The sequence below is a fragment of the Aquarana catesbeiana genome, linkage group LG05 (genome assembly GCF_042186555.1).
Source record: "Aquarana catesbeiana isolate 2022-GZ linkage group LG05, ASM4218655v1, whole genome shotgun sequence".
NCBI lineage: Eukaryota > Metazoa > Chordata > Amphibia > Anura > Ranidae > Aquarana > Aquarana catesbeiana.
In genome coordinates, this window is record NC_133328.1 from 643387601 (window position 1) to 643459055 (window position 71455).

The 71455-nt window shown below is 45.7% G+C and overlaps 4 protein-coding genes across 5 annotated transcripts in view; all 4 read left to right on the plus strand.

The window, feature by feature from the left end:
• The first annotated feature begins 238 nt into the window (after positions 1-238).
• Positions 239-11723, plus strand: LOC141145621 (cathelicidin-1-like). The gene is made up of 4 exons (XM_073632450.1): positions 239-470; positions 2106-2219; positions 9608-9679; positions 11534-11723. Exons 1-4 carry the CDS (start codon positions 297-299, stop codon positions 11609-11611), a joined length of 438 nt encoding a protein of 145 aa, XP_073488551.1. The 5' UTR covers positions 239-296; the 3' UTR covers positions 11612-11723.
• A 9305-nt stretch (positions 11724-21028) lies between these two features.
• LOC141145622 (cathelicidin-6-like) lies at positions 21029-34342 on the plus strand. Its single transcript, XM_073632451.1, has 4 exons — positions 21029-21253; positions 21575-21676; positions 32793-32864; positions 34161-34342. The coding sequence occupies exons 1-4, from the start codon at positions 21080-21082 to the stop codon at positions 34293-34295; spliced, it is 483 nt and encodes a 160-aa protein (XP_073488552.1). The 5' UTR covers positions 21029-21079; the 3' UTR covers positions 34296-34342.
• Positions 34343-48139: 13797 nt separating this feature from the next.
• LOC141145623 (cathelicidin-6-like) lies at positions 48140-56987 on the plus strand. Of its 2 annotated transcripts, none has more exons than XM_073632452.1 (4): positions 48140-48394; positions 48742-48855; positions 55594-55665; positions 56810-56987. In XM_073632452.1, the coding sequence occupies exons 1-4, from the start codon at positions 48155-48157 to the stop codon at positions 56912-56914; spliced, it is 531 nt and encodes a 176-aa protein (XP_073488553.1). In that variant the 5' UTR covers positions 48140-48154; the 3' UTR covers positions 56915-56987. The 2 variants fall into 2 exon arrangements, with proteins under 2 accessions (XP_073488553.1, XP_073488554.1); XM_073632453.1 differs by having other exon boundaries at positions 48754-48855.
• Positions 56988-65644: 8657 nt separating this feature from the next.
• LOC141145625 (uncharacterized) overlaps positions 65645-71455 on the plus strand; it is a 19233-nt gene continuing 13422 nt past the window's right edge. Inside the window, exons 1-2 of the mRNA XM_073632454.1 lie at positions 65645-65899; positions 67602-67703. Coding sequence (XP_073488555.1) covers positions 65660-65899; positions 67602-67703 — 342 coding nt within the window. The 5' untranslated portion in view covers positions 65645-65659. The remainder of the gene's footprint in view (positions 65900-67601; positions 67704-71455) is intronic.

The window sequence follows — 71455 nt, forward strand, 5'->3', positions numbered from 1 at the left end:
AGGTAGTTGTCCCTGAAGTGTGATAATCACTTAACCACCATGATAAGGACCATTGCTAGTAGGGTTTCATTTTTGTAGCCTGGCTGGAGTGCTACTTTAAATGTATAGCAGTGTGTACTTTTTTTTTTTTTTTTTTTGGAACAACGTGTTGGGAAAGATGTTTGCTATGTTATTAATGGAGCAATAAAACAGATAAACAGATTCTGCAAGACTTTTAAAAAAAGAGGAAGATGGAAGTGCGGACCATAAATAGAGGGGGAATCAGACACATAAATCATCATTACGGAGGACACAAGATGAAGATCTGGCAGTGTGTGGTATGGCTCTCTGCGGTCACATTGGAGGTGTCTCACTCTCAGTCTCCAGACCAGGAAGGACGGATCAGAGAGGCCCTGGATCTCTACAACCAGAGAGAGGATGTCCTCTATTTCTATAAACCCCTGGAGGACCTTCCAGCCATACCTATACAGGTGCAGTACAGGGCAATACATGGGGGGAGGGATGGGGGCTTCAAAGACAATAGATTAGGGTTTAGACGGCTTCAAGGGCAATAAATGAGGGGGATGGAGGCTTCAAGGGCATTTGTATTTTTTCAAGGATTTTCCAATATTCCTAAAAATGTAACAAGATGTTAATTCCTTAAAAAAGTTCAGAAAATATAGAGCCATTTATCCAACTGTCATTCCAGAGCCTCTGGTTTATAGAACAGATACATACTAAATACAGAGCCATGTATCCAACTAGGGCGCCCGGACACTGGTGTTCCTACTCTCTTCTCTCTGCAGCAAGCAACTAAGTCTCAGAATCAGCATGGAAAGCCGCCACTCCATTCGCACATAGTGTCAGAGGCGCAGCAGCAGCGGAGGTCTGTGTCTGTGTTCCGACTCCCAAATGAATGAAAGCAAGCAAACATTCATTTATGGGCACTGGTAGGCTGCAATGATGGGCACTGGTGAGGCTGCATTGATGGGTGCTGGTGAGGCTGCATTTTATGGGTGCTGGTGGGCTGCATTGATGGGCGCTGGTGAGGCTGCATTGATTGGCGCTGGTGAGGCTGCATTGATTGGCGCTGGTGAGGCTGTATTTGATTGGCGCTAGTGAGGCTGCATTTATGGGCGCTGGTGAGGCTGCATTGATGGGCGCTGGTGAGGCTGCATTGATGGGTGCTGGTGAGGCTGCATTTGATGGGCGCTCGTGGGCTGCATTGATGGGCGCTGGTAAGGCTGCATTTGATGGGCGCTGGGGAGGCTGCATTTGATGGGCGCTGGTGGGCTGCATTGATGGGCGCTGGTGAGGCTGCATTGATTGGTGCTGGTGAGGCTGCATTGATGGGTGCTGGTGAGGCTGCATTGATGGGTGCTGGTGAGGCTGCATTTGATGGGCGCTGGTGGGCTGCATTGATGGGCGCTGGTGAGGCTGGTTTGATGGACGCTGGTGAGGCTGCATTTGATGGGCGCTGGTGAGGCTGCATTGATTGGCGCTGGTGAGGCTGCATTTGATGGGCGCTGGTGGGCTGCATTGATGGGCGCTGGTGAGGCTGCATTGATTGGTGCTGGTGAGGCTGCATTTGATTGGCGCTAGTGAGGCTGCATTTATGGGCGCTGGTGAGGCTGCATTTGATGGGAGCTTCAATAAAAAGGTGGGGTATACATGGGCAGGGCAAAGGGGGTGGAGTCAGGGGTGGAGCCAGGGGGGTGGCAAAATAAGGTTTCGCCTAGGGTGTCAAAAATCCTTGCACCAGCCCTATATCCAACTGTCCATCCAGAGCCTCTGGTTTATAGACCAGATACATCCTAAATATAGAAACACTTATCCAACTGTCCATCGTGTGATCAAGACTGTCCGGGCTGGAGGACGTTTATTAATAATAATACATTATAATATGATTTGGTAATGGGGGAGATGTGATGATTGATTGATGACAGGTCCCCCGTGAAATCAGGAATAGTTTCATTTACATTACAAGTCACATCTAAGGACTTATTTTTCTTTTTTATTGATAAAAATTGAAAAAGAAAATTGCCAATTTTATTCTAATCAATATTCCCGGATCACTTAGAGGTAACAACGTCTGAAAAGTCTGTTTGCACTCGTCCCCATTCTAGATCTTCTTCCAGGAGGAAACAAAGGATGAAATCCTGAGATTTGGAATAATGGAGACGAGGTGTCTGAAGTCGGAGGGAGGTGACGCAGCGCGGTGTGAATTTAAACCGGATGGGGTGAGTTTTATCTGAGAGGATTTCATGTGAAATGTGAAGTCTTTGTTTATGACGGAGAGCCACATGCAGATGACAGGTCACTCCTCTGATGATGAATGATACAGAATAATACAATGTAACAATATTATTACTTTATATCTCTGAATTAGATGGTCTGTGACAGCTCAATCGCTGTGCAGCATGTAGGCATCATAGGCGTGCGCAGGGGGTGTGCCGGGGGTGACCGGGCACACCCTAATCACCCCATGTGTAGTGGCATATAAACCAGTGTGCAGAAGTGTGCGGGGCATACTGTGCCCTGTTACATTCTACACACCCCGAGTAATCTATCCATGTTCACAGACTGGGCTCCCCTAGGCTCAAGCAGCCAGAATCTAGAGCTGCTGTGCGCTCTATAAATACAGTGCCTTGAAAAAGTATTCATACCCCTTAAAATTTTCCACATTTTGTCATATTAGAACCAAAAACGTAAATTTATTTTATTGGGATTTGATGTGATGGACCAACACAACACAAAGTGGTACATAATTGTGAAGTGGAAGGAAAATGATATATGATACAAATAAATATGTGAAAAGTGTGTGGGGGGGGACATTTGTATCCAGACCCCCTTTACTCTGATACCCCTAACTAAAATCTAGTGGAACCAATTGCTTTCAGAAGTCACCTAATTATTAAATAGAGTCCACCTGTGTGTGATTTAATCTCAGTATAAATACAGCTGTTCTGTAAAGCCCTCAGAGGTTTGTTAGAGAACCTTAGTGAACAAACAAGAAAAATGGGAGAATAGAGTTGGGACTTTACATGAGGCAGGTTGATGTGTATGGTGACGATGCATGAAATAATTATAAATGTAAATAAATTGGATGTCACAATCCCCCAGGGGCAGTTCATGATAGTAACGATGGTAAGCATGATTTACCAATAAGATAAAACATTTATGGTATCAAATATAATCATAAAAAATCAATATATTTCATAAAGTAATAATATATTTAATAATAAATAATTCATTACTAGACACGATTTGTGACAAGACAATGAGAATCATAAAAAGTCAAGTACATAAAAGCAATGGATACATAATTCATATAATATATACAGACGATAAACATGATGATTTGTGGCAGTTATTGGAGCAAGCTTGACTTGGCATCCTTGGATGAACACTCAACGCGTTTCATGGCCTGTTGCCAATCGTCAGGAGTTGGATGCATGAATTAAACTGAAAAATAATTGAATAATTAATAAAAGTAGTGATTAAAAAAAACTATCTATAAAAGTGCACTTTTACCTAAAGGGTAAAGGAAAAGGCAAATTCCTATACTACTTACAAAGCAGCCTATAAGTTATAACCAGCTCCAGAAATGGGATTGAACGGGGGTTGAGGCGGGGGACCATGGGCACCATGGGGGGGAAGCAGCCACGGAGCAGGCCTGACGGCCCCTGCACAAAGGCATGATGTAAAAGGAAAATTGATATATACAGATATATATATATATATACCAATAGATGTTTCCTCTCTCCTCTAGAGTGTTGCAATGTTGATACCATTCGCTCCACTAGGGGTCGGTGCTGGATTGTTTTCCTCTATCCAGCATGTTGGATTCAGTTTGGCTGTGATCACACGGCATAGATCTTTTTTGTTCCCAGGTGGCGTTTCATGCCTCCTTAATTATTGTTCCCGTCCTCTTAATACTTCCAATTTTTATGTTTATTCTTATTTATATTACTATTCCCATGGTTATATTCTATTTAAAATTTTTAGTAGCATTAAAAATCTTATATCTTTTATTCATTGAATCAGGCAATTCGGTTCTGGCGCTCATGATTCACAACGAGGCTTGGTTGCCTGTCATGTATTTAGAGCGATGAGTCAGCGCGTCGCCCGTTCCCCATGACTAAGTCAATCTCTGACGAAACGTACCTCGGGAGGCGGACGTGCTGACGTCATCGCGGTGTATAGTGGGTGTGTGGACGGGTGTCTGTGAGCTGGCCGGCACTCCCTTATGAGCTTTTTTGATCTTCAGCTTTGTTGTAAGTGGAATACCTTTATTTATAATAAAATCGTTTTTTATGGATTCACACTATGGAGGGTTTCTCTTTATATTCCTGTAATCCGGATCGCTGGTCCATCCACTGAGCTATAATCTTCTGGTATCTCCACCATTATCAAGTGTTTTACTGCTGGTGCTGATCTGATGTCCGGATATCGATCTCAGTTTACAGGCTCGCTATCGCTTGCCCTCTGGTAAGCGTGCATTTTGTACGGTGGAGGTTCACTATCACTGGTGTTTTTCATTTTTACACAGAAGGATTATTTCATTAGTATTCACTTCACTGGGCGATATTTTTTCACAGGACTGTGTTTGTTGCTATCCCCTTGTCATTTGGGGAGTTGCCACTTTATTTCATATCTGGCAAGACCGTTATAATATGCCTATTTAGGTATACATATCAATCTTATAGCGCAGCCTCCTATTTTTTTCAACAAAATTCGTTGTCGTAAATATCCGATTGTGTTTACACAATTCCGACGCACAAACTGCCACGCATGCTCGGAATCAAGCAGAAGAACCGCACTAAGAGCCATTTCACACTGGGGCGGTTTGCAGGCGCTATTGCGCTAATAATAGCGCCTGCAAACCGACCCGAAAGTGCCGATGCTTGTATTCCAGTGTGAAAGCCCCGAGGGCTTTCACACTGGAGCGATGCGCTGGCAGGACGGTAAAAAAAGTCCTGCCAGCAGCATCTTCGGAGCGGTGAAGGAGCGGTGTGTATACCGCTCCTTTACCGCTCCTGCCCATTGAAATCAATGGCACGGTGCGGCTATACCGCCGGCAAAGCGCCTCTGCAGAGGCGCTTTGCGGTGGTATTTAACCCTTTCTCGGCCGCTAGCGGGGGGTAAAACCGCCCCGATAGCGGCCGCATACCGACGGTAAAACGCCGCTAATAATAGCGGCGTTTTACCGCCGACGCCGCCCCCCGCCCCAGTGTGAAAGGGCTCTAACTGTTGAACTTCATTTTTCTCGGCTCGTCGTAACGTGTTGTACGTCACCGCATTCTTGACGTTCGGAATTTCCGACAAGATTTGTGAGACCGTGTGTATGCAAGACAAGTTTGAGCCAACATCCATCGGAAAAAAAAAACATGGGATTTTGTTGTCGTAATGTCCGATCGTGTGTACGCGGAATAAGTGTGTGAAGGTGTATGTGTGTATGTGTGTGTGTGGTAAGTAAAAGAAAAGATACCCAATTACCTGAACTCCAGAGAAGTTAGACACAAAAAGGTCTGTTCCTCGTAGTGAAAAATTGCAAAGTGAGACGCCGGCCCACCCCAGGCTGAAGAACCCCCGGTCCTAGGCGGGTCCCCGCCAACGTCATGTATACCACGTGATGGTAATAGAGTCAACCTGTGTGTAATTTAATCTCAGTATAAATATAGCTGTTCTGGGAAGCCCTCACAGGTTTGTTAGAGAACCTTAGTGAACAAATAGCATGAAGGCCAAGGAACACACCAGACAGGTCAGGGATAAAGTTGTGGAGAAGTATAAAGCAGGATTAGGTTATAAAAAAATCTCCCAAGCTTTGAACATCTCACGGAGCTCTGTTCAATCCATCATCTGAAAATAGAAAGAGTATGGCACAACTGCAAACCTACCAAGACATGGAGAGCATGTTGAAGACATGTTGAAGGCATGTGACCTGGTATGGTTCGTCCCGTCCCCCTTTCCTGGCGTGCCAGGCTGCTTGCTCAGATAGGAGTCTGGTATGGATTTTGGGGGGGACCCCACGCCAAATTTGTTTTTATTTTGGCATGGAGTTCCCCTTAAAATCTTTGCCAGACCCAAAGGGCCCGAATGGATTTTGGGGGGAACCCTTTTTTTTTCTTTGTTACATTTTGTCGTGTAGTTCCCTTTAAAATCTTTACCAGACCCAAAGGGCCTGGTATGGATTTTGGGGGGGGGGACCCATGCTGTTTTTATTTATTTTTATTTTGGCGTGGAGTTCCCCTTAAAATCTTTACCGGACCCAAAGGGCCTGGTATGGATTGGGGGGAGGGGGGTCCCCACGCTGTTTTTTTTATTTTGGTGTGGAGTTCCCCTTAAAATCTTTAACCAGACCCAAAGGGCCTAGTATGAATTTTGGGGAGGACCCAATGCTGTTTTTTTTTTTACATTTTGGCATGAAGTTCCCCTTAAAATCTATACCAGACCCAAAGGGCCTGGTGTGGATTTTGGGGGGGACCCTACGCTGTTTTAAATTAGTTTTATTTTGGCGTGGAGTTCCCCTTAAAATCTTTACCAGACCCAAAGGGCCTGGTATGGATTTTGGGTGAGACCCCATGCCGTTTTTTTCTTAATTCTGTCATAGGGTTCCCCTTAACCACTTCAATGCACTGTATTATATACTGTACACTAGAGCTTCACAATTAAGCGTTAAAAAATCGTGATCTCGATCCACCCCCCCTCACAATCTCTATTGCAGAGTTTCCCGATTCTTTCATGTAACAAGTTTAGAGACTTCTCTGCTCATTCAGCTGTCAAAAGAAAAAAAACGGGCAGCCAGCCAAGTTTTTAACAACATTGTTTGTGCTGATAGAGAACTAGAAACATGGTAACTCTTCCTTCTTAGATCAAAGGGATAAACTTCTGTGTGTAAATAAGGGAAGTTTAACCACTTAAAGTCTAAAGCTTTTTCTGACATTTGTTTCTTACAAAGTTAAAATCAGTATTTTTTGCTAGAAAATTACTTGGAGCTCCTACACATTATATATATATATATTTTAGCAGAGACCCTAGGGAATAAAATGGTGATTGTTGCAATATTTAATGTCACACTGTATTTGCCCAGCGGTCTTTCAAATGCAATTTTTGGGGGGAAAATACACTTCAATTAATTAAAAAAAAAAACAGTAAAGTTAGCCCAATTTTTTTTGTTAAATGTGAAAGATAATGTTACGCCACGTGAATCATGAGAGAATCGTGATCTATCTTCTAAGCGAAAAAATTGTGATTCTCATTTTAGCCAGAATCGCGTGCAGCTTTACTGTACACTGACTGCACTGTATATATATATATATATATATACGCACATACACTAGACTGTATGCACTGTATATATAGTCTACACCGAATGCACCGTAGATAGATAGATAGATAGATAGATAGATAGATAGATAGATAGATAGATAGATAGATAGATAGATAGATAGATAGATAGATAGATAGATAGATAGATAGATGTAGAGTTTTAAGAGTTTGACTTAAATTGTTTTATTTCGGATCGTTAATTGATTTTTAGGTCGTATAAATTTATATATTAGTTTTTTATATGGATTTTTTGTATATATTTTTTATATGAATTTTTTATATATTAATTTTTATATGTGAATTCTTGCATCTGACCATAGAAATACATTTTTTTTGTGTGGTTCTATAAAAGTGTTTTAGAAAACTTTTAGAATTTTAAATATTGATATGTATTGTAAAGTGGAGGTTGCCGGTTGGTTGCTCTGACGTATTTTTGTTTTGTAGTTTTAATGTGTTTTATTGTTTAAATATTGTGCAAATGGTGTTTTATATTATTCGTAGCAATTTGAGCACTATTGATAGATACTTTCGATCATAATTGTGCTGTTACGATTTCTCCCCTTTCATGTGAGTTTGCCAGGGACAGAGCTTGCTCGGCTGGCGAGTTAGTTTTTGCCCTGTATGTCCATTTTTTCAAAGGGCTCTGACATGCTTGCTGTACTGAGCTCAGTCTCTATGTCCGTACGGCGATCAACACCGTTAGGATCACTACTGCGCATGTCTGGCAATCAGGTGGCTGATAATAGGGCCGTTGTACGGGTCTCCGAACACCGCTAATGAAGTCCCGTCCACTGGGACGATACGCGTGCGGGAGGACCCCGAACACGTCAGCAGCAGCCACCCTCCCACTCAGTCTCTGTGAGACATGCTTGCAGCTTGCAGCGAACGTATTTATTCTCAGCTGGGATCACAGGGCTTTACTTGTGAGTAGTTTACTTTTGGATTTAAATAAAATGTGTTAAGTATATACAGAGAGAACTATGGGTGTCTTATTTTGATCTTACATGGTACAACGAGGTTTGTCTGTAACAACATTGATTGGGAGATCTGATGAGCGATTTGGAGCAGTAAAGCAGTGGATGTGTAATAGGAGCCGGATCTCTGGATCTCTGGATCTCCGGATCTCCAGATCTTCGGATCTCTGGATCTATTGATCTCTGGATCTCTGGATCTGCGGATCTCTAGATCTCTGGATCTCCGGATCTCTGGATCTGCGCTAGATCTCTGGATCTCTGGATCTATTGATCTCTGGATCTCTGGATCTGCAGATCTCTGGATCTCTGGATCTGCGGGTCTCTGGATCTCTGGATCTGCGGGTCTCTGGATCTCTGGATCTATTGATCTCTGGATCTCTGGATCTGCGGATCTCTAGATCTCTGGATCTGCGCTAGATCTCTGGATCTCTGGATCTGCAGATCTCTGGATCTGCGGGTCTCTGGATCTCTGGATCTGCGGATCTCTGGATCTGCGGATCTCTGGATCTCTAGATCTCCGGATCTCCAGATCTCTGGATCTCTGGATCTGCGGATCTCTGGGTCTCTAGATCTCTGGATCTCTGGATCTGCGGATCTCTGGGTCTCTAGATCTCTGGATCTCTGGATCTGCGGATCTCTGGGTCTCTAGATCTCCGGATCTCCAGATCTCTGGATCTCTGGATCTGCGGATCTCTGGGTCTCTAGATCTCTGGATCTGCGGATCTCTGGATCTGCGGATCTCTGGATCTGCGGATCTCTGGATCTCTGGATCTCAGGATCTCAGGATCTCTGGATCTGCGGATCTCTGGAAAACATCTTTACCTCTTTAACCCCTTGTAAAGGGGAAGTCTTTTGTAGACCTATCTGTTAGTTCAGTAGGTCCACTGTGCAAGGTGAGCGGCCTGTATTTCTGTCAGTGGTGGTATTTTCACGAATCTGCACCAGATTGAAAAGCATCTTTACCAGCACAAGTGTTCACAGCTGAGGTCTCTCTCTGCCTTACTCCCTGTTTATTTCTTTACATGCATGGACTTTCTCTCTGAAGTTTTAAAGTTATACAAATATTAATCCTTATTGATTCAGTTTCTTTTTAAATTAGCGCTTCACTATTTATGATTTAAAAAAATTCTGAGCATGAGGGTTGGCCTGCTTTGATCACATGATCCCAATGTAACACAATTCTACCCTCCCCCCCACTGACTTCCAATGATCTGGGAGAGGGGCGGGCACAGACAGCAGATTATTTGGAGTGTCGGTCTTAGAAGATCAGTGCTATGGTATAGGTGAGAGACATTCAGCTGTTATTTTATCTGAATACGCAGGAAGTTAAAATCTGTGATCTGAACCTGACTGCACCCGGCAAAGAGAACATGCAGTGTGACATCATAACCAAGGTAAGTGACCGACACAAAATCCATCCTCACCCCCTGCTGGAGGACTCGGCTCCTTCCTCTATAACTCTCCTCTCCTGATATACTCTGCACTGCTGAATGACTCTGCTCCTCTCCTCTATAACTCTCCTCTCCTGAAATACTCTGCTCTGCTGGTGGACTCTGCTCCATCCTCTATAACTCTCCTCTCCTGAAATACTCTGCTCTGCTGAAGGACTCTGCTCCTTCCTCTATAACTCTCCTCTCCTGAAATACTCTGCACTGCTGGAGGACTCTGCTCCTTCCTCTATAACTCTCCTCTCCTGAAATACTCTGCTCTGCTGGAGGACTCTGCTCCTTCCTCTATAACTCTCCTCTCCTGAAATACTCTGCACTGCTGGAGGACTCTGCCCCTTCTTCTATAACTCTCCTCTCCTTAAATACTCTGCACTGCTGAATGACTCTGCTCCTTCCTCTATAACTCCCCTCTCCTGAAATACTCTGCACTTCTGGAGGACTCTGCTCCTTCCTCTATAACTCTCCTCTCCTGAAATACTCTGCTCTGCCGGAGGACTCTGCTCCTTCCTCTATAACTCTCCTCTCCTGAAATACTCTGCTCTGCTGGAGGACTCTGCTCCTTCCTCTACCCAACTCTCCTCTCCTGAAATACTCTGCTGGAGGACTCTGCTCCTTCTTCTATAACTCCCCTCTCCTGAAATACTCTGCACTACCGGAGGACTCAGCTCCTTTTTCTATAACTCTCCTCTCCTGAAATACTCTGCTCTGCCGGAGGACTCTGCTCCTTCCTCTATAACTCTCCTCTCCGGATATACTCTGCTGGAGGACTCTGCTCCTTCTTCTATAACTCTCCTCTCCTGAAATACTCTGCTCTGCTGGAGGACTCTGCTCCTTCCTCTATAACTCTCCTCTCCTGATATACTCTGCTGGAGGACTCTGCTCCTTCTTCTATAACTCTCCTCTCCTGAAATACTCTGCACTGCTGGAGGACTCTGCTCCTTCCTCTATAACTCTCCTCTCCTGAAATACTCTGCTCTGCTGGAGGACTCTGCTCCTTCCTCTATAACTCTCCTCTCCTGAAATACTCTGCTCTGCTGGAGGACTCTGCTCCTTCCTCTACCCAACTCTCCTCTCCTGAAATACTCTGCTGGAGGACTCTGCTCCTTCTTCTATAACTCTCCTCTCCTGAAATACTCTGCTCTGCTGGAGGACTCTGCTCCTTCTTCTATAACTCTCCTCTCCTGAAATACTCTGCTCTGCTGGAGGACTCTGCTCCTTCCTCTACCCAACTCTCCTCTCCTGAAATACTCTGCTGGAGGACTCTGCTCCTTCTTCTATAACTCTCCTCTCCTGAAATACTCTGCTCTGCTGGAGGACTCTGCTCCTTCTTCTATAACTCTCCTCTCCTGAAATACTCTGCTCTGCTGGAGGACTCTGCTCCTTCTTCTATAACTCTCCTCTCCTGAAATACTCTGCTGGAGGACTCTGCTCCTTCCTCTATAACTCTCCTCTCCTGAAATACTCTTCTCCTTCCTCTATGTATGGGTAGTAATGAATGGTGTACATGGGAGGAGCCATATAGGACAATTACATATGCGGCTTCTGCTTCCTGCTTTGTAGTGCTGCACAGTGATTGCACTTTACTGTTCCTCCGCAGTACAAATCATTACATACACAGGTTGGTCTTTCCTGCATTGAACGTCTGTACAGTAAATGCACGATTGTTTACCTGTCTCCGCAGTGTAATTGGTTTTATCTCAGCAGTCCTTCTTCAGGGTGGTGACATTCCCGGGCCCCTCCCCCCTGAATGTAAATCCGACTTCTAATGTAATTATTGGGAAATCTCACTTCCTCCTTCAGGTTTCAAGGAGGAGACGTCCCGGCAGACCAAACCGTCCAAACCGTCCAGGCTCTAACAGCGGTATTGGTTACGCATGAAGCACAAAAGAGCGGGCGTTCCTTCAATGAAGAGAAGAGAAGTGGATTCCATGGAACGTTCTCTATGAAATGTCACATAAAGGAGTAAAATAAAGAATGAAAATGATGTGAGTCTCGGAATTGTCATTGATGCACCAGATCCGGGTTATAATGTATGGCGGGGGGATGGGTACATTTTGGCTCTCATTGCCGGACCAATACACACCATTGTCTTCAACCATGAAAAGACGATCGTCTCATTTCTTCATGTCACTCATTATCCACCAATGTATGAAATCTGATTTGTGGGTAAAAAAACATTGTGTGACGACCATCCTTCCAATAATATTATATATGCCTACCTAACCTATATCCTATCCTTCCTATACTATTCTATATTATATCCTTCCTATAATGTCCTATATCCTGTCCTTCCTATACTATCCTATATCATATCCTTTCTTTCCTGTCGCATCATGGCAGCATACACGTTGGGTTGTGACTCCGCCTCCACAACCTGATAGGACCACATAGCTATAAATTAGAGAGTAGACACCTGCCCCAGTATTCTCTTATTTTTCCTCACCTGTCAGGACGCACAGATCAGCACCCCCTTACCGCTTCGCCCCAGCCAGGTTCTAGCCTCTCCTGGATGGAAGTCCTTCTTGTACAGCCTCTAAACGAGCTAAATGGAAGGAGCCCCACTCTGGTGATCTCAGGGGCATACTCTCATCTCACTCAGCTGTCTGCCACAAATATAAGCCTTAAACAGGCTTCAGGTGCAGCAGCCCACAAAAGCCTTAAACAGGATTGCTGGAGGAATGGCCAGGAAAACTTCATTGTGGCCTCATGAAATAAGCCTTAAACAAGCTTAGTTGTGTGCAGCGGTCTCCCCCCCCCCTCTTTCCCCCTCTCCTACCAGTACCTCTGCCCGTCTGCTGGGCTCTGTGGTTCTCCAGATCTGCTGTCCGGAGCGCCGAGCGTTCTCGGCGTCCTCGCGCATGCGCGGTGCGTCGTTTGGGCACCGCTAGGCTGCTTTCCAGCTTCCAAGATGGCGCCGGGTGTCCCGCGGCGCTACTGCGCATGCGCGAGCGTCCGACGCTGATGGCGGCGGATTTAAAAGCCCAGCAGTAGCTGTATTTGCTGCTGCTGGTTGTCTATGCATGACAGATTGTTTGTTTGGACTCCAAAGCGCTCTACAAAGGTAAGTGGCCTTCCTTTACACTGCCCTTAAGTCAGGATTCCTGCTCCCTCTGAAGTCTCCTCTGCATAGCGCTGTTTATTCTCTCTCCCTACAGGTTTCCAGTCCGCTTTTTCTCTATGGAGACCGCTGCCCCAGCAGATCACCGTCAGCCTATTAGGTAAGGGGGGGGAAGACAAATGTAAGTATTGAAGATTGAAAAAGAGAGCACTACTAACGCTGCCTAAATTGGTCAGCCCTACCAGGTCTTCAAGAACGTCTGCTTCAAGACAAAGAGAGTCCTCACACAGGAGAAGTCGCTCCAGACACAGAAGGAGCCGTTCCTATCACAGAAGAAGCCGCTCGAGAGGAAGCCGCAGAAGAAGCCGCTCCCGGTCGCGCTCTAGACACGGCCGATCCCGCCACAGAAGATCACCCTCACGCAGGCATCGTTCCCCCGCACGCCACTCCCGTCCTGCCGGGAACGCATGCTGGGTTTGCGGCGCAGCGGCTCTTCCGGGAAAACTGGTCTGTCAAACATGCCGGGAAGAGGCCACAAGAGAGAGAATCTTGGAGGTCGGAGATTCAGCTGGGGCCGTAGCCCCCCAGGCCTCGGTATCAGATGTGGATTTCTCCACTACTACCTCTCCAGCCCGGGCTAGCACATCAAAGGAGCAAGACTCCCTGTCTGATAATGAGAGTCTGGAGGTATCGGCCGGATTCGACTTCAGTCTGGTAGAGCCGTTTATAAAATCGGTTAAGGAGGCGATAGGATGGGAGGAACCCCAGGAAGCCCAACCGAAACAGAGGAAGTATTTTCCTCAGCTCAGAAAGGATCCAGAATCCTTCCCGTTCATTGACGAACTTGAGGACCTGATCAAGGAAGAATGGCAGAGGCCAGAAAAGAAGTCTAGTCTGAATGACAGACTACTGAAACTATACCCACTCAAGGAGCCTAAGGTGAACCCTCTGGTGTCCCCTCCGGTAGTGGATGCATCCCTGATGCGCCTAGCCAGGCATGTTACCCTCCCGTTAGAAGACGCAGTAATGTTTAGAGATGTCCTCGACAGAAAGATCGACACGGATCTCAAGCGGGCTTACCTGTCGGCTGGAGGCGCCTGCAGGCCTGCAATAGCACTTGCCGCAGTAGGAAGAGCCATCTCGAGCTGGTCCACAAGCGCGGAAAAGCTTGTATCAGAGGGGGCAGACCAAGAAACAATAGTAAAGGCGTTGCAAGAGTTAAGCCTGGCGGGCGACTTTGTGGCTGAAGCTTCAGTCGACACCATCAGGTCTGCATCTAAATCTATGCTGGCCTCAGTAACAGCCAGAAGAGCATTATGGCTGAAGCCCTGGACAGCGGATCCAGCTTCCAAAACCAACTGGTGTCGTATTCCGTTTGATGGTGAGCACCTCTTCGGAACAAAATTAGACACAGCCATCTCCAAAGTAACTGGCGGAAAGTCCGGGCTCATCCCCTCAGACAGGAGTCCCAAGCAACAGAGACCTCCTCCCTTTAAGCGGAACCTCCCAGAGAGGTATAGGGACGCGAGAGCATACACACCAGGCAAGGAGTATCGAAGGAGCTGGAAGAATCCTCAAACCTCCTTTATGAAGTTTCAGAAGCCTAAGGCGCCTGCTTCCAGTGACCAGAAGCCCTTTTGAAGGTGCGCCCGTCCGACCAGCGGTAGTGGGAGCAAGACTCTCCAGTTTCAAGCTGGTCTGGGCGGAAACCATAAGGGATACCTGGACCCTGGCCACTGTCACCTTCGGCCACAGGTGGTCCTTCAAAAACCGGCCCCCAGGGGATCAGTTCTATCCAACCCGTATTCCCCCATCGCGGGAAAAAAGGTTGTCGTTACTGAACTACATCCAAGATCTTCTCCAAAAACGAGCAATAGTAGAGGTTCCACTGGCACAACGAGGCAGGGGATTCTACTCTCCATTATTTCTCGTCAAGAAGAAGTCAGGGGACTTTCGTCCGGTTCTAGACCTAAAGAACCTCAACAGGTCCATCAGAGTGGAGTCATTCAGGATGGAGAGCTTGCAGTCTATCCTACAGGCCATAAATCTGGGAGACTGGATGCTCTCCATAGATCTCCAGGATGCCTACCTGCATATTCCAATCCACGGGGCATTCCAGAAATTCCTGCGATTCTCGGTGGGTCAAGGGCACTTCCAGTTTCGAAGCCTTCCCTTTGGCATCTCAACAGCCCCCAGAACATTTACGAAGGTGTTACTACCAGCAATAGCCTTTTTGAGGGAGAAAGGTCTAAGGGTCCACCATTACCTGGACGACATCCTCCTCCTCTCAAGCAGCCAGGAATCACTCGTCCAACATCGCGAGATCCTGGTTTCCACCCTAATGAGTTTAGGATGGATAATCAATTGGCAGAAAAGCAACACCCAACCTACCCAAAGGATGGTCTTCCTGGGAGCCGAACTGGACACCCGAGCAAACACAGTGGAATTGCCAAGGGAGAAATTGTCCCTACTCATTCGGAAAGTGAAAGAGGCTATCCCAGCGTCATGTCTACCGGCCAGAGCATACCTCAGCCTCCTAGGTTCCCTATCAGCAACCATTCCAATGGTCAGATGGGCGCAATGGAATACCAGACCCCTACAAGCCTCCTTCCTGCGCCAGTGGGACGGATGGTCCATGTCCCAATTGATTCGCATCCCAGAGGAAGCCAGGCTATCTTTACGGTGGTGGACCCACCCCGACAACCTCAGCAGGAGCAAGCAGATAGTCATCCTCCACCAGGAGGTAGTAACTTCAGACGCCAGTCTGGAAGGATGGGGGGCACACTACCTACACTATGCAGCTCAGGGCCGCTGGCCCTTCAAGACCAAGGATGTAGTATCGAACGTCCTAGAGATGAAGGCAGCCTTCCAAGCCCTCTTGGCATTCAGCTCACTCCTGAGAGGGAAACAAGTCCTCATTCAAATGGACAACCGAGTGGCGGTAGCCTACATCAACAGGCAGGGGGGTACCAAGAGCATCTCCATGATGCGGGAAGTCGGTCCGGTGATGCAATGGGCTCAACTGAACCTGTGGGACCTGAAGGCGACCTATATTCCGGGGGTTCAGAACCTACTGGCGGACTCTCTCAGCAGAACATTCGTTTCCAACAACGAGTGGTGTCTAAGCCCACAGGCCTTTGCCCTCATATGCCAGACATGGGGTCATCCAGACATAGACCTCGCAGCAACACCAGAGAACAAGAAGTGTCAGAGGTTTCTGTCGAGGAACCCCTTCCCCGCAGCGGAGGGTACGGATTGTCTCCAGCACGCCTGGAACTTTCGCCTAGGCTACATTTTTCCACCAACCCCACTGATAGCCAAGTTCCTTCTGAGGCTCAAACACTCAACAGCTCTAGTACTGGCTGTGATTCCCTTTTGGCCACGGAGGCCTTGGTTCACCACCCTCCTGCAACTGAGCACAGCGGATCCACTTCCACTCCCGGTAACAACGGATCTACTAACCCAGGGCCAGCTACTACATCCGAATCCAGAGAGATTGCACCTAGCGGCCTGGAGACTGAAAGGTCTAGGTTCCTAGATCAAGGATGTTCTCAGAAGGTAGTCGATACCCTGCTTCAAGCCAGGAAATCCTCCACGAATAGCACCTACGAGAGAATCTGGGAAAGATTCTCTTCCTTTGCTCAGGAACAAGGTTGGGACCCGTCTTCCCCATCAGCAGTACAGGTGCTTGAGTTCCTTCAGTCAGGTCTAGACAAAGGCCTTAGGTCTAACACCCTGAAAGTCCAAGTCTCTGCCATCTCTGCCTTGACAGGGGTCAGGTGGGCACTTAACCCTCTGGTGGTGCAATTTCAAAAAGCCTGCCTAAAGCTAAGACCGCCCAGGAAACCTTCATTTCCAACATGGGACCTATCAACTGTCCTAGAGGTTTTATCCGGAGAACCATTTTTCCCACTTGAGGATACCTCCCTCTGGGACCTGACTCTAAAGGTATCCTTCCTAATTGCCATCACATCAGCGAAGAGGGTCTCAGAAATGCAAGCCTTGCTGATCAAAGAACCGTATCTGATGGTTTACCCAGACAGACTAACCCTGAAGCCTTCAGACAGGTTTATCCCAAAAGTCTCCTCTGCGTTCCACTTTAACCAGGAGATTGACCTCCCGGCTTTGATCACGGATCAGGGCGTCCCTCATCCCCTGGATGTCAAGGGCAACATTCTCCATTACCTTTCGGTAACCAAGCCATTCAGGAAATGCGAGAACCTTTTAGTCATCCCACATGGGTTCAGGAAGGGCCAGGCAGCTTCTGCCCGTACCATCGCCTCATGGCTCGTGAAAGCTATCAAGAAGGCCTACTCCTTAAGCACCTTGCAGATTCTGGGAGATCTAAGAGCGCATTCCACCAGGGCAATGGCTACTTCATGGGCAGCTTACTGTAAAGTTTCAGCGGAAACCATTTGTAGAGCGGCCACTTGGTCTTCGAGGAACACCTTCATTTCTCATTATAGAATAGACGCTGCACGCTTAGCAGCAGTTGAATTTGGGAGGGCCGTTATACAGGCCAACTCTTCTGTTCCTTGTCAATAAATTTTGATTTTGCATTCCCACCCAGTTTGGCGAGTTACTCCCCAACGTGTATGCTGCCATGATGCGACAGGAAAATGGAAAATTGTATACTCACCTTTCCGTAATTTTCCTTTCCTGTCGCATCTTCATGGCAGCATACAATCACCCACCCTCTAAGGTGACATGTGTATATATTTACAGAGAATACTGGGGCAGGTGTCTACTCTCTAATTTATAGCTATGTGGTCCTATCAGGTTGTGGAGGCGGAGTCACAACCCAACGTGTATGCTGCCATGAAGATGCGACAGGAAAGGAAAATTACGGAAAGGTGAGTATACAATTTTCCGTTATACTGTCCTATATTATCCCAACCTATATCCTATACTTCTTGTACTGTTCTATATGTTATCCTAGGCTGTAAACTTTCCAATATCTTTTTATTTCCCATATCCTATTCCATAATCTATAATTTCCTATTCTATCGGATATCTTGTTCTATCTTTTCTTAAAGCCTTCCTATTGGTAACATATATCTAATCCTATTCTATATTTTTTTGAATTTTAATCCAAAAAAAAATACAATACATAACCCAATTTTTTTGGTAAAATATAAAAGATGATGTCATGCCAAGTAAACAGATACCAAACATGTCATGCTTGAAAACTGCGCACGCCCGTGCAACGGCGACAAACTATGTGATTTTTTTTTTTTTTTTAAACGATGTAAAGTTTACTATTCATAGGTGACACTGTAAAAGCCTTTACAGGTTACCAGATTAGATTTACAGAGGAGGTCTGGTGCTAGAATTACTGCCCATGATCTGACATTCGCAGTGATACCTCACATGTGTTTGCCTTGTAACCGGGGGTTACAAGTGTTCCCCCTTTTTGGAGGGTTCCTTCTATAAAATAATTTGGGATGTTGGCAACCCCTTATTGAGAATTCAATTGCTTCTCTTTGTGGTTCACCACTATACTCACATGTGTGGCTTGAATGCCCTTTTCATATGTGGGTACGACATACGCATTCGCTTCTGCGTGCGAGCACTTTACATTTTTTTTGTGGTTTTTATTATGTTTATTTTATTTTTTTTTTTATTTTTACACTTTGCCTTTACATTTTTTTTTAATCACTTTTATTTCCATTACAAGGAATGTAGACATCCCTTGTAATAGGAATAAGGCATGACAGGTTCTCTTTACAGGGAGATTGGTGGGTTTTGCAATTTTTTATGTCAAACAGTATTTGCGCAGCGGATTTTCAAACACAATTTTTTTCTGGGGGGGAAGTAACATACTTTTTGAATTTTAATGCAAAAAAATACAGAAAAATAACCCAATTTTTTGGTAAAATATCAAAGGTGATGTTACACCGAGTAAACAGATACCAAACATGTCACACTTTCAAACTCGACGAAAGATGTAAATTTTTCTATCCAGAGGCAACGCTTTAAAAGCCTTTACAGGTCACCGCTTTAGATTCACAAAGGAGGTCTGGTGCTAGAATTACTGACGTTCGTGGGGGATACCTCACATGTGAGGGACGATCGCTCTTTGCGTGCGTGCGGGGCCGATGCGTGCAGCATTTGCCTTTGTCCATCCAGTCAAACCAACATAGAAAATAAATAAAATAAAAAATAAATAAATAAATAACAAAATAACAAAAAAACAAAACATGCATCTGATTTATTTATTTCTTTTTTTCCTAGAAAATTACTATTTGTTTGGAGTGCATCCAATTTATTATTTATTTATTTTTTGCTAGAAAATGACTTGGAATCCCCAAACATTTTATATATTTTTTTAAGTCCCTAGAGAATAAAATATCCGATGTTGCAAATTTTTTTTTTTTTTTTTTTTTTGTCACACGATAATTGCACAGTGGTTCATTTATCGCAACTTTTCAGGAAAACAAAATAAATACATTGTAGTGAGCAGAAACACAATATAATACCCATTTTTTTTTTGGTAAAATATAAAAGATGATGTTACACAGAGTAAATAGACACCAAACATGTCACACTTTAAAATCGCACACAGCCGTGGAACGGCGACAAAATACAGTAGATTAAATTCTCCATAGGCAACGCTTTAAAAGTCTTTACAGGTCACCATTTTAGAGGAACACAGGAGGTCTGGTGCTAGAATTATTGCTCACGCTCTGACATTCACGAAGATACCTCACATGTGTTGTGCGATCGCCATTTACATATGTTTGTGGGACAGGACTGCACGTTCGCCTTTGTGTGTAAGCATAGTGCTTTAGATTATTATTTTTTGCCTAATTTTATTTAAATTGTCCCTTTTTTTTTTTTAATCAACTTTATTGCTATCACAAGGGATGGTCAACATCCCTTGTGATAGCAATGGGCGGTAACAGGTCCTCTTTATGGGTTTTATGGGACCCGGTATCTCTCCTCTGGCCTCCAATGCATCTGCTCAAACTGAGATCGGTTCGATCGGCTGCTTTACAAGCTGGTAACACCTCGTCAACACACAAACCGAAGCTGGAAGTGACACAATCCTCGTTTACAGTACAAGTAAGCCGATTAGTAGGCGATAACAAGAACACATAATGAAATAAACCATCAGACGCGGTTCCCTACATTATAATTCCATGCTACAAACACATGGATAATATTGAGTGGTGGAAAATATAAGGATTTGTTCTATAAAGTTGCTCCCTGAGCAGCAGATCATCCAGGTACCCCAGAATATTTGGGAGGTGGGCAGCACTATTGGTAGGCCCTGCACTGAAAATGCCAGTCCTCCATCACAAGAAAAGTTTAGGTAAGGAGGTAAAAATTCGGAACATGTAGGCACCATCTTTTACATCTACCAAAGCAAGGAAATCCTGGCTACAGCAAGGCCACTGCCATAGGAGATGATTGACACTGCCGGAAGAGCAGCCCCCCCTTTTCCAGGGGTCAGAGGCAGGCACCAAGCGGGCACAGACCACGCCATGGGACCTGGACCCCTAGGCGGTTGGCCCAGGTCCGTACCTAACAAACTTGTTGAGAACAACATAGAAAGAACATCGCCCCTTGGCCTGGGGCCGCAAGAGGTTCTAGGAGATATCGTGAACCTTTCACCAACTGGAAGCAGCATGATCTCTACTTGTGGCAGAAGGTGAGTGAAAACCCGAAACAGCAAACAACCTCTTCCAAACATGGGAATGACATTTTATTGGGAAAAGGCCTTCGAGTCCTACAGAACTGGCCCTGAGGCTTCGCTGTCGAGGCCGAAACCTGCGAGTGGCGAAGGATTGCCTCATGGTAACAGGAGTAGAAGCAGATGGAACAGGCACCCTATTGGATGCACTCGAAGGCAGTCAAAAGCTTTTTTCATTTTGGATAGAGAAGGCAAAAACACCCCTGTCAATATGGGTCCTGATGAAGAGATTTTCCTTCACTTCTTGTACTGTAGACCCAACAGGAAGTGACAGGAAATCCCTCCAAAAGTCCTCTCCTAGGTAGTTGTCCCTGAAATGTGATAATCACTTAGTCACCATGATAAGGACCATTGCTAGTAGGGTTTCATTTTTGAAGCCTGGCTGGAGTGCTACTTTAAATCAATAGCAGTATGTACTTTTTTTTTTTTTTTTTTTTTAGGAACAACGTGTTGGGAAAGATGTTTGCTATGTTATTAATGGAGCAATAAACGGATAAACAGATTATGCAAGACGTCTAAATAAAGAGGAAGATGGAGGTCCATAAATAGAGGGGAAATCAGACACGTAAATCACCATTACGGAGGACACAAGATGAAGATCTGGCAGTGTGTGGTATGGCTCTGTGCGGTCACATTGGAGGTGTCTCACTCTCAGTCTCCAGATAAGGAAGAACGGATCAGAGAGGCCCTGGATCTCTACAACCAGAGAGAGGATGTCCTCTATTTCTATAAACCCCTGGAGGACCTTCCAGCCATACCTATGCAGGTGCAGTACAGGGCAATACATGGGGGGAGGGATGGGGGCTTTAAAGACAATAGATTAGGGTTTGGAGGGCTTCAAGGGCATTTGTATTTTTTCAAGGATTTTTCAATATTCATATAAAATGTAATAACGTGTTAATTCCTTAAAAATGTTCAGAAAAAAGAGCCATTTATCCAACTGTCCATCCAGAGCCTCTGGTTTATAGACCAGATACATTCTAAATATAGAACCATTTCCATTCTTATCAATATTCTCGGCTCTCTTAGAGGTAACAACGTCTGAAAAGTCTATTTGCATTCGCCCCCATTCTGAATCTTTTTCCAGGAGGAAACAAAGGATGAAATCCTGAGATTTGGAATAATGGAGACGAGGTGTCTGAAGTCGGAGGGAGGTGACGCAGCGCGGTGTGAATTCAAACCGGATGGGGTGAGTTTTTATCTGAGAGGATTTCATGTGAAATGTGAAGTCTTTGTTTATGATGGAGAGCCACATGCAGATGACAGGTGATACGAATGATACAGAGTAATACAATGTAACAATATTATCACTTTGTATCTCTGAATCTGATGTTTTTGACAGCTCGATCGCTGTGCTGGGAGCACAAATGTGCAACATGTAGGCATTAAGGACCACCCGTCCTGCCGTCACATATGTGGGGAAAATAATTATTTGATCCCCTGCAGATTTCGTAGGTTTGCCCACTTACAAAGAAATGAAGGGTCTATCATTTTTATCATAGGTGTATTATAAATGATAGAATATCAACTAAAAATCCAGAAAAAAAAAATGATACAAATGTTATAAATAGAGTTGCAGTTCAGTGAGTAAAATAAATATTTGATCACCAAGCAAAACATGACTTAGTAGTGGAGAAACCCTTGTTGGCGATCACAGAGGTCAGACGTTTCTTGTAGTTGGTGACCAGGTTTGCACACATCTCAGGAGGAATTTTGGTCCACTCTTCTTTACAGATCTTCTCTAAATCCTTAGGGTTTCTTGATTGTCACTTGGCAACTCAAAGTTTCAGCTCCCATCATAAATTTTCTATAGGATTAAGGTCTGGAGACTGGCTGGCAATTCCATGACCTTAATGTGCTTCTTCTTGAGCCACTCCTTTGTTGCCTTGGCGGTACGTTTTGGGTTAATTGTCATACTGGAAGACTCATCCACGACACCTCTTCAGTGTTCTGGCTGAGAGAAGAAGGTTCTCATCCAAGATTTTACAATACACGACCCCATCCATTGGCCCCTCAATGCGGCAAAGTCAGCCTGTACCTTTAGCAGAGAAACAGCCCCAAAGCATCATGTGTTCCACCTCCGTGCTTGACTGTAGGGAAGGTGTTCTTAGGGTCATAGTCAGCATTTTTCTTTCTCCAAACACGACAAGTCCCCCTCCTCAAGAAGGTTCATGTACAGTCATGCCAATGAACATCTAAATGATTCAGAGAAGGATTGGGAGAAAGTGCTGTGGTCAGATGAGGCCAAATTAACTCGACTCGCCGTGTTTGGAGGAAGAAAAATGCTGACTATGACCCTAAGAACACCATCCCCCTACAGTCAAGCACGGACGTGGAAACATGATGCTTTGGGGCTGTTTCTCTGCTAAAGGCACAGGCCGACTTTACCTTGGATGGATATTCCAGCATGACAATGACCCAAAACATACCGCCAAGGCAACAAATGAGGGGCTCAAGAAGAAGCACATTAAGGTCATGGAGTTGCCAAGTCAGTCTCCAGACCTTAATCCTATACCCAATCATAGACAGGGGTAGACATCATAGACAGGGGTAGGTAGGAAAGGCTGTCCCACCACCCGATCTGGGGTGCGCTCCCACTTAGGCTCCAACTTGCTTCTTCGGGTGTGTGCGTGGCATTCTTTACCAACACACATTCCAGATGTTTAACGTGTTCTTCAAATGTTTTGGAGAGGAAGGCTAACACACTGTCGAAATTGAAGTTTCCGAGACATCTTTTCAGTAGGCGCTGGAAAGTGTTAAGGGTGTTACTGAGGCCAAGGGGCACTTGAGTCAATGTGAATAGTCCCAAGGGTGTGATAATGGTGTCTTCTCTCGTTCTGGAGCACCTGGGCAGATCCAGGGCGGAGAAGAACTTGGCTTGTCCAAGGGCCATTAGAGATTCCTTGACCCAAGGAAGTGGGCAGGCATCCCAGTAGGTGCATACATTGAGCTTAAGGTGGTTGTAAGGTCAGAATGTTTTTAATCCTAATGCATTCTATGCATTAAGATAAAAAAACCTTCTGTGTGCAGCAGTAGGGATGACCTTTATGTTCTGGTCGAACATGAGTTCGACTTGAACATTGGCTGTATGCCCGTTCGCCGAATAGCAAACAATTTGGTGTGATCACGGCCAATTCAAAAGCCGCGGAACATACTATAAAAGTCTATGGGAGAAATCAAAAGTGCTAATTTTAAAGGCTGATATGCAAGTTATTGTCATAAAAAGTGTTTGGGGACCTGGGTCCTGCCCCAGGGGACATGTATCAATGCAAAAAAAGTTTTAAAAATGGCCGTTTTTTCTGGAGCAGCGATTTTAATAATGCTTAAAGTGAAACAATAAAAGTGAAATATTCCTTTAAATTTCGTACCTGGGGGGTGTTTGTAGTATGCCTGTAAAGTAGCACATGTTTCCCGTGTTTAGAACAGTTCCTGCACAAAATGACATTTCTAAAGGAAAAAAGGTAATTTAAAACTACTCGCGGCTATAATGAATTGTCGGGTCTCGGCAATACACATAAAAGTCATTGAAAAAAACGGCATGGGATTCCCCCACAGTCCATTACCAGGCCCTTTGGGTCTGGTATGAATATTAAGGGGAACCCCGAACCCAAATTTTTTTAAAAAATGGCGTGGGGGTCCCCCAAAAAATCCATACCAGACCCTTACCTGAGCACGCAACCTGGCAGGCCGCAAGAAAAGAGGGGGGGCGAGAGAGCGCCCCCACCCTCCTGAACTGTACCAGGCCACATGCCCTCAACATGGGGAGGGTGCTTTGGGGTAGCCCCCCAAAGCACCTTGTCCCCATGTTGATGGGGACAGGGGCCTCATCCTCACAACCCTTTCCCGGTGGTTGTGGGGGTCTGCGGGCGGGGGACTTATCGGAATCTGGAAGCCCCCTTTAACAAGGGGACCCCCAGATCCCCCCCCCCGTGTGAAATGGTAACGGGGTACAAATGTACCCCTACCATTTCACAAAAAAAAGTGTGAAAATGTTTAAAATGACAAGACACGACTTGGGACATTTCCTTTATTTAAAAAATAAACAAATAAAAATGTCCCACGTAGTCCATTCTTCTTCTTCTCTTGCTCCGCCGATGGACCAAAAAAGAAAAAAAAAATCCACACCGATCTGGGGACGTCAGCGTGTGGCCCCGCCCCCTCTGACACTATGGGAAAGCCACAGGGATGTCCCCGTGCGTCAGAGGGGGGCCGGGTCACCCGGGGACGTCAGCGGGTAGCTCCGCCCTCAGTTATAAAAGAACTGTCACCTGTGAGGACGAGTCATACGGGGGTGCCTCCCATGGAGGCGGGTTGGTGCGGCTTTTTTTTTTTTTTTTTTTCGGTCTGTCGGCGGAGCAAGAGAAGAAGAAGAATGGACTACGTGGGACATTTTAATTTTTTTATTTTTTAATAAAGGAATTGTCCCAAGCCATGTCTTGTCATTTTTAACATTTTCACACTTTTTTTGTGAAATGGTAGGGGTACATTTGTACCCCATTACCATTTCACACAGGGGGAGGCCTGGACCTGGGGGTCCCCTTGTTAAAGGGGGCTTCCAGATTCCGATAAGCCCCCTGCCCGCAGACCCGCACATCCACCGGGCAAGGGTTGTGGGGACAAGGCCCTTGTCCCCATCAACATGGCGACAAGGTGCTTTGGGGGGGCCACTACCCCAAAGCACCCTCCCCATGTTGAGGGCATGTGGCCTGGTACAGTTCACGAGGGGGTGGGCGCTCTCTCGTCCCCCCCTCTTTTCCTTTCGGCATGCCAGGTTGCATGCTCGGATAAGGGTCTGGTATGGATTTTTGGGGGGACCCCCCACGCCATTTATTTTTCTACTTTTGGCGTCTGGTGCCCCTTAAAATCCATACCAGGCCTGAAATGGAATTTGGGGGGACCCCCACGCAATTTTATTTTTAAATTTTGGTTCGGGGTTCCCCTTAATATTCAAAGTGCCTGGTAATGGACAGTGGGGGAATCCAATGCTGTTTTTTTCAATGACTTTTATGTGTATTGCCGAGACCCGACAATTCATTATAGCCGCGAGTACTTTTAAATGACTTTTTTTCCTTTAGAAATGTCATTTTGTGCAGGGACTGTTCTAAACATGCGCCACTTTACAGACATACTATAGACACCCCCCAGGTACGAAACTTTAAAGGAATATTTCACTTTTATTGTTTCACTTTAAGCATTATTAAAATCACTGCTCCCGAAAAAACGGCCATTTTTAAAACTTTTTTTTGCATTGATACATGTCCCCTGGGGCAGGACCCGAGTCCCCAAACACTTTTTATGAGAATAACTTGCATATTAGCCTTTAAAATTAGTACTTTTGGTAATTCATGTTTGTGTCCCATAGACTTTAACCGCTTGCCGACCGCCGGCTGTCAATTGACGGCCAGGCGGCGCGGCTCTCGTTGCGGGAGGGCGTCATATGACGGCCTCCCATTTAAACAGGGAATGCGCGCGATTGTGCGCGCGCATCCCTGTTCCTTTGGTGGTGGCGTGTCACGGAGACACCGCTCGCCGCTGAGGGGGGTGAACAGCCATTGGATGAAGTCACGGCCGATCACAAATAGGTCCACCCCATTGTGCACGGCGCATGCGCGCGATCGCGAGCGCGCTGCGCGTGCACGTCGGTGACGGAGTGTTTCCGGGAACACTACTCGTCACCGACGCCGGTAAACAGCCATTGGCTGGCTGTTTACCCACGTGATCGGCTGTGATCCATTCACAGCCGATCATAAATGTAAACACAGAGCGGTAACTAGCTGTTACCAGCTCTTCTCTCCTCACACACCATTTCCAGTGTGAGGAGAGAAGAGCCAGAAGCAGTGAGTTACCGATCTGTGTTCTGTAGTGTCTGCACCAACACCACACCTGTCCCATCGCCCCCCCCAATTGTCATCTGTCACCCAACAGTCACCAGTGTCACCCAATAAAGTGCACCTGTCACATAAGGGACTGCCATCAGTGACCGTCAGCGGTGCACCTGTCACCCGTCACAAATCAGTGACCATCAGCGGTGCACCTGTCACCCGTCACCCATCAGTGACCGCCAGCCGTCACCCGTCACCCATAAGTGACCACCAGCCGTCACCCGTCACCCATCCGTGACCGCCCAGCTGTCACCAGTCACCCATCAGTGACCGCCACCCGTCACCCATCAGTGACCGCCAGCCGTCACCCGTCACCCATCAGTGACCACCAGCCGTCACCCATCAGTGACCACCAGCCATCACCCGTCACCCATCAGTGACCGCCAGCGGTGCAGCTGTCACCCGTCACAAATCAGTGACCATCAGCGGTGCACCTGTCACCCGTCAGCCATCACCCGTCACCCATCAGTGACCGCCAGCCATCACCTGTCACCCATCAGTGATCGCCACCCGTCACCCATCAGTGACCGCCAGCCATCACCCGTCACCCATCAGTGACCGCCAGCCATCACCCGTCACCCATCAGTGACCGCCAGCCATCACCCGTTACCCATCACCTGTCACCCATCAGTGACCGTCAGCCATCACCGATCACCTGTCATCTTTTAGTGACCGTCACCCATCACCAGTAACTGTCCGTGGCCTGTCACCCATCAGTGACCATCGCCTGTCACACCGTCATCACCAATCATTGAACGTCAGCTGCCACCTATCGCACAGCCCATCAGTGACCGTCACCTGCCACCTGTCACACCGCGTCATGTCCAAAAGAGTATTCAGCAGTCAGGAGGCGTTCCAGATCCTCTCCATGACCGATGAGAGCAACGGGGAGTTCTCATCAGATTCTAATTTGGATTCTGATTCAAGTTCGGCATTTGAACCAAATAGTGAATCGGCAAATGATTCGGAGGAAGAATGGGTCCCTCCCAAAAGGGCACGGCACTCTGGAAACCAGGATTATATTCCCAGGCCCAGTACCAGCGCTGCCACCACCAATATGCCCCAGGAACAAATTCCCAGGCCCAGTACCAGAGCTGCCGCCAGCGTTAGGCCCCGGGAACAAATGCCCAGTACCAGCGCTGCCACCACCAATAGGCCCCAGGAACAAATTCCCAGGCCCAGTACCAGAGCTGCCGCCAGCGTTAGGCCCCGGGAACAAATGCCCAGTACCAGCGCTGCCGCCGGCGATAGGCCCCAGGAACAAATGCCCAGACCCAGTACCAGTCCTGCCACATCACGCCTGAGTACCAGCACAGGAAATTCCAATCCAACTACTGGAGTGTCACACCCCCCAAGAGCCAGGGCCTCTACATACATGCCAGATGGTCTTGCCAACCCAATATGGCTGCCTTCCAACTCGGCATCGCCAATTATTCCCCCGTTTACAGCACTGCCAGGTGTGCAGACCAACACCCAAAATTTCTCAGAGATTGATTTCTTTTATATGTTTTTGCCCGACACTATGCTGCAATTTATTGTGGACCAGACAAATTTGTATGCCCAGCAATATATTGCCAACAACCCCCAATCATCCTATGCCCGTCCTTTTGAGTGGAGAGATCTGAATTTGGAGGAATTCAAAGTGTTTATGGGCCTCACCCTAAACATGGGGATTACAAAAAAAAATGAAGGACATGCCTATTGGTCCACCCACCCCATCCACAATATGCCCATTTATTCTGCCCTAATGTCCAGGTCCCGATACAAGATGATAATGCGCTTTCTTCACTTCAGCGACAACACCCAGTGCCCTCCCCACAATCATCCAAATTACGACAAGTTATACAAGATTCGCCCACTGATAAATTTCTTTTCTCAACAATTTGCAGAACTCTATGTCCCCGATCAGAAAATTTGCGTCGATGAGTCCCTGGTACCCTTTTCAGGCCGGCTAGGAATAAAGCAGTATATTCCTAGCAAAAGGGCCAGATACGGAGTAAAGTTATATAAGCTATGTGAGAGAGCCACAGGATATTTGTATGCATTCCGCATATATGAAGGAAAAGATTCCCAGCTCCAGCCCCCTGAGTGCCCGGCCTACATGGGCACAACTGGAAAGATTGTATGGGACCTGGCATACCCACTTCTAAACAAAGGATATCACATTTACGTTGACAACTTTTACACCAGCCTGCCCCTTTTCAAACATTTATACATCGCAAAAACCCTGGCCTGTGGAACCTCCAGAAAAAATAGAAAGGGCTTCCCACAATCTTTAGCGAATAAAAAGCTGCGAAGGGGGGAAAGAGCTTCATTGAGATGCAACGAAGTGCTGGCCTTGAGGTGGAAGGATAAGAGGGACGTGCACATGATGTCCACCATCCATGAAGACACTGCAATTGTGGTACAAAGAAGACAAGGTCCCATTGAAAAGCCAACATGTGTCCAAGATTATAATCTCTACATGGGGGGGGTAGATTTTAACGATCAAATGATTCAGCCCTATTTGTCAATAAGGAGGTCCCGATTCTGGTATAAGAAGGTAGCAATTTATCTCATCCATTTGGCCATTTACAATTCCTACGTAGTCTACACCAAATCCATTGAAAGCCCCGCCCCCTTCCTAAAATTCATAGAAGAAGTTGTCACGTCCCTCATCTATCACCAAAGACCCCCCCAAGAAGACCTTCGCTCTGAGGCTGTTTGCCGACTCCATGAGCGCCACTTCCTCTTCAGCATTCCACCATCTGAAGCAGGCCGAAGACGGCAAAAAAAATGTCGCGTGTGCACCAAAAGAGGATTTAGAAGAGATACCAGCTACCATTGTCCCCAGTGTCCCTCCCAACCTGGCCTTTGCATTGGTGAATGCTTCCAAATTTATCACACATCCATAAAATATTAGCCCATATTTTTAACCATTTCCCCATTTTCACCATCTGTGCTGACCATTTTCCATTCTTTCCCAAATAACCATGCCACTGCCTTCCATGTGAACTGACCCTGGCCTGTTTTTTGACTATGCCTCTGCCTACCGTTTGGACTGCTTTCATGTGAACTGACCCTGGCCTGTTTTGTGACTATGCCTCTGCCTACCGTTTGGACTGCCTCCACGTGAACTGACCCTGGCCTGTTTTATCAACTACTCTACTGCCTACCGCTTGGACTGCTTACATGTGAACCGACCCTGGCCTGTTTTATGGACTATGCTTTTGCCTACCGCTTGGACTGATCTGTTGCCCTGCTACTTTAGTACACAGGGGTCTCACATATGTGAGGGGCTCCAGAATTGTTTTTCCGGTTGGAGAAAACAATTATTTTTGTTTTCTCCGGGTTTCGGAATTAGGGTCTGGAGTCCGGAGGCTTCATAGAGATTTGGGTGGGTCGAAGCCTCTACCCCTGTGCACAGGTCTTACCTGATTGTGGCCCTCAGCCTGCTGCTGACTTACTGCCACCATGCCCATGCCTGTCGCGGTACAATAATGAGTGTCTGCAGTTAACAGTGTACCAGGACCAATATTATGGCTGTGCTGGCTGTCTCTGCATGGACAATTTCTATGGACTGTGCTGTGCCGACTATAGACAATATTCCTGCCTGCTGCCTGGATAGTTAATATTGCTGTCGCTAAGCACCTCCTTGCCTGCTGCCTGGACCAGTGCTCTCCTCTGTGGATACTACTAAAAGCACAGGTAATGCTTTTTTTTTTACCCTTTCTGCAATAGAATTTATTTTGGATTGTAATTATTGGTATGTGCATGCTATGTGTTAGAAATATGAAGGGTTTTCAAAAATGATAGGTTGCCAGGAAATTATATATGTCATTTATGCTCCTAGAACGCCTGATGGTGCTACTTTGATGTTGGGCCTCTGTATGTGGCCAGGCTGTGTAAAAGTCTCACACATGTGGTATCGCCATACTCAGGAGGAGTAGCAGAATGTATTTTGGGGTGTCATCTTTGCTACGTACATGCTATGTGTTGGAAATATCTGATAAATGGACAACTTTGTGTAAAAAAAAAATGCGTTTTCATTTTTTTCCACATTTTCCAAAAACTTTTGGAAAAAAATGAACCGTTCAAAAGACTCATTATGCCTCATAGATTATACGTTGGGGTGTTTGCTTTCCAAAATGGGGTCATTTTGGGGGCAATTCCATTGTCCTGGTGCTCCAGGGCCTTCAAAAATGCAATAGGTGGTTGAGAAATGAGATGTGTCATTTATGCTCGTAGATCGCCTGATGGTGCTACTCCAATGTTGGGCCTTTGTATGTGGCCACGCTGTGTAAAAGTCTCACACATGTGGTATCGCTATACTCAGGAGGAGTAGAAGAATGTATTTTGTGGTGTCATCTTTGCTACGTACATGCTATGTGTTGGAAATATCTGATAAATAGACAACTTTGTGTAAAAAAAAATGCGTTTTCATTTTTTTCCACATTTTCCAAAAACTTCTGGAAAAAAATGAACCGTTCAAAAGACTCATTATGCCTCATAGATTATACGTTGGGTTGTTTGCTTTCCAAAATGGGGTCAGTTTGGGGGCAATTCTATTGTCCTGGTGCTCCAGGGCCTTCAAAAGTGTAAATGGTGGTTGAGAAATGAGATGTGTCATTTAGGCTCGTAGAATGCATGAAGATGCTACTTTAATGTTCGGCCTTTGTATGTGGTCAGGCTGTGTAAAAGTCTCACACATGTGGTATCGCCATACTCAGGAAGAGTAGCAGAATGTATTTTGGGGTGTAATTTGTTGTATGCATATGCTCTGAGAGAGAAATAACCTGTTAATATGACAATTTTGTAAAAAAAAAAAAATCTTCATTTTGCAAAGAATTGTGGGAAAAAATTACAACTTAAAAAAATTCACCATGCTACTTACTTAATACCTTGGAATGTCTACTTTCTAAAAAGGGGTCATTTAGGGGGTATTTGTACTTTTCTGACTTGTTAGTGTACCAAGAAATGAGATAGACCATCAGTACATCTGTGTGATCAGATGTGATCAATTTTCAGTGCTTGGCACCATAGTTTGTAGACTCTATAACTTTCACAAAGATCAAATAATTTACACTAATTTGGGTTATTTTTACCAAAGATATGTAGCAGTATAAATTTTGGCCAAAATTTATGAAGAAAAATTACTAATTTGCAAAATTTTATGACAGAAACAAAGAAAAAGGCATTTTTTTCACAAAATTTACGGTCTTTTTTATTTATAGCACAAAAAATAAAAAACCCACTAGTGATTAAATACCACCAAAAGAAAGCTCTATTTGTGTGAAAAAAAGGACGCAAATTTCATATGGATACAGTGTTGCACGACTGAGTAATTGTCATTCAAAATGTGAGAGCGCTGAAAGCTGAAAATTGGTCTGGTCAGGAAGGGGGTGTAAGTGCCCTGTATTGAGGTGGTTAACAGTGTTCTCGTGTTCGAACAATTTTTTGCCTATTCACATGCTCTGCTGTGAACCGAACCGGGGGGTGTTCGGCTCATCCCTATGCAGCAGCCCTCCTCAGCCCCCCTAATATTTAGCGGAGCCCAGCTCGTTCCAGCGATGTTGCACGAGAGAGATTTGGCTTCCCAGAACAGAGACAGCGCCATAAGCTCCCGCTGCTGTCACTCAAAGTCAGTGAGCCAATGAGAAGAGAGAAGGGGCGGGGCAGGGCTGAAATGGACACAGTCCACAGTCCAAGGGATAGGAAAGAACTTGTATTGAAATAATGCAAAGACAGTTTTACAAATACTGGGAAGGCAGCCCAGCCAGGAACACTCACAGGTCCGACAGCGAGTAGGGAGCAGGATTCAGAAGGACTGACAGCGCCTGCTGAGAGAGGCAAAATGCAGCCTGGTCATCTTGTGTCCAAACAGGAAGATGTCCAGAGAAGTTGCGAGCCCTATGCTTTCCCTCCTCGTCAGGAACCTTTCCCTGTAGCTAGTTCTGTCCCTACCAGGTGGGGTGCCTGTCCCTTCTCTACAAACTCCCAAAATGCGGGCCAAGCCTGGGAGCCAGGGCCTTAATTGGCTCTGCCTGACCCAAGATGTCTGCTAGAGTCACATGGGACAGCAGCATACAATTGGATCGCTTCCCCAGTGACCAAGGAAACCATAGAGGAATCATGTTACTCTTGACTTCCTCTCAAACCGCAGTCCTGCTGAATAAGAGTGCCACCTGCAGGGGAGAAAGTCGATTGCACCTACCTAAAAGTCCAAATACAAAATTTCTTCAAACTGAGTGCTAAGTATGAGGGTTGGCCTGCTTTGATCACATGATCCTAATGTAACACAATTGTACCCTCCCCCCACTGACTTCCAATGATCTCAGAGAGGGGCGGGCACAGACAGCAGATTATTTGGAGTGTCGGTTTTAGAAGATCAGTGCTATGGTATAGGTGAGAGACATTCAGCTGTTATTTTATCTGAATATGCAGGAAGTTCAAATCTGTGATCTGAACCTGACTGCACCCGGCAAAGAGAACATGCAGTGTGACATCATAACCAAGGTAAGTGACCGACACAAAATCCATCCTCACCCCCTGCTGGAGGACTCGGCTCCTTCCTCTATAACTCTCCTCTCCTGAAATACTCTGCTCTGCTGGAGGACTCTGCTCCTCCTCTATAACTCTCCTCTCCTGAAATACTCTGCTCTGCTGGAGGACTCTGCTCCTTCCTCTATAACTCTCCTCTCCTGAAATACTCTGCTCTGCTGGAGGACTCTGCTCCTTCCTCTATAACTCTCCTCTCCTGAAATACTCTGCTGGAGGACTCTGCTCCTTCCTCTATAACTCTCCTCTCCTGAAATACTCTGCTGGAGGACTCTGCTCCTTCCTCTATAACTCTCCTCTCCTGAAATACTCTGCTGGAGGACTCTGCTCCTTCCTCTATAACTCTCCTCTCCTGAAATACTCTGCTGGAGGACTCTGCTCCTTCCTCTATAACTCTCCTCTCCTGAAATACTCTGCACTGCTGGAGGACTCCTCTCCTTCCTCTATAACTCTCCTCTCCTGAAATACTCTGCACTGCTGGAGGACTCTGCTCCTCCCTCTATAACTCTCCTCTCCTGAAATACTCTGCACTGCTGGAGGACTCTGCTCCTTCCTCTATAACTCTCCTCTCCTGAAATACTCTGCACTGCTGGAGGACTCTGCTCCTCCCTCTATAACTCTCCTCTCCTGAAATACTCTGCACTCCTGGAGGACTCCTCTCCTTCCTCTATAACTCTCCTCTCCTGAAATACTCTGCACTGCTGGAGGACTCTGCTCCTTCCTCTATAACTCTCCTCTCCTGAAATACTCTGCACTGCTGGAGGACTCTGCTCCTTCCTCTATAACTCTCCTCTCCTGAAATACTCTGCACTGCTGGAGGACTCTGCTCCTCCCTCTATAACTCTCCTCTCCTGAAATACTCTGCACTCCTGGAGGACTCTGCTCCTTCCTCTATAACTCTCCTCTCCTGAAATACTCTTCTCCTTCCTCTATGTATGGGTAGTAATGAATGGTGTACATGGGAGGAGCCATATAGGACAATTACATATGCGGCTTCTGCTTCCTGCTTTGTAGTGCTGCACAGTGATTGCACTTTAGTGTTCCTCCGCAGTACAAATCATTACATACACAGGTTGGTCTTTCCTGCATTGAACGTCTGTACAGTAAGTACACGATTGTTTACCTGTCTCCTCGGTGTAATTGGTTTTATCTCAGCAGTCCTTCTTCAGGGCGGTGACATTCCCGGGCCCCTCCCCCCTGAATGTAAATCCGACTTCTAATGTAATTATTTGGAAATCTCACTTCCTCCTTCAGATTTCAAGGGTGAGACGCGCCGGCAGACCCCCCAGAGGACACCCCTGCAATTACAACAGCAAACCACACCTTCCAGGCTGTAACTCACCTTCTTCAGCTGACAGACAAGATCGGGCCTTCAATGAAGAGAAATGAATTCTATGAAATGTCACTTAAATGAGTAAAATAAAGAATGAAAATGATGTGACTCTCGGAATTGTCATTGATGCACCAGATCCGGGTTATAATGTATGGCGGGGGGGGGGGATGGGTACATTTTGGCTCTCATTGTCGGACCAATACACACCATTGTCTTCAACCATGAAAAGACGATCGTCCCATTTCTTCATGTCACTCATTATCCACCAATGTATGAAATCTAAATTGTGAGTAAAAAAACATGTGAAGACAATCCTTCCAATAATATTATATCTACTTTCCTATCCTTCCTATACTATTCTATATCATATCCTTCCTATACTGTCCTATATCCTATCCTTCCTATACTATTCTATATCATATCCTTCCTATACTGTCCTATATCCTATCCTTCCTATACTGTCCTATATCCTATCCTTCCTATACTGTCCTATATCATATCCTTCCTATACTGTCCTATATCCTGTCCATCTTATACTATTCTATACCCTATCCTTCCTATACTGTCCTATCCTTCCTATACTATCCTATATCCTATCCTTCCTATACTGTCCTATATCCTATCCTTCCTATACTGTCCTATATCCTATCCTTCCTATACTGTCCTATATCCTATCCTTCCTATACTGTCCTATATCCTATCCTTCCTATACTGTCCTATATCCTATCCTTCCTATACTGTCCTATATCCTATCCTTCCTATACTATTCTATATCCTATCCATCCTATACTGTCCTATCCTTCCTATACTATTCTATATCCTATCCATCCTATACTGTCCTATATCCTATCCTTCCTATACGATTCTATACCATATCCTTCCTATACTGTCCTATCCTTCCTATACTATTCTATACCATATCCTTCCTATACTGTCCTATCCTTCCTATACTATTCTATACCATATCCTTCCTATACTGTCCTATATCCTATCCTTCCTATACTATTCTATATCATATCCTTCCTATACTGTCCTATATCCTGTCCATCTTATACTATTCTATACCCTATCCTTCCTATACTGTCCTATCCTTCCTATACTGTCCTATATCCTATCCTTCCTATACTGTCCTATATCCTATCCTTCCTATACTGTCCTATATCCTATCCTTCCTATACTATTCTATATCCTATCCATCCTATACTGTCCTATCCTTCCTATACTATTCTATATCCTATCCATCCTATACTGTCCTATATCCTATCCTTCCTATACTATTCTATACCCTATCCTTCCTATACTATTCTATACCCTATCCTTCCTATACTATCCTATCCTTCCTATACTGTCCTATATCATATCCTTCCTATACTTTCCTATACTGTCCTATATCCTATCCTTCCTATACTGTCCTATATCCTATCTTTCCTATACTGTCCTATATCCTATCTTTCCTATACTGTCCTATATCCTATCCTTCCTATACTGTCCTATATCCTATCTTTCCTATACTGTCCTATATCCTATCCTTCCTATACTATTCTATACCCTATCCTTCCTATACTATTCTATATCATATCCTTCCTATACTATTCTATACCCTATCCTTCCTATACTATCCTATATCATATCCTTCCTATACTTTCCTATACTGTCCTATATCCTATCTTTCCTATACTGTCCTATATCCTATCCTTCCTATACTATTCTATACCCTATCCTTCCTATACTATTCTATATCATATCCTTCCTATACTATTCTATACCCTATCCTTCCTATACTATCCTATATCATATCCTTCCTATACTTTCCTATATCCTATATTATCCCAACCTATATCCTAAACTACTTTTGCTATTCTATATGTTATCCTAGGCTGTAAACTTTCCAATGTCTCATTTTTGAGTCTGTTGGAACTCTGTGCAAGTGGAACTGGTCTAAGTGGTGAGTTAAAACTAGAGTTTAAAACAGGAGAGTTATAACAGGGGTCATAGTACCTGTGTAGTGTGAGTAGTGTGTGTGGATCGTTAGTACTTGTGTATTGTGTACTGTATACTTGTGTACTTGTGTACTGCGGGGGCCCGTAGGTCTGCGGGGGCCCGTAGGTCTGCGGGGGCCCGTAGGTCTGCGGTTGAACGTAGGTCTGCGGTTGCACGTAGGTCTGTGGGGGCACGTAGGTCTGCGGTTGCACGTAGGTCTGTGGGGGTACGTAGGTCTGCGGTTGCACGTAGGTCTGTGGGGGTACGTAGGTCTGCGGTTGCACGTAGGTCTGTGGGGGTACGTAGGTCTGCGGTTGCACTTAGGTCTGCGGTTGCACTTAGGTCTGTGGGGGCACGTAGGTCTGTGGGGGCACGTAGGTCTGTGGGGGCACGTAGGTCTGCGGTTGCACGTAGGTCTGCGGTTGCACGTAGGTCTGCGGTTGCACGTAGGTCTGCGGTTGCACTTAGGTCTGTGGGGGCACGTAGGTCTGCGGTTGCACTTAGGTCTGTGGGGGCACGTAGGTCTGTGGGGGCACGTAGGTCTGTGGGGGCACGTAGGTCTGCGGTTGCACGTAGGTCTGCGGTTGCACGTAGGTCTGCGGTTGCACGTAGGTCTGCGGTTGCACTTAGGTCTGTGGGGGCACGTAGGTCTGCGGTTGCACTTAGGTCTGTGGGGGCACGTAGGTCTGCGGTTGCACTTAGGTCTGCGGTTGCACTTAGGTCTGTGGGGGCACGTAGGTCTGCGGTTGCACGTAGGTCTGCGGTTGCACTTAGGTCTGCGGTTGCACTTAGGTCTGTGGGGGCACGTAGGTCTGTGGGGGCACGTAGGTCTGCGGTTGCACTTAGGTCTGTGGGGGCACGTAGGTCTGCGGTTGCACGTAGGTCTGTGGGGGCACGTAGGTCTGCGGGGGCACGTAGGTCTGCGGTTGCACGTAGGTCTGCGGGGGCACGTAGGTCTGTGGGGGCACGTAGGTCTGCGGTTGCACGTAGGTCTGTGGGGGCACGTAGGTCTGCGGGGGCACGTAGGTCTGCGGTTGCACGTAGGTCTGCGGTTGCACGTAGGTCTGCGGTTGCACGTAGGTCTGTGGGGGCACGTAGGTCTGCGGTTGCACGTAGGTCTGCGGGGGCACGTAGGTCTGCGGTTGCACTTAGGTCTGCGGTTGCACTTAGGTCTGTGGGGGCACGTAGGTCTGTGGGGGCACGTAGGTCTGCGGGGGCACGTAGGTCTGCGGTTGCACGTAGGTCTGTGGGGGCACGTAGGTCTGCGGTTGCACGTAGGTCTGCGGTTGCACGTAGGTCTGTGGGGGCACGTAGGTCTGCGGTTGCACTTAGGTCTGCGGTTGCACGTAGGTCTGTGGGGGCACGTAGGTCTGCGGTTGCACTTAGGTCTGCGGTTGCACTTAGGTCTGTGGGGGCACGTAGGTCTGCGGTTGCACGTAGGTCTGCGGTTGAACGTAGGTCTGTGGGGGCACGTAGGTCTGCGGTTGCACTTAGGTCTGCGGTTGCACGTAGGTCTGTGGGGGCACGTAGGTCTGCGGTTGCACTTAGGTCTGCGGTTGCACTTAGGTCTGTGGGGGCACGTAGGTCTGCGGTTGCACGTAGGTCTGTGGGGGCACGTAGGTCTGTGGGGGCACGTAGGTCTGTGGGGGCACGTAGGTCTGTGGGGGCACGTAGGTCTGCGGGGGCACGTAGGTCTGCGAGTGGTCTGCGTATTGTCTTGTTGAGTACCTGTGTATTGTCTTGAGTATTAGTGTCAGGAAGCTAGTTGTTAGGTAATTTGGACAAGATATAATCCCCAATCCTCATTAAATTAGTGGGTACGATGCCCGGCGGGTGTGGAGAGGCGACTCTTTGTACATCTTGCGGCATGTATGCGTTCTTTGATCATCCGATCGAGGTCGAATACTGCTGTGCGAAATGTAAGCGCATTGTTTCCCTGGAAGCCCAGGTTCTGAATCTGGGGAAGTAACTGTCAGCACTGAGAGGTTCCTCCAGCTCTCATGATTTGCTGGCAAACATTCAAGGGTATACCCTTTATCGCAAGGATAGAGAGGGTAAAAAAGGGGGAGGGGTATGCCTATATCTCAAGAATAATGTACAAGTGAATGTGAGAGATGACATCACAAAGGGATCTAGGGAGGAGGTGGAATCCTTATGGGTAGAGCTCCAAAGGGATGAAGCTAAGGCAGTGGTTCTCAACCTCGGGGTCGGGACCCCCTCTGGGGTCGCATGACGATTTGCCAGGGGTCACCAAATCCTGGGCTGTTCCTGAAGCCCACACCACTCTCCCAGCCTTTTCGCGGCTGCCCAGCAGGACTGTCCCTGGAGCCTGTGGGCACCCAGCTGGGCTGTTCCTGAGTGGGCGGCCCGCGGCCGCCCACTCAGCCTCTTTGCAGCCGCCCATTCAGTTCACGGCATGGCTTTGGGGGCAGAGACTAGAGGTCAGCTGACTGGTGAGGAATGTGAAGTGGGAGGGGCTGGAGGAGACCCTATCTCCTGATTTCGGCATAGGTGTCACTGCTGCGAGACACCACAGAGCTGGAGTCACAATGAAGCCGGTGACACAGTGAGTAACACTACCTGTGATTGGAGTTGCCATTAAAAGTCCCCACTACAGTTCTCAGATCAGCAGATGACCTTGATCAAGAGCACCCAAGTTGGCTGATCAGAACTCCCCCCAGCACTGCCACTTATCCCACCCCCCCACTCCCCACCAAGGAATAAAAATAGAGAATATATGGAAGTGAGAGGAAAAGAGGGGAGGAACAAAGAAAAAGGGAGAGGAAAGAATAAGATAAAGAACAAGAAAGACTAAAGAGAGGGATGGGGGGAAAAAAACAAGAAATTAGGATAGAGAGAGATAAAAGGGAAAGAAAGGAGAACAACGAGAAAGAGGGGTACATCCTAAAATGTACCATAAGGGGTTTTAATACTGTACAAGTGGAAGAGACTCGGGGAGCGCTAAATGTCCGTGGGTTAGGGGCGCAAATTACTTGTCCTGCCTTGGGTACTGAAAACCCACACTGCGAAAATTTTACTGTTAGGGGTCCCCACAACTTGGGAAATTTTATCAAGGGGTCACGGCACTAGAAAGGTTGAGAACCACTGAGCTAAGGGGAAAATAATACTGGGAGTATGCTATAGGCCCCCTAACCTGAGGGAGGAGTGGGAGACGGATCTCCTATTTACAAGTTGGATTAGCAGCAAGGATGGGAAGTGTTATCATAATGGGGGATTTTAATTATCCAGACATAGACTGGGCGGAGGGAACCGCGCATTCATTTAAGGCTCGCCAGTTCCTTAATGGCTTGCTGGACAATTTTATGGGTCAGATGGTAGACGCACCAACTAGAAATAAAACATTACTAGATCTACTGATTACCAACAATACAGACCTGATAACAGATGTGGAAATACAGGGCAATTTAGGTAACAGCGATCTCAGGTCAATTAGTTTCAGTATAAATCACACAAATAGGAAACATGAAGGGAACACAAAGACACTGAATTTCAAAAGAGCCAACTTCCCTAAACTACAAACCTTGCTAAAAGGCATAAATTGGGATAAAATATTAGGAACAAAGAATACGGAGAAGAGATAGGTTTGCTTTAAGAGCATATTAAATAAGGGCATTAGCCAATGTATCCCGTCGGGTAATAAATTTAAAAGAGCGAACTAAAATCCTGGATGGCTTAACTCCAATGTAAAAATGCATATAAAAGCAAAGAAGGGCTTTGAGGGATCATCATCAGCATTCAGACTTTATAAAGAATGCAATAAAGATCGAACATGAAAGACACATAGCGGAGGAGAAAAATTTTTACTGACAGTCTACTGACTGGATTGGTACCAGCTGATTGGAGAAAAGCCAATGTAGCACCAATATTTAAAAAGGGCCCAAAATACATCCCTGGGAATTACAGACCAGTTAGCCTAACATCAATAGTATGTAAACTCTTGGAGGGGATGATAAGGGACTATATACAAGATTTTAGTAATAAGAACGGTATCATTAGCAGTAATCAGCATGGATTCATGAAGAATCGTTCTTGCCAAACCAATCTATTAACCTTCTATGAGGAGGTGAGTTGCCATCTAGATAAAGGAAGGCCAGTAGATGTGATGTATCTGGATTTTGCAAAAGCATTTGACACAGTTCCCCATAAACGTTTACTGTACAAAATAAGGTGCGTTGGCATGGACCATAGGGTGAGTACATGGATTGAAAACTGGCTACAAGGGCGAGTTCAGAGGGTGGTGATAAATAGGGAGTACTCGGAATGGTCAGGGGTGGGTAGTGGGGTCCCCCAGGGTTCTGTGCTGGGACCAATCCTATTTAATTTGTTTATAAACGACCTGGAGGATGGGATAAACAGTTCAATCTCTGTATTTGCAGACGATACTAAGCTAAGCAGGGCAATAACTTCTCCGCAGGATGTGGAAACCTTGCAAAAAGATCTGAACAAATTAATGGGGGAGGGGCGACTACATGGCAAATGAGGTTCAGAAAAATGTAAAATAATGCATTTGGGTGGCAAAAATATGAATGTAATCTATAGACTGGGGGGAGAACCTCTGGGGGAATCTAGGATGGAAAAGGACCTGGGGGTCCTAGTAGATGATAGGCTCAGCAATGGCATGCAATGCCAAGCTGCATTAAAAAGGGGATCAACTCCAGAGATAAAACGATAATTCTCCCGCTCTACAAGACTCTGGTCCGGCTGCACCTGGAGTATGCTGTCCAGTTCTGGGCACCAGTCCTCAGGAGGGATGTACTGGAAATGGAGCAAGTACAAAGAAGGACAACAAAGCTAATAAAGGGTCTGGAGGATCTTAGTTATGAGGAAAGGTTGCGAGCACTGAACTTATTCTCTCTGGAGAAGAGACGCTTGAGAGGGGATATGATTTCAATTTACAAATACTGTACTGGTGACCCCACAATAGGGATAAAAAATTTTCGCAGAAGAGAGTTTAACAAGACTCGTGGCCACTCATTACAATTAGAAGAAAAGAGGTTTAACCTTAAACTACGTAGAGGGTTCTTTACTGTAAGAGCGGCAAGGATGTGGAATTCCCTTCCACAGGTGGTGGTCTCAGCGGGGAGCATTGATAGCTTCAAGAAACTATTAGATAATCACCTGAATGACCGCAACATACAGGGATATGTAATGTAATACTGACATATAATCACACACATAGGTTGGACTTGTGTCTTTTTTTCAACCTCACCTACTATGTAACTATCTTTTTATATCCCATATCCTATTCTATACGCTATAATTTCTTATTGTATCAGATATCTTATTCTATCCTTTCTTAAAGCCTTCCTATTGGTATCATATATCTTATTCTATATTTTTTTAATTTAAATGCAAACAAATACAACACAACCCAATTTTTTTCGTAAAATATAAAAGATGATGTCATGCCGAGTAAACAGACACTTTAACCATTAGAGGACCAGCCGCCGCAGTTATACTGCAGCAGTTTACCCCCCCTGGGCAAATGGCCGTAGCTGTACGTAGGCCGCTTTAAGACCACTAAGGGGCGCATGCGCGGTGTGATGACAGGGCTGCGACGTCTGCCAGGCAACCACGATCGCTCTTGAGAGAGATAGAATAGACATCTGTCAATGAAAACAGACAGATCTCTGTTCTGTCAGGAGAGAGGAGACAAATCTGTTCATACTAAGTATGAATAGTGATTTCTCTCTTCCTCCTAGGCAGTCCCATCCCCCCTCCACAGTTAGAATCACTCCCCAGGACACGTTTAACCCCTTGATCGCCCCCTAGTGTTAACCTCTTCCCTGCCAGTCACATTTACACAGTAATCAGTGGATATTTCTAGCTCTGATCGCTGTATAAATGTCACTGGTCCCCAAAAAAGTGTCCAATATGTCCGCCGCAATGTCGCAGCCCAGCTAAAAATCGCAGATTGCCGCCAGTACTAGTAAAAAAAAATAATAAAAATGCCATAAATCTATCCCCTTTTACCAAAAACATGTAGAAGGATAAATATCGGCCTAAACTGAGGAAGAAATGTGTTTTTGTTTTTTTTATATATATTTTTTTTGGGGATATTTATTATAGCAAAAAGTAAAAAATATTCTTTTTTTTTTTTTTCAAAATCGACGCTCTTTTTTTGTTTACAGCGCAAAACATAAAAACCGCAGAGGTGATCGAACACCACCAAAAGAAAGCGCTATTTGTGGGGAAAAAAGGACGTCAATTTTGTTTGGGTACAACGTTGCACGACCGCGCAATTGTCAGTTAAAACAAAGCAGTGCAGAATCACAAAAAAATGGCCCGGTCATTAAGGGGGGAAATCCTTCTGGGTCTTTGAAATGGTTCAAAGCCTTTACAGGTTACCAATTTAGATGTACAGAGGAGGTCTGCTGCTAGAATTACTGCCCCATGATCCGACATTCGCAGTGATACCTCACATGTGAGGGACGATCGCTGTTTGCGTGCGTGCGGGACCGATTCGTGCATGAAGTTCAACCAACATAGAAAAAAAAAATTAATTAGAAAATAAATAAAAAAATAAGAAAAAAAAAAATAAAAAAACATGCATCTGATTTATTTATTTATTTTTTTTTTGCTAGAAAATTACTTGAAATCCCCAAACATTTTATAATTTTTTTTTTTAAGCAGAGACCCTAGAGAATAAAATATCAGATGCTGCAATGTATTTTTTTTTTTTTTATATGTCACACATTCATTGCAAAGTGGTTAATTTATCGCAAATTTTCAAGAAAACAAAATAAATTTGTTTTAGTGAGAACAAATACACTATAATACCCATTTTTTAATTTTTTATTGGTAAAATATAAAAGATGATGTTACACAGAGTAAATAGACACCAAACATGTCACACTTTAAAATCGCACACACCTATTCACGGCGATACCTCACATGCGTTGTGCGATCGCCATTTACATATGTTTGTGGGACAGGACTGCACGTTTGCCTTTGCGTGTAAGCATAGGGGGTGCTTTTTTTTGGCCTAATTTTATTTAAATTGTCCCTTTTTTTTTTTAACCACTTCCCTCCCGCCCTATGGCAGATTGACGTCCGGGAAGTGGTTCTGTTATCCTGACTGGGCGTCATATGACGTCCAGCAGGATAACATGCCGCAGCACGCCCCCGGGGGCGCGCATCGCGGCGATCGGTGGAGCGGTGTGTCAGTCTGACACACCGCTACACTGATCTTGGTAAAAAGCCTCCGGCAGAGGCTCTTTACCACGTGATCAGCCGTGTCCAATCACGGCTGATCACGCTGTCAATAGGAAGAGCCGTTGATCGGCTCTTCCTCACTCGCGTCTGACAGACGCGAGTAGAGGAGAGCCGATCGGCGGCTCTCCTGGCAGGGGGGTCTGCGCTGATTGTTTATCAGCGCAGCCCCCCCGCAGATCACCCCACTGGACCACCAGGGATCGCCACTAGGACCACCAGGGAAGGGGCAACATGTGGATGGCCAGGTATGTACCCCATGGCCATCCACATGTGCCCAGTGTGCCAAATCTGTGCCAATCAGTGCCCACAAATGGGCACTGATTGGCACTATTATGTTGCAGTGATGCCCAGCAATGCCACCCTTAGGGGCATCACTGCAAACAAGCAAGGCCACCAGTGCCACCCATCAGTGTCCATTCGTGCCACCTGTCAGTGCCCATCAGTGCCCATCTATCAGTGCCCATCCATGCCCATCTGTGCCAACTATCAGTGCCACCCATAATTAACCATCAATGCCACCTACGAGTGCCCATCAGTGCCGCCTATGAGTGCCCATCAGTGCCGCCTATGAGTGCCCATCAGTGCCGCCTATGAGTGCCCATCAGTGCCGCATACCAGTGCCACCTATCAGTGCCCATCAGTGCCCATCAGTGCTGCCTATCAGTGCCCATCAGTGCCACCTCATTGGTGCCACCTCATCGGTGCCCATCAGTGCAGCCATATCAGTGCCCGTCATTGAAGAAGAAAACTTACTTATTTACAAAAAGTTTTAATAGAAACAAAGAAAAACTTGTTTTTTTTCAAAATTTTCAGTCTTTTTTTATTTGTTGCGCAAAAAATAAAAACCGCAGAGGTGATCAAATACCACCAAAAGAAAGCTCTATTTGTGGGAACAAAATGATAAAAAATTTGTTTGGGTGCAGTGTAGCATGACCGCGCAATTGTCATTCAAATTGCGACAGCGCTGAAAGCTGAAAATTGGCCCGGGTGGGAAGGTGTCTAAGTGCCTGGTATTGAAGGGGTTAATCAACTTTATTGCTATCACAAGGGATGGTCAACATCTCTTGTGATAGCAATGGGCGGTAACAGGTCCTCTTTATGGGTTTTATGGGACCCAGTATCTCTCCTCTGGCCTCCAATGCATCTGCTCAAACTGAGATCGGTTCGATCGGCTGCTTTACAAGCTGGTAACACCTCGTCAACACACAAACCGAAGCTGGAAGTGACAAGATCCTTGTTTACAGTACAAGTAAGCCGATTAGTAGACGAAAACAAGAACACATAATGAAATAAACCATCAGACGCGGTTCCCTACATTATAATTCCATGCTACAAACACATGGATAATATCGAGTGGTGGAAAATATAAGGATTTGTTCTATAAAGTTGCTCTCTGAGCAGCAGATCATCCAGGTACCCCAGAATAGTTGGGCTGTGGGAAGCACTAATGGTAGGGCCCTGCACTGAAAATGCCAGTCCTCCATCACAAGAAAAGTTTAGGTAAGGAGGTAAAAATTGGAAGATGTAGGCAGAATCTTTTACATCTACCAAAGCAAGGAAATCCTGGCTACTGCAAGGCCACTGCCATAGGAGCCAATTCCCACTCCTGGAAGGGCAGCCCCCCCCCCCCTTTTCCAGGGGTAAGATGCAGGCACCAAGCGGGCACAGACCACGCCATGGGACCTGGACCCCTAGGCGGTTGGCCCAGGTCAGTACCTAACAAACTTGTTGAGAACAACATAGAAAGAACATCGCCCCTTGGCCTGGGACCGCAAGAGGTTCTAGGAGATATCGTGAACCTTTCACCAACTGGAAGCAGCATGATCTCTACTTGTGACAGAAGGTGACTGAAAACCCGAAACAGCAAACAACCTCTTCTAAACTAGACATGTGCGCCGTCAATAAATTTGTTTCTTATCGTTCCATTTCGTATTAGCCGTTAATTCGTATTTTGTGTCCGAAATTCCATTTGGATTCGTACGAAATACGAATTTTCGTTAGGCTCGTTAACTTTTCACAGCAGTTACGAAAGTTCGTTATGATAAATTTATAATTATGAGGGGCTCCCGCCATCCCTGTGCTGTGCTCATTATGAGGGGCTCCCACCATCCCTGTGCTGTGCTCATTATGAGGGGCTCCCCCCATCCCTGTGCTCATTATGAGGGGCTCCCACCATCCCTGTGCTCATTATGAGGGGCTCCCCCATCCCTGTGCTGTGCTCATTATGAGGGGCTCCCGCCATCCCTGTGCTGTGCTCATCATGAGGGGCTCCCACCATCCCTGTGCTGTGCTCATTATGAGGGGCTCCCACCATCCCTGTGCTCATTATGAGGGGCTCCCACCATCCCTGTGCTGTGCTCATTATGAGGGGCTCCCACCATCCCTGTGCTCATTATGAGGGGCTCCCCCCATCCCTGTGCTGTGCTCATTATGAGGGGCTCCCACCATCCCTGTGCTGTGCTCATTATGAGGGGCTCCCCCCATCCCTGTGCTCATTATGAGGGGCTCCCCCCATCCCTGTGCTCATTATGAGGGGCTCCCCCCATCCCTGTGCTGTGCTCATTATGAGGGGCTCCCGCCATCCCTGTGCTGTGCTCATCATGAGGGGCTCCCACCATCCCTGTGCTGTGCTCATTATGAGGGGCTCCCACCATCCCTGTGCTGTGCTCATTATGAGGGGCTCCCGCCATCCCTGTGCTGTGTTCATTATGAGGGGCTCCCGCCATCCCTGTGCTGTGTTCATTATGAGGGGCTCCCGCCATCCCTGTGCTGTGTTCATTATGAGGGGCTCCCCCCATCCCTGTGCTGTGCTCATTATGAGGGGCTCCCGCCATCCCTGTGCTCATTATGAGGGGCTCCCGCCATCCCTGTGCTGTGCTCATTATGAGGGGCTCCTCCCATCCCTGTGCTGTGCTCATTATGAGGGGCTCCCGCCATCCCTGTGCTCATTATGAGGGGCTCCCCCATCCCTGTGCTGTGCTCATTATGAGGGGCTCCCCCCATCCCTGTGCTGTGCTCATTATGAGGGGCTCCCCCATCCCTGTGCTCATTATGAGGGGCTCCCACCATCCCTGTGCTGTGCTCATTATGAGGGGCTCCCCCCATCCCTGTGCTGTGCTCATTATGAGGGGCTCCCCCCATCCCTGTGCTCATTATGAGGGGCTCCCACCATCCCTGTGCTGTGCTCATTATGAGGGGCTCCCCCCATCCCTGTGCTGTGCTCATTATGAGGGTCTCCCACCATCCCTGTGCTGTGCTCATTATGAGGGTCTCCCACCATCCCTGTGCTGTGCTCATTACGAGGGTCTCCCACCATCCCTGTGCTGTGCTCATTATGAGGGGCTCCCACCATCCCTGTGCTGTGCTCATTATGAGGGGCTCCCACCATCCCTGTGCTGTGCTCATTATGAGGGGCTCCCCCCATCCCTGTGCTGTGCTCATTATGAGGGGCTCCCCCATCCCTGTGCTGTGCTCATTATGAGGGGCTCCCCCCATCCCTGTGCTGTGCTCATTATGAGGGGCTCCCCCCATCCCTGTGCTCATTATGAGGGGCTCCCACCATCCCTGTGCTGTGCTCATTATGAGGGGCTCCCCCCATCCCTGTGCTGTGCTCATTATGAGGGTCTCCCACCATCCCTGTGCTCATTATGAGGGTCTCCCACCATCCCTGTGCTGTGCTCATTACGAGGGTCTCCCACCATCCCTGTGCTGTGCTCATTATGAGGGGCTCCCACCATCCCTGTGCTGTGCTCATTATGAGGGGCTCCCACCATCCCTGTGCTGTGCTCATTATGAGGGGCTCCCCCCATCCCTGTGCTGTGCTCATTATGAGGGGCTCCCCCCATCCCTGTGCTCATTATGAGGGGCTCCCACCATCCCTGTGCTCATTATGAGGGGCTCCCACCATCCCTGTGCTGACTTCCTGGGTTTCATCATAACGAATAATCGGAATTAACGAACATTCTTATTTTGTCTGATTCTGAATCTCCCATCGACTACCTGTACCAGTCTCCCACCCCCATATTAAAAAAGGTAATTTTTCCCAACCTTCACTCAGCAGCAGAAGAAAACCTCTGATTGGTCAACAAAACACAAGTCACGTTTCCGCTGTAACGGAATTTGGATCCGAAATTCGTAAACTAAATTTCGTATTTCATACAAAATTCGGAAGCATAGCAATTCGTATTTCGGATCCTCCCGAAGGTACGAATTTACGGAAATTCGTACGAATTTTTCGAAACTAATCGCACATGTCTATTGTAAACATGGGAATGCCAGTGAAAGCAGATGGAACGGGAAGAACCAGCTTCACGCTCCGAAGTAGATCTCAAGTCAAAAGCTTTTTTCATTTTGGATAGAGAAGGCAAAAACACCCCTGTCAATATGTGTCCTAATGAAGAGATATTCCTTCACTTCCTGTCCTGTAGACACAACAGGAAGTGACAGGAAATCCCTCCAAAAATCCTCTCTTAGGTAGTTGTCCCTGAAGTGTGATAATCACTTACCCACCATGATAAGGACCATTGCTAGTAGAGTTTCATTTTGAAGCCTGGCTGGAGTGCTACTTTAAATTGTATAGCAGTGTCTACTTTTTTTTTTTTTTTTTTGGAACAACGTGTTGGGAAAGATGTTTGCTATGTTATTAATGGAGCAATAAACGGATACAAATATTCTGCAAGACTTTTAAAAAAAGAGGAAGATGGAGGTGCGGACCATAAATAGAGGGAGAATCAGACACATAAATCACCATTACAGAGGACACAAGATGAAGATCTGGCAGTGTGTGGTATGGCTCTCTGCGGTCACATTGGAGGTGTCTCACTCTCAGTCTCCAGATCAGGAAGAACGGATCAGAGAGGCCCTGGATCTCTACAACCAGAGAGAGGATGTCCTCTATTTCTATAAACCCCTGGAGGACCTTCCAGCCATACCTATACAGGTGCAGTAGAGGGCACTACATGGGGGAGGGATGGGGGCTTCAAGGGCAATAGATTAGGATTTAAAGGGCTTCAAGGGCAATAAATTGGGGGATGGAGGCTTCAATGGCGTTTGTATTTTTTCAAGGATTTTCCGATATTCCTATAAATGTAATAATGAGTTAATTCCTTAAAAATGTTCAGAAAATATAGAGCCATTTATCCAACTGTCCATCCAGAGCCTCTGGCTTATAGACCGGATACATTCAAAATATAGAACCATTTCCATTCCTATCAATATTCTCGGGTCTCTTAGACTTAGAGGTAACAACCAGTCTGAAAAGTCTATTTGCATTCGCCCCCATTCTAGATCTTCTTCCAGGAGGAAACAAAGGATGAAATCCTGAGATTTGGAATAATGGAGACGAGGTGTCTGAAGTCGGAGGGAGGTGACGCAGCGCGGTGTGAATTTAAACCGGATGGGGTGAGTTTTATCTGAGAGTATCTCATGTGAAATGTGAAGTCTTTGTTTATGATGGAGAGCCACATGCAGATGACAGGTGATGCGAATGATACAGAGTAATACAATGTATCAATATTATCGCTTTGTATCTCTGAATCTGATGTCTCTGACAGCTCGATCGCTGTGCTGGGAGCACAAATGTGCAACATGTAGGCATTAAGGACCACCCGTCCTGCCGTCACATACTGTATATGGGGAAAATAATTATTTGATCACCTGCTGATTTCGTAGGTTTGCCCACTGACAAAGAAATGAAGGGTCTATCATTTTTATCATAGGTGTATTATAAATGATAGAGACAGAATAGCAACCAAAAATGCAGAAAAAAAAAATGATACAAATTATTAGTTATAAATGGAGTTGCAGGTCAGTGAGTAAAATAAATATTTGATCCCCAAGCAAAACATGACTTATGCCCCGTACACACGAGCGGAATGTCTGACAGAAAAAGTCCGACGGGAGCTTTTCATCGTTTATTCCGATAGTGTGTATGCCCCACCGGACTTTTTATGTCAAAAATTCTGACGGACCTAGAAATGGAACATGTTCTAAATATTTCCGACGGAACCAATTCTTATCGGGAAAACCGCTCATCTGTATGCTGTTTCCGACGTACCAAAAAAAAAAACGCATGCTCTGAAGCAAGTACGAGACGGAAGCTATTGGCTACTGGCTATTGAACTTCCGTTTTCTAGTCCCGTCCTACGTGCTGTACCTCACCGCGTTGTGTACGGTCGGAATCTGGTGTGACCGTGTGTATGCAAGACAGGTTGAGTGGAATTCCATTGAGAACTCCGTGGGATAAACTTTCAGAGTTTATTCCGACGCAAAAACCGGTCATGTGTACAGGGCATAAGTAGTTGGTGGAGAAACCCTTGTTGGCAAGCACAGAGGTCAGACGTTTCTTGTAGATGGTGACCAGGTTTGCACACATCTCAGGAGGAATTTTGGTTACAGATCTTCTCTAAATCCTTAAGGTTTCTTGCTTGTCGCTTGGCAACTCGAATTTCAGCTCTCATCATAAATTTTTTATAGGATTAAGGTCTGGAGACTGGCTAGGCCACTCCATGACCTTAATGTGCTTCTTCTTGAGTCACTCCTTTGTTGCCTTGGCGGTATGTTTTGGGTTCATTGTCATGCTGGAAGACACATCCACGACCCATCTCCAGTTTAACGACACCCCGAGTATGAAAGGGGTTAAAGTCGTTTAGGACATTCCCTTCCCGAACACAAAGGCAGCTACCGGACACTTCAATCAGCCGAACAAGAAACCCATACGAATATTTCTCCCCCAAGTCCGAGACAAGGCTCTGTGTGTCTTGAGGTTCAAGCAGGAATGAATCTTTATTCAAACACATGTTATACGGATCCCACATCAAAACACCACCCCCCCCCCACCCACCCTTGGAAAACAGGGCGGGTAAAAATGTCCAATGACAATGGACACACAGGTCAGGTGTGTTTAACGTCTCATCAGTAAACAGTCTTAACAGGGGGGCTACTGGAGGAATCCCCCCTCCCTCTTTCCTCACAGCAAAACACTTCGACATCCCATAATAGTTGAGGCAGATAGCCACAATAGACAATAGAATACAGTCACACCCCAACCATCACAGCAAATAGTACACAACATAATGAGACAGCACACATTATATATACATATATACAGCATTGAGTCTGACTAGCATAGATCATAGTGGGGTTCTCATTCACCGTGTGCCCCTATTAGTGACTGCCATCACAATGGCATATCCAGGGTCCCTAGAGTCTGTGTGTCTTGGGGGACATGGACCTGAATCTAAAGTAACACCACCTCCAGGGTCCCCAGGCATACAGCTCACAACGAGCACCGTTCCCCCAAATGCCAGGGCCCATAATCGGTAGGCAAGAGGCTGGCATTCAGTCTCCTCCAAAAGCCCCTGTCCCGGCTATGTCTGTCACATTCAGTGTCCTGGCTGAGGGAAGAAGGTTCTCATCCAAGATTTTACAATAACTGGTAAATGGGAAAAAAATGCAGCGCTAAGAAATATTAGGAAGTTAGGGTGTAGTGAAACAATTAAGTAAGAGATGCTGTACTGAACAGTAAAGCATATGTGCAAAAACCATAAGTGAAATGAAATGAACAAACACAGTATAAAGTGTCCACATATGGTAAATGGATGATTCCAAACTCAAATTATTAAGAGGAACTGGTATGGACCAAAAAATGATGTGAAACTAGAAAATAAAGTCAATGGTGCACGGTGTGGATCTGTGACTGTGAGTCAACAACGGGGTACAGAACTTCCGTAGCTGTAAACCAACATCTCGATATGGGGCATCAGAATGAAAACATCAGGAAGTAAGATAAGATGGGTACTCTTACCAGATGACGTGGACTCCACTGTCATATGACATGGAGTCAATGGTGCATGGAGCCAAACCTAGGCTGGAAAACGATATCCGGAACGGTGGAACCTCTGTCTCACTTCTCGACTTCTCTGGTGGGGTGAAGAAACATCAGGAAGGGCCGCCAACTGGATATCAGCCAATAGACCTCAAGGATGTGTTCCAAGGAGAAGCCGGGGACAGATTTGATCCAGACCCCGTGATGGAAGTAGGGCTACTGGAAGGCAGTTTCTTGCATCGGGATAATATGCAAATAAAAAATAAAAAGCTTCTGCATAGTGCAGGTAAACCAGGGATTTTTATTTCTAAAAATACCATACAAAAAATGGATAAAAGTGATCACAATTAAAATAAAATCTAAGCAGCGTAAGGAAGGGGAGATCGCCCGACGCGTTTCGACCAAGGGGATCTTCAACAGGGGCAAGATGTTGGTTTACAGCTACGGAAGTTCTGTACCCCGTTGTTGACTCACAGTCACAGATCCACACCGTGCACCATTGACTTTATTTTCTAGTTTCACATCATTTTTTGGTCCATACCAGTTCCTCTTAATAATTTGAGTTTGGAATCATCCATTTACCATATGTGGACACTTTATACTGTGTTTGTTCATTTCATTTCACTTATGGTTTTTGCACATATGCTTTACTGTTCAGTACAGCATCTCTTAATTGTTTCACTACACCCTAACTTCCTATTATTTCTTAGCGCTGCATTTTTTTCCCATTTACCAGTTATTGTTTGTCACAATGTATGCAGCTGCTGGCTCACATATATTTTATTTTTGCTATTAGAGCGCAGTGTTTTCTTATTCTCTTGTAAGATTTTACAATATATGGCCCCGTCCATTGGCCCCTCAATGCGGCAAAGTCAGCCTGTACCCTTAGCAGAGAAACAGCCCCAAAGCATCATGTTTCCACCTCCGTGCTTGACTGTAGGGAAGGTGTTCTTAGGGTCATAGTCAGCATTTTTCTTTCTCCAAACACAAGTCCCCCTCCTCCAGAAGGCACATGTACAGTCATGCCAATGAACATCTAAATGATTCAGAGAAGGATTGGGAGAAAGTGTTGTGGTCAGATGAGGCCAAAATTGAGCTCTTTGGCATTAACTCAACTCGCCGTGTTTGGAGGAAGAACAATGCTGACTATGACCCTAAGAACACCATCCCTACAGTCACACACGGAGGTGGAAACATGATGCTTTGGGGCTGTTTCTCTGCTAAAGGTACAGGCCAACTTTGCCGTGGATGGGTCTTCCAGCATGACAATGACCCAAAACATACCGCCAAGGCAACAAAGGAGTGGCTCAAGGAGAAGCACATTAAGGTCATGGAGTTGCCAAATCAGTCTCCAGACCTTAATCCTATAGAAAATTTATGGATGGAGCTGAAATTTCGAGTTGCCAAGCGACAGCCAAGAAACCTTAAGGATTTAGAGAAGATCTGTAAAGAAGAGTTGAGACAAGAAACATCCTACCTCTGTGCTTGCCAACAAGGGTTTCTCCACCAAGTGCGAAGTCATGTTTTGCTTTGGGATCAAATACTTATTTTGCTCACTGAACTGCAACTTAATTTATAGCATTTGTTTTATGTGGTTTTTTTTTTTTTCTGTATTTTTGGTTAATATTCTGTCTCTCACGTAAAATACACCTATGTTAAAAATAATAGACCCTTCATTTCTTTGTAAGTGGGCAAACTTGCACAATCTGCAGGGGATCAAATCATTATTTTCCCCACTGTATGCGTTATATGGTCAGCAGGAAGTTAAGACCTTGATCAAAGTAGAATAAAGTTAGTTTTTCCCGTATTTTGTCGCCAGTACTTTTGGCTGATATTTTGTTTACAGTAGGGGAATATTTAAAGGACTAACAGCGTGTAGAGAGCAGGATTCAGCCCAAGTGACAACACCTGTTGAGAGAGGCAGAATGCAGCCTGGTCGTCTTGTGCCCAAGCAGAAAGATGTCCAGAGAAATTACGAGCCCCTACTCTTTCCCTCCTTGTCAGGAACCTTTCCCTGTTGCTAGTTCTCTCTCTACAAGACGGGGTACCTGTCCTTATCCTATGCATTTGCAAAATGCGTGCCAAGCCTGGGAACCAGAGCCTTAAATAGGCTCTGCCTAACCCAAGATGGCTGCTAGAGTCACATGGAGCAGCAGCATCCAAATGGATCGCTTCCCCAGTGACCAAGGAAACCATAGAGGAACCATGTTCCTCTTGACTTCCTCTCCAGCTGCAGTGCTGCTGCGAAAGAGTGCAATCTGCAGTGGAGAAAGTGAACCGAGCCTGCCTACACTCCCCCTTCTTTAACAGATGCTGTCCTCATAACAACATGAAAACAACAATAACATTGGTGATAAAAGCACAATCAGAGTATAGTTAAGGCAGAACAATAAACAATTTTTTACAACATAGGAGCAAAGGTAACCGGTTCCTCCTGATTTTCTGTAGAGTAACTTGGTGAAGGTTCAGCTGCAGACAGTGACTCGGAGGTCTCGGGTAGCCGGGAATCAGGTGTATCTCCTATTTCTCTTCACCTGAGTCCAAGGTTGATTCCTCTGATTAATCTGCACAGTTTGTGATGCTGGATGGGGTGGATGGGGTGGATGAGCCTTCCAGGCTTCCAACTTCAATGTCGCCAGGCTTAGGACTGAGATGGGCTGGGGACTAGAACACGAGGGGTGGCAGGAACCAATCAGCTTGAGCTTCAAAGATCCGCAGCGGCAAACGCCTCCCGGCTATTCGACAGTTTCCAGGAGGAGTCCCCACCCAGCACACAAGGTGTCAGCATATTTCAATGTAGTTGCCTCTTCACAGGGTCAGGCCTTTCCGAGACCTGATCATAGACAGGGGTAGGTGGGAAAGGCTGTCCCACCTCCCGATCTACGGAGCGCTCCCACTTAGGCTCCAACTTGCTTCTCTGGGGTGTGCGTGGCATTTTTTACCAACACAGTCCAGATGTTTAAGGTGTTCTTCAAATGTCTTAGAGAGGAAGGCTAACACACTCTCGAAATTAAGGTTTCCAAGACATCTTTTCAGTAGGCGCTGGAAAGTGTTAAGGGTGTTACTGAGGCCAAAGGGCACTTGAGTCAATGTGAATAGTCCCAAGGGCGTGATAATGTTGTCTTCTCTCGCTTTTGGTCCCACAACGGGACTTGCCAGTAGCCGCTGGGCAGATCCAGGGTGGAGAAGAACTTGGCTTGTCCAAGGGCCATTAGAGATTCCTTGACCCAAGGAAGTGGGCAGGCATCCCAGTGGGTGCATGCATTGAGCTTAAAGTGGTTGTAAGGTCAGAATGTTTTAATTCCTAATGCATTCTATGCATTAAGATAAAAAAAACATCTGTGTGCAGCAGCCCTCCTCAGCCCCCCCTCCTCAGCCCCCCTAATATTTACCTGAGCCCATCTCATTCCAGTGATGTTGCACGAGAGAGATTTGGCTTCCCGGAACTCTCCCTCCTCATAGGCTGAGACAGCAGCGCGGTGCCATTGGCTCCCACTGCTGTCACTCAAAGCCAGTGAGCCAATGAGGAGAGAGAAGGGGCAGGGAGGAAATGGATGGACACAGTCCAAGTGATAGGAAAGAAATTGTATTGAAATAATGCAAAGACAGTTTTACAAATAACCCAGTAGGAAGGCAGCCCATCCAGGAACACTCACAGGTCCGACAGCGAGTAGGGAGCAGGAATCAGAAGAACTGACAGCGCCTGCTGAGAGAGGCATAATGCGGCCTGGTCATCGTGTGTCCAAACAGGAAGATGTCCAGAGAAGTTGCGAGCCCTATGCTTTCCCTCCTCGTCAGGAACGTTTCCCTGTCGCTAGTTCTGTCCCTACCAGGTGGGGTACCTGTCCCTTCTCTACAAACTCCCAAAATGCGAGCCAAGCCTGGGAGCCAGGGCCTTAATTGGCTCTGCCTGACCAAAGATGGCTGTTAGAGTCACATGGGACAGCAGCATCCAATTGGATCACTTCCCCAGTGACCAAGGAAACCATAGAGGAATCATTTTATTCTTGAATTCCTCTCAAACCGCAGTGCCGCTGCGGAAGAGTGCCACCAGCAGGGGAAAAAGTAGATTGCACCTACCTACAAGTCCAAAACAGTAATTTCTTTAAACTGAGTGCTAAATATGAGGGTTGGCTTGCTTTGATCACATGATCCTAATGTAACACAATTGTACCCCCCCCCCCCCACCGACTTCCAATGATCTCAGAGAGGGGCGGGCACAGAAAACAGATTATTCGGAGTGTCGGTTTTAGGAGATCGGTGCTATGGTATAGGTGAGAGACATTGAGCTGTTATTTTCTCTGAATATGCAGGAAGTTCAAATCTGTGATCTGAACCTGACTGCACCCGGCAAAGAGAACATGCAGTGTGACATCATAACCAAGGTAAGTGACCGACACAAAATCCATCCTCACCCCCTGCTGGAGGACTCTGCTCCTTCCTCTATAACTCTCCTCTCCTGAAATACTCTGCTCTGCTGGAGGACTCTGCTCCTTCCTCTATAACTCTCCTCTCCTGAAATACTCTGCTCTGCTGGAGGACTCTGCTCCTTCCTCTATAACTCTCCTCTCCTGAAATACTCTGCTGGAGGACTCTGCTCCTTCCTCTATAACTCTCCTCTCCTGAAATACTCTGCTCTGCTGGAGGACTCTGCTCCTTCCTCTATAACTCTCCTCTCCTGAAATACTCTGCTCTGCTGGAGGACTCTGCTCCTTCCTCTATAACTCTCCTCTCCTGAAATACTCTGCACTGCTGGAGGACTCTGCTCCTTCCTCTATAACTCTCCTCTCCTGAAATACTCTGCACTGCTGGAGGACTCTGCTCCTTCCTCTATAACTCTCCTCTCCTGAAATACTCTGATCTGCTGGAGGACTCTGCTCCTTCCTCTATAACTCTCCTCTCCTGAAATACTCTGCTCTGCTGGAGGACTCTGCTCCTTCCTCTATAACTCTCCTCTCCTGAAATACTCTGCTCTGCTGGAGGACTCTGCTCCTTCCTCTATAACTCTCCTCTCCTGAAATACTCTGCACTGCTGGAGGACTCTGCTCCTTCCTCTATAACTCTCCTCTCCTGAAATACTCTGCACTGCTGGAGGACTCTGCTCCTTCCTCTATAACTCTCCTCTCCTGAAATACTCTGCACTGCTGGAGGACTCTGCTCCTTCCTCTATAACTCTCCTCTCCTGAAATACTCTTCTCCTTCCTCTATGTATGGGGAGTAATGAATGGTGTACATGGGAAGAGCCATATAGGACAATTACATATGCGGCTTCTGCTTCCTGCTTTGTAGTGCTGCACAGTGATTGCACTTTACTGTTCCTCCGCAGTACAAATCATTACATACACAGGTTGGTCTTTCCTGCATTGAACGTCTGTACAGTAAATGCACGATTGTTTACCTGTCTCCTCGGTGTAATTGGTTTTATCTCAGCAGTCCTTCTTCAGGGTGGTGACATTCCCGGGCCCCTCCCCCCTGAATGTAAATCCGACTTCTAATGTAATTATTGGGAAATCTCACTTCCTCCTTCAGATTTCAAGGAGGAGACGTCCCTGTAGACCAAACCGTCCAAACCGTCCAGGTTGCAACAGCAGTATTGGTTTCCTACGAAGCGCAAAAAGAGCGGGCCTTCAATGAAGAGAAGAGAAAGAGAAATGAATTCTATGAAATGTCACATAAAGGAGTACAATAAAGAATGAAAATGATGTGACTCTCGGAATTGTCATTGATGCACCAGATCCGGGTTATAATGTATGGTGGGGGGATGGGTACATTTTGGCTCTCATTGCCGGACCAATACACACCATTGTCTTCAACCATGAAAAGACGATCGTCCCATTTCTTCATGTCACTCATTATCCACCAATGTATGAAATCTAAATTGTGAGTAAAAAAACATTATGTGAAGACAATCATTTCTACAATATTATATATGTGTTCCTAACCTATATCCTATCCTTCCCATACTATCCTATATCTTATCCTATCCTTCCTATATCCTACACTACTTGTACTATTTTATATGTTATCCTAGGCTGTAAACTTTCCAATTTCTTTTTAATTCCTATAGCCTATTCTATACTCTATACTTTCCAATTCTATCAGATATCTTATTCTATCCTTTATCATATAATATAATACAAAACTTCCTTTACTGTCCCATATCCTATTCCAACCTAGATCCCATCTTTCTGTAGCGTCACCCCAGTAGGAGCTGCAGTTGCACATTCGTCCCTCAGAAGCTGTCAGGGACTCCTCGCTTCCACTCTATCAACGTGGATGTGTGGTATGTCCCACAGCCTGGTCTAAAATCGATCACCCACACCTTCTTGTCTGGGACCAATGTCTTTACCGCTTGACTGATCTGCTCTTAAGTCCGGGCCTTCCCAGGTAACTTGATTACCACACTTGACTCCCGCCTGCCATTTTCATCTTCACACCATGGGATCGCAGTAGCAGGGTCCATCTTGATGCTTTCAGGGGTGCTGTCTTGGAGATTTGATAGCAGAACAAAGGTATCCCGGATGAGCCCCCACATGTAGCGCCACCCCCGTAGGCGCCCCTTGATAATTTTAGGTTCTATGTTCTGCCTCTCAAGAACAGTCTCATTTTGACACAAAGTCTCCCAAAGCAGCAAAGAACTCTAGCCCAATCATGGCCAGGGGTGCTGTCGAAGTGACCTCTTCCTCTGCGGACACTGCTTGGCTGGAACTCCCTGGGCACATATCTGGTGCATTCAGCTGGATTAGACAAGCCTCATCCTTGTTAGCCAGTTGCACGTTGGTCCCTCGGAAGCTGTCAGGGACTCCTCGCTTCCACCCTATTAATGCATATGTGCGGGAGTTCCCACGGTCTGGTCTAACATCGATCATCCACACCTTCTTGTCTGGGACCAATGTCTTCACCGCTTGACTGATCAACTCTTCAGTCCAGGCACCCCCAGGGAATTCGATTACCACACTTGACTCCCAGCTGCCATTTTCTTCTTCACATCACTAGATCGCAGTAGCAGGGTCCATCTTGATGATTTCAGGGGTGCTGTGTTGGAGATTTGATATCAGAACAAAGGTATCGCAGACGGGCCCCCACTTGTAGCACCACCCACATAGGGGCCATTTGATAATTTTAGGTTCTGCCTCTCAACCCCAAGAACAATCGCAGCCCCTCTGGCACACCTGGTAAACAAATATTACTGCAGAAACAATGGTAAAAGGACACCAAACTGTAGCAGGTCAAAAAGTAATTTTACTGAAAGACTTTGCAATAAACAAGACAGTAATAGCTTGTAATTGGTAATTACGTTAGTAATCTCTGATATTAAGCAACTAGGCACAATGAATATGCAATGTAATCAAAACACAATTTAACCAACCCACAGACCTTAAAATTACCTATGTGCTCAGGTATAAAAGGGAGAAAGAGTGACTTCTCATATGTTAATCTACTTCCTTAAAATCCTGAGATCACGGGCCCAGAACATAAATGTACAATGCAATATGCAACTTAACGCAACATTAAACTGTGCACTTTTTAAATGGGAGTTCCCCCTTAATGTGTACCAGTATTTCCCACTGAGTCCTTAGAGTTGGTAGAAACAAGGCATGTGGGAGTCCTTGCAGTGGAGATACTTGGTGTCTTCAGCTAGCACTACAAGGGCCCAAAAAGATCTCTGTACAATAAGGCCCAATGACAAGGGCTAACTTGTGTGAAGTGCCTCCTGTGAAGACTCTGACGGGAAGATATGATAAAGGTGTCTGCCTGCAGTGTCTCTCATAATGTATGTGCTCAAGGTGGGCTTCGGCCGCTCACCAATCCTGGCAACACCAAGGCCCAAGGGAAGGGATGTCCTGAAACAGGGTCTTGAAGGATGCCAGACTGGCAACCTGGCGACCGAAGAACCCAGCGATTTCTGTACAGTACAGGTGTCCACGCGGCCAATGGGGTGCCTGTGACGGTGGGTCTGCTGTCACACTGGTCTGGCCATGATGTACCTCTAGCTGTCTCATCCCTCTGCCTCGTGGTCTACCCTGGACTCATTGTGGTCTCTCCTTCCTAAATCACCTGGATTTACATTTGCATTTATAAAAACAAAATAAAAATAAAAATAAAAAAATTAAATTAGAATTAAAATGAAAAAAAAAACATGCATGTAAAAATCAGATTTATTTTTTTTAGAATATTACTTAGAACCCCCAAACATTGTATAATTTTTTAAGCGGTGGTCCCGGAGACTAAAATTGTGGGTGTTGCAATTGTTTATGCCATAGAATAATTGTACAGTAGTTAATTAATCGCACATTTTCTGGAATTTCTTGAATTTTAGTGAGCACAAACACAATATAATACCCATTTTTTGGGTAAAATATAAAAGAGGATGTTACACAGGGTAAATAGACACCACACATAAAATCGCTCACACCCGTGGAACGGAAAATTACATTCTTCATAGGCAACTGTTTGAAAGCCTTTACAGGTTATTAGTTTAGCGGTACACAGGAGCTTGGGTGCTAGAATTATTATTCACGCTTCGACATTTGCAGCGATACCTCACATGTGTGGTGCGATCGCCATTTATATATGGGCGTGGGACAGAAGTACACATTTGCCTTTGAGTGTGAGCACAGGGGGATGGAGGGTCCTTTACATTTTTTTGTTTAATTTTATTTAGATTGTCCCTTTAATTTTTTTTATCAACTTTATTGCTATCACAAGGGATGAACAACATCCCTTGTGATAGCTAGGGCAGTGACAGGTCCTCTTTATGGAGTTATCTTGGGTCCATGGGACTCCATATCTCTCCTCTGGCCTGTAAAGGATCTGCTAAAACCGGTTTAATCAGCTTCTTTACAAGCTGGTAACACCTTGTCAGCAAACAACCCGAAGCTGGAAGTGACAAAATCCTCGTTTACAGTACAAGTAAGCCCATTAGTAGCAGTTAACAAGCATACATAATGAAATAAACCATCATACACGGTTCCTTATATTATAATTCCATGCTCCAAATACATGGATAATATTGAGTGGTGGAAAATTAGATTTTTTTTTATAAAGTTAGCAAGGGGATTGTAGAGCATTGGTATAGATATATTGATGACATACAAGAGTCTTCCATGCCCAGAGAACCAAACCAACAGAGGACAGTCCATATAGGGGTTATAAAACTCTAATCTTATCTATAGAACACATAGAGAGAGTTAGGAAAAGGGCAGAAATGTCATTTATAGAAGTATTCCATTTGCATTGTTTTCCCATTTTCAGATGAGTTGGGTATTTTGAGTCACATGCCAAGACCCCCATTCAAAGCCAATTACAACTACCCTGTCAAGGAAAGATGCGAATACTTACCTATTCTGAGGGTGCCCTGGTCAGGTCACATGATCTCTATAGCAGCCAGGCTCCAGAGAGATGGCAGACAACGTCTGCAATGCCTAACCAGTGAGGTCACCCATAGACTTGCTATGGGGCATTCATTATCGGTTGTCCCTCCTCTACACTGAAGCCAGTGCTGAGAGCCGATCATGTGACTGGACCAGAGTGCCCTCAGCCTAGGTAAGTATAGACATCTTTCCTTTATGGGGTAGTTAGATTAGGCTTATAATGGGGATGGGAGCAGGTTTAAGTGGTTAGGAATTGACTAGTGCCTGCTTAGTAAGATCTGACAAAGTGGGAACGTAAATGATGGGTGCATGGTCCAAACACAAGATACTGGCAGCAGAGCACTGTAGATGGACAAGCAGGTCATATTGGCTACTAAAAAATCTATGAATGTGGGAGGAGGAATTGTGCTCCAAGTTAAAAATAAAGGTGAAGTCCTTATCAATAGGGCGTGTTGTTCTTCATACGGCAATTATGCAATGTTGGAGTGGGAATTCTGTGTAGTTGGGGTCTGGATATGAAGCTTTTACTATCAAAGAGTCTATAGAGGAGTTAAGTATACAGTTTATATCCCTATCTTGTAAGGTGACACCCTCTGCGAATCCCAGAAGATTAGTATGGTAATGGATAGCGAACTCTACCTGATCCTAATTAGGGACATACAATTTCATCATAATATATGTACTCACCCCCAACTTGGGCTTGAGAAATGAATATCTACCCTCAGGGTTGAACCAGATCTCCAGTAGTTGGCATACTAGGGACTTATGGAAAGCAATAGACACCCCCCACCCCTAGACTTTGAGTGCTGGATTTTTGCACCTACTTGTAAAATTAATTCTTGGAGAACATCAAGGGACACAAAGCAGCCATATTAATCCTTACTTATTGGGTTATGCGCAACCTACAGGTGATTGAACACTGGCAAAAAAAGACAGGAAGTCCTCCCCTATGTAATCCCTTCAACACAAGAAGTACCTCAGTTTTGTAGCAAGCCATACATCCCAAAAGAGGAGAGGGGTCTCTGTGTCTAGGCCCCCCAAAAAAGGACTATACAGCAGTCTATGGCTATAACATCCACCTGATAAAACCTAATTCTTGTAGAATTTGCCATCACCAGCAATGGTGGAGCCTTCCCATTCAAGCAATTGGCATGAGAAATAAGCTGACAAATCCAACTGGAAATGGATGACTTAGTAGCCGTCTGACCCTTCCTCAGTCCTACAGGAAGCGCAAAAAGTGAATCCGACTGTGGAAGTCAACCTCAAAAACATCTTGAAAGTCCAAACCTCATCTAATGTGTGAAGGGCCTAGTCTACCAGTGAATAAAGCCTTGGAAAAAATGAAGGCAAACAATGCCATGCTTCAGATGGAAAGATGAACCACCTTCAACAAAAATGATGGCTGAGGTAGAAAAACCACCTTGTCATGGTGGAGTACCTGAAACAGCTCCTCCCAAGAAAGAGCTGACAATTCTGATGTTATTTTTACTGAAGTACAGCAACCAAGAACACAACTTTCTATATAAAAACTGATGGAAAGCCATGATCTGATTTAAAAAAAGGTGATCTTTGGAAGCACCAATTTGAGGTCCAATGGGAAAAAGGGCAACCTGCCCATATACTTGACCCCCTGGACAAAAACAAACCCTTAGGAAGTAATTAGCCTTAGAAATAGGACTTGTACTCGTACTCAAGGGCAGTCTTGTTTTTGTATCTATTCCAAACCAGAGGAAAACCAGAATCTGGCCCACAACATACTTGTGAGGAAGATTTTCCTAGTCTCACACTATGCCACATGGGATTTTCTAGGCCTGTGGTAATCTTCCTTGAAGCAGACTTCCTGCCTCTCAAAAGTTTGGGGATGACTGTATCAGACACTCCCCCATCCTCAAGGATTTTTGGTTCAATAGCCATGCTGTCAAAACCAACAACCGTAGGGAAGGATGAGTGATCAGAATATAACCTTCTACAGTATTGGTTCAGCTGGTGCACTTATGATTATCCTCATTCCTTCCATCCAGATCCCGTGAAGCAGATATGGAGAAAGCCATAGAGGAGTAAAACAATACAGGAGGAACTGGTCCTACGGCATTACCAGGACATCTATTGCAAATATTTGAGGTTTCCTGGATTTGGCAATAAACCTGTACAGTTTACGCTGAACCTGGCAGCCAACAGGTCTATTTCTGGCATGTCAGTGAACCTAGAATACCTCCAGCAATCACCGTTGATGGCTGAGGAATCCACTGGACAATAGTTTACACCTGGAAAATTTACTGTGGACAGAGTGGGGCATTTAGCTCTGCCAAAGACAGGACGAAGTCCACCTCTTCTTGGTGCCTCCCTGATATAAGGATAGTCCAGCAAAAGCTTCACCAAAAGGCCCCACAACTGATCCAACTAATGCAGGAGAACCAGGCAATTTGCTCCAGTTCCAGCATACTGATGGGCAGTGACCTCTCCAACTCAGACCCCATTCCAGAACTCCTCCTCAACCTGTTAAGCTGGTGTCCATCGTCAGCACCTTTCAAGAACAGGGGGAAAAAGATGTCCCTATCTCCAACCTTAGGCAAGACATCCAACAGTCTACAGACTTGGTGTAGGGATATTGGAGAATCCCACAACTGAGTCCTCCTATCTCATGCAAACAGAACATTCGGCTGTCATTTCAGGAAGGAATTGAGCAAAAATAACCGACTGAAGCAAGGCAACCTTCCTTCCCAATATTCTCATGCAGAGGCAAATTGAGGGAAAACTCAGGGTTCTCATTGAAGCCCCTGATTCCTTATTGCAAGGCACTTCTCTGAAGGAAGAATTACCCTTGCCTGGACAGCGTCCATAGTCATAGCCACCGGAAATGATGGCACCACTGCAACCGTCGCCCAGAAATGACGCTACTTCCGCGGCGTGAGGTGGGGGACACCATGGTGGCCCTATTACATGCCACATTTGTTCCTGCTTTGAGTGCCGCATTAGTCCAAATAGGCTGTTTACTACCTTGTTTGTGCGGCATGCAATTGGTTGGGGTGATTTCTCATTGGTGCATGACACTGCCCCCCCCCCCCCCATTTTCACAATGACCTATTAAGGTGTTCTGATCAGTTAGAGACAGATTGCTGAACCCTTCACTACACTTGTCCAGGAGACTGTTTTCTACTCCTTGGAAATTAATAAATTAATAATAAGAAGAAGTAATTCATTCATTTTTTATTTGCTACTCCAGTGGATTTATGCTTATAGGTTTTGATACTCATTTGCCCTTATTTTGAGTTATTTATATCGGTATTATAGATGTTCCTTGGAGTATCTTCTGGCTACTCTACAAGTTGATATAATACAGTACTATATCTGGGATAGGCATCAACAACTTCACCAGGGAGGTTGTTATGGGTTTCCCCCATGGCCATGTGCTCTTGATTCATTTCCCCACTCTATGCTGCACAAGGGTGGTAATTTCCATTATCCACGTGACTACAGGCACACAAATGTGAAAATTTAGTATTTTCAGCTTCTTTTGCTATGTTTGTGCCCATATATATCGGATGCACAGTACTTCCAGTTTATACAACTCAACCCCATTTGTTCATTGAGCCCTTATTATTCATTAGGTTTATGACCTTTGAACTGTTTTCTACTTGTGGAGGCTTTGGAGGGATCCTGGTGCTCTTGCATGCATGTGTTCTCTGCCATATGTAGTAAGTTGCCTTACTTGATACATTTTCCTATATGCATGGTTTTTTTGCTCATTTATATGTGTTTATGACATTTATCACTGTTTATATTTTTAGACAGTTGTTCAATCTGTTGCTCTTGAGAACCCCCAGATGAAGACCTTTGAGTAGAAAACGCGTAGGGATACCCACGATTTTTTGCGATCTACAGCTTTTTCTTGTATGAAGAAAATCCTATCATCCTGTGCAAATTTTGCATTTACTGCTGCATGTATTTTTATTAGTGTCTTAAGATTGTATTTAATAAAATGTATATTTGTATTTTTATATATTTGTCATAGTGGTGCCTTTACAAAAGTCCCTTCCATAAACCCCCTTTCTGTATCTACTTACCGGGAAGTGGCACCATAATGCCTTCCAATCTGGGCATTCAGATAAGAATTTTTGAGCGTCCATAGTCAGGCCCGTAAATTTCTAATAGCTGAGCTGGCACCAATACTGATTTCTGGAGACAATCCAGCCGAACTCTCCTGAGAGTGCACTAAGAGAGATACACTTTGCCGCTTATGCTGAATAAGTTGCTCCCTGAGCAGCAGATCATCCAGGTACCCCAGAATAGTTGGGATGTGGGCAGCACTAATGGTAAGGCCCTGCACTGAAAATGCCGGTCCTCCATCACAAGAAAAGTTTAGGTAAGGAGGTAAAAATTGGAACATGTTTTACATCTACCAAAGCAAGAAAATCCTGGCTACAGCACTGCCAGTAGGGCAGCCCCGCTTTTTCAGGGGTCAGATGCAGGCACCAACCAGGCAACGCCATGGGACCTGGACCCCAGGTAGTTGGCCCAGGTCTGTAACTAACGAAATGGTTGCGAACAACATAGAACGAACATCAACCCCATGACTTGGGACCGCAAGTTGTTTGAGTAGATATTGTGAACCTTTCATCCACTGGAAGCAGCATGGTCTCTACTTGTGACAGAAGGTGATCGAAAAAAGCCAAAAGATTTTAGTTTCATTTTGGATAGAGTAGGCAAAAAAAAAAAAAAACTCAATCTGTGTCATAATGTCTGTCCTGTAGCCACAACAGGAAGACAGGGGAAATCCCTCCTAAAATCCCTACTTAGATAGTCACCACAGTGTGATAAGGACCATTGCTACCAGGAATTTCATTTTTGTAGCCTAGTTGGAGTGCTACTTTAAATGAATAGCAGTGTGTTTTTTTTATTTTTTACTTTTAGGAACAATGTGTTGTGAAAGATGCTTGTCATGTTCTTAATGGAGCAATAAATGTAGAAACAGATTTCACAAGACTTCTAAAAAAAAAAGAGGAAGATGGAAGTGCGGACCATAAATAGAGGGGGAATCAGACACGTAAATCACCATTACGGAGGACACAAGATGAAGATCTGGCAGTGTGTGGTATGGCTCTCTGCGGTCACATTGGAGGTGTCTCACTCTCAGTCTCCAGATCAGGAAGAACGGATCAGAGAGGCCCTGGATCTCTACAACCAGAGAGAGGATGTCCTCTATTTCTATAAACCCCTGGAGGACCTTCCAGCCATACCTATGCAGGTGCAGTACAGGGCAATACATGGGGGGAGGGACGGCGGCTTCAAGGGCAATATATTGGGTGGGGGGAATTCAAGGGAATTTGTATTCTTTCAAGGAGTTTTCAATATGACTATAAATGTAATAATATGTAAATTCCTTAAAAATGTTCAGAAAAAGTAGAGCCATTTATCCAACTGTCCATACAGAGCCTCTGGTTTGTAGACCAGATACATTCTAAATTTAGAACCATTCATCCAACTGTCCATCCAGAGCCTCTGATTTATAGACCGGATACATCCTAAATATAGAACCATTTATCCAACTGTCCATCCACAGCCTCTGATTTATAGACCGGATACATCCTAAATATAGAGCCATTTATCCAACTGTCCATCCAGAGCCTCTGATTTATAGACCGGATACATCCTAAATATAGAACCATTTATCCAACTGTCCATCCAGAGCCTCTGATTTATAGACCGGATACATCCTAAATATAGATCCATTTATCCAACTGTCCATCCAGAGCCTCTGATTTATAGACCGGATACATCCTAAATATAGATCCATTTATCCAACTGTCCATCCACAGCCTCTGGTTTATAGACCAGATACATTCTAAATCTAGAAACATTTATCCAACTGTCCATCCAGAGCCTCTGATTTATAGACCGGATACATCCTAAATATAGATCCATTTATCCAACTGTCCATCCACAGCCTCTGGTTTATAGACCAGATACATTCTAAATCTAGAAACATTTATCCAACTGTCCATCCACAGCCTCTGGTTTATAGACCAGATACATCCTAAATGTACAACCATTTGCATAACTGTCCATCCAGAATCTTTGGTTTATAGACCGGATACATATATAGAGCCATTTATCCAACTGTCCATCCAGAGCCTCTGGTTTATAGACCAGATACATCCTAATTATAGAACCATTTATCCAACTGTCCATCCAGAGCCTCTGGTTTATAGACAAGATACAGCCTAAATATAGAGTCATTTATCCAACTGGACATCGAGTGATCAAGATTGTCCGGGCTGGAAGACGTTTATTAATGATAATAAATAATAATATGATTTGGTAATGGGGGGAGATGTGGTGATTGATTGAAGACAGGTCCACTTTAATGCCTTTCAAAAATAAGGAACAGTTACATTTAGACCCCTTTCACACGGAAGGCGTTTTTCAGGCACTTTAGCGCTAAAAATAGCGCCTGTAAAGCGCCTGAAAAAAGCCTCAGCTGCAATCCCAGTGTGAAAGCCCGAGTGCTCTCACAGTGGGGCGCGGCGCTGGCAGGGCGTCACAAAAGGTCCTGCAAGCAGCTTCTTTGCAGCGCTGTAGGAGCGGTGAATACACCGCTCCTAAAGCGCCCCTGCCCACTGAAAACAATGGGGCAGTGCTGCCATACTGCAGCAGCGTTTTTCGGCCGCTAGCAAGGGTTAAAACCACCCCGCTAGCGGCTGAATAGCGCCGCATTACCGTCGTTTTAGCGGCGCTATTCGCCCACTAAAAATAGCGCCACCAACGCTCAGGCGCTGGCAGTGTGAAAGGGGTCTTACATTACAAGTCACATCTAAAGACTTATTTTTCTTTTTTATTAATCCAACATTGCCACTTTTCATTCTGATCAATATTCCCTGATCACTTAGGAGTGACAAAAAGTCTGAAAAGTTTATCTGTATCCTTCCATCTTCCAAATCTTCTTCCAGGAGGAAACAAAGGATGAAATCCTGAGATTTGGAATAATGGAGACGAGGTGTCTGAAGTCGGAGGGAGGTGACGCAGCGCGGTGTGAATTTAAACCGGATGGGGTGAGTTTTATCTGAGAGGATTTCATGTGAAATGTGAAGTCTTTGTTTATGACGGAGAGCCACATGCAGATGACAGGTCACTCCTCTGATGATGAATGATACAGAGTAATACAATGTAACAATATTATCACTTTGTATCTCTGATCTGATGTGTGTGACAGCTCGATCGCTGTGCTGGCAGCACATACGAGCGGCGTGTGGGCGTTATGGACCACCCGTCCTGCCGCTGCACATATGCGTTGCATGGTCAGCAGGAGGTCGTACTTGTGCCCACGCTTCGCTTACATTATATAGCTAGTTTGTTAGTTTGGCCCAACTAAATGATTTAAAGAGAAATTACACCATGAATTCTACTTCTCAGAATTTCCAATAGCTTAAATTCAGCTCAGCGAAGCTGTCCCCCCCCCCATTTAGCACAAATAATAACTCAAGTGTGTTTCTTTAGTGCCACATTTGTGCTGCTTTTATTTTTAAGATATTAGCAATTGTTTTTTCCAGACATCACCCAGCCCCCCTACAACACCCAAAAGACATAAAAAAGGGCTGGTTGGTTAGTGTTGCGTTTGTGCTGTTTTTTTGTTGTTTAAACCTCTGTTCTATTTGCTATCGTTTTTGCGTTATTACCATATGTGGCCATCAGAAAGCCCCCTTACACCATATGTGGCCATCAGAAATCCCCTTCACACCATATGTGGCCATCAGAAAGCCCCTTTTCACCATACGTGGCCATCAGAAAGCCCCTTTTCACCATATGAGGCCATCAGAAAGCCCCTTTACACCATATGTGGCCATCAGAAAGCCCACTTACACCATATGTGGCCATCAGAAATCCCCTTTACACCATATGTGGCCACCATAAAGCCCCTTTACACCATATGAGGCCATCAGAAAGCCCCTTTGCACCATATATGGCCATCAGAAAAGCCCCTTACACCATATGTGGCCATCAGAAGCCCCCTTACACCATATGTGGCCATCAGAAATCCCCTTCACACCATATGTGGCCATCAGAAAGCCCCTTTTCACCATACGTGGCCATCAGAAAGCCCCTTTTCACCATATGTGGCCATCAGAAAGCCCCTTTACACCATATGTGGCCATCAGAAAGCCCACTTACACCATATGTGGCCATCAGAAAGCCCCCTTAGACTGTATGTGGCCATCAGAAAGCCCCTTTGAATCATATGTGGCCATCAGAAAGCCTCTTTACACCATATGTGGCCATGAGAAAGCCCCCCTACACCATACGTGGCCATCAGAAAGCCCCTTTTCACCATTTGTGGCCATCAGAAAGCCCCTTTACACCACATGTGGCCATCAGAAAGCCCACTCACACCATATGTGGCCAACAGAAAGCCCCCTTACACCATATGTGGCCATTAGAAGCCCCCTTACACCATATGTGGCCATCATAAAGCCAAATCACACCATATGTGGCCACCGGAAAGCCCCTTTACACCATATGCGCCATCAGAAATCCCCTTTACACCATATGTGGCCACCATAAAGCCCCTTTACACCATATGAGGCCATCAGAAAGCCCCTTTGCACCATATATGGCCATCAGAAAGCCCACTTACACCATATGTGGCCATCAGAAATCCCCTTTACACCATATGTGGCCACCATAAAGCCCCTTTACACCATATGAGGCCATCAGAAAGCCCCTTTGCACCATATATGGCCATCAGAAAAGCCCCTTACACCATATGTGGCCATCAGAAGCCCCCTTACACCATATGTGGCCATCAGAAATCCCCTTCACACCATATGTGGCCATCAGAAAGCCCCTTTTCACCATACGTGGCCATCAGAAAGCCCCTTTTCACCATATGTGGCCATCAGAAAGCCCCTTTACACCATATGTGGCCATCAGAAAGCCCACTTACACCATATGTGGCCATCAGAAAGCCCCCTTAGACTGTATGTGGCCATCAGAAAGCCCCTTTGAATCATATGTGGCCATCAGAAAGCCTCTTTACACCATATGTGGCCATGAGAAAGCCCCCCTACACCATACGTGGCCATCAGAAAGCCCCTTTTCACCATTTGTGGCCATCAGAAAGCCCCTTTACACCACATGTGGCCATCAGAAAGCCCACTCACACCATATGTGGCCAACAGAAAGCCCCCTTACACCATATGTGGCCATTAGAAGCCCCCTTACACCATATGTGGCCATCATAAAGCCAAATCACACCATATGTGGCCACCGGAAAGCCCCTTTACACCATATGCGCCATCAGAAAGCCCCTTAACACTTTATGTGGCCATCAGAAGCCCCCTTACACGATATGTGGCCATCAGAAAGCCCCCTTAGACCATATGTGGCCATCAGAAAGCCCCCTTAGACCCTATGTGGTCATCAGAAAGCCTCTTTACACCATATGTGGCCATCAGAAAGCCCCTTAACACCATATGTGGCCATCAGAAAGCACCTTCACACCATATGTGGCCATCAGAAAGCCCCTTTACACCATATGTGGCCATCAGAAATCCCCTTTACACCAAATGTGGCCATCATAAAGCCCCTTAACACCATATGTGGCCATCAAAAAGCACCTTCACACCATATGTGTCCTTTAGAAAGCCTCTTTACACCGTATGTGGCCATCAGAAAGCCCCCTTACACCATATGTGGCCATCAGAAAGCCCCCTTACACCATATGTGGCCATCAGAAAGCCACTTAACACCATATGTGGTCATCAGAAAGCCTCTTTACACCATATGTGGCCATCAGAAAGCCCCTTAACACCATATGTGGCCATCAGGCACGGGCAGAGCTGAGTGACCTTTGGTGACCTTTTAGTAAATCATTAATAATGCAAAAACAATAAAAAGATATCACAGAGATTTAAACAGCACAAACGTGGCACTAACCAACCAGCCCGGTTTTGTGTCTTTTGGCTGTTGTAGGGGGGCTGGGTGATTTCATCATCTAGAAACCTTGCTAATATAATTTTTAAAAAAAGCAGCACAAATTAAAATTTTTACGGCACAAAACAGCATATACAGTGCCTTGAAAAAGTATTCATACCCCTTGAAATTTTCCGCATGTTGTCATGTTACAACCAAAAACGTAAATGTATTTTATTTGGATTTTATGTGATAGACCAACACAAAGTGGCTCATAATTGTGAAGTGGAAGGAAAATGATAAATGATACAAATATATATGTGAAAAGTGTGGGGGGGGGGCATTTGTATGGAGCCCCCCGGAGTCAATACTTTGTAGAACCGCCTTTCTCTGCAATTACAGCTGCTAGTCTTTTTGGGGATGTCTCTACCAGCTTTGCACATCTAGAGAGAGACATTTCTCCCCATTCTTCTTTGTAAAATATCACAAGCTCTGTCAGATTGGATGGAGAGCGTCTGTGATCAGCAATTTTCAAGTCTTGCCACAGATTCTCAATGTGATTTAGGTCTGGACTGTGACTGGGCCATTCTAACACATGAATATGCTTTGATCTAAACCATTCCATTGTAGCTCTGGCTGGATGTTTCAGGTCGTTGTCCTGCTGGAAGGTGAACCTCCGCCCCAGTCTCAAGTCTTCTGCAGACTCTAACAGGTTTTCTTCTAAGATTGTCCTGTATTGATGCTGCCACCACCATGTTTCACAGTGAGGATGGTGTGTTCAGGGTGATGTGCAGTGTTAGTTTTCCCCCACACATAGAGTTTTGCTTTTAGGCCAAGAAGTTGAATTTTGGTCTCCTCTGACCAGAGCACCTTCTTCCACATGTTTGCTGTGTCC

Excerpts from the sequence above, each read along its gene's own strand:
- LOC141145622 (XM_073632451.1), top strand. The coding sequence starts at position 21,080 with ATGAAGATCTGGCAGTGTGTGGTATGGCTCTGTGCGGTCACATTGGAG. Across the intron at positions 21,254-21,574 it reads TTCCAGCCATACCTATGCAG|GAGGAAACAAAGGATGAAAT; the intron begins GTGCAGTACAGG and ends ATCTTTTTCCAG. Across the intron at positions 21,677-32,792 it reads GTGAATTCAAACCGGATGGG|GAAGTTCAAATCTGTGATCT; the intron begins GTGAGTTTTTAT and ends CTGAATATGCAG.
- LOC141145623 (XM_073632452.1), top strand. The coding sequence starts at position 48,155 with ATGGAGGTGCGGACCATAAATAGAGGGAGAATCAGACACATAAATCAC. Across the intron at positions 48,395-48,741 it reads TTCCAGCCATACCTATACAG|ATCTTCTTCCAGGAGGAAAC; the intron begins GTGCAGTAGAGG and ends CCCCCATTCTAG. Across the intron at positions 48,856-55,593 it reads GTGAATTTAAACCGGATGGG|GAAGTTCAAATCTGTGATCT; the intron begins GTGAGTTTTATC and ends CTGAATATGCAG.
- LOC141145621 (XM_073632450.1), top strand. The coding sequence starts at position 297 with ATGAAGATCTGGCAGTGTGTGGTATGGCTCTCTGCGGTCACATTGGAG. Across the intron at positions 471-2,105 it reads TTCCAGCCATACCTATACAG|ATCTTCTTCCAGGAGGAAAC; the intron begins GTGCAGTACAGG and ends TCCCCATTCTAG. Across the intron at positions 9,680-11,533 it reads AGTGTGACATCATAACCAAG|GTTTCAAGGAGGAGACGTCC; the intron begins GTAAGTGACCGA and ends TTCCTCCTTCAG.